This window comes from Camelus bactrianus, chromosome 15 (genome assembly GCF_048773025.1).
Source record: "Camelus bactrianus isolate YW-2024 breed Bactrian camel chromosome 15, ASM4877302v1, whole genome shotgun sequence".
NCBI classification, from domain to species: Eukaryota; Metazoa; Chordata; class Mammalia; order Artiodactyla; family Camelidae; genus Camelus; species Camelus bactrianus.
In genome coordinates, this window is record NC_133553.1 from 26,413,756 (window position 1) to 26,485,844 (window position 72,089).

A 72,089-nucleotide genomic window follows, 5' to 3' on the forward strand; every position below is an offset into this window, starting at 1 on the left:
TGTATTCCCTCTCCCACGAGATTCTTGATTCAAGCCTTTCTATTTAACATGAATTTACATTTTTAATCTTAAGAGCATGAAATTAAATTGTAGAAAGAGCCACAACATTGTGTCCTGTGACAAGGAACTGTTTCATATTTGAAACAGTTGTTAATTCAGCTTAATTTAAGGAAATGTGTTAATAGACAAAGTTGATAATGTCACCCAAAAAAAGCATGACAATTATATATAAAGATAATGATGTTTTTATTATACTAAAGACAACATAAGTCAAAAAAGAATGAGTACTATACAATTTAAAGAATTGTTTTCTTCTAAAAGTTATAAGCTTTAAAGCTGAAAAAATTATATGTATCAAATATGTAAGTGAGAAAAGTTAGGCTTATCATTAACATTTTAAAAACATTAGGTTTTGTTATTTGTTATAGTAATATTTATAAATACATAATTTTATTGATTGGATCCTAAAGTAAAACGATAAAGTAAATTTAGGATTTTTTTGTCCTTGGTAAAAAGTTATAATACTCTTAATTCACAACTAAAGTCTTTAGTTGTGTGTTTCTTTCTCACATCACAGTGAATTAAAAATGGCATATAACAGTTCATTTGATGTGTGTTAACTATATTTAGATATGTGTATTATAATCCCCTGATCACAGTTTCAGCAGTACTTTAGCAAAAATGATCAAAAACCAAAAGTGTTGAAGATATAGTTCTAAATTATATTCATCTCAATTTAATGATATGAATTTTTTATGTGTAAATACTTTGTACAATTTACACTCTCAATAATAAGACTGGTTTATACTATAAATACTGTCAAGAAAAAAAATAGATCAAAAGTTCCCATTGTATGTATGGTTATCTTACTAATACAAACATTTAAAAATTAAATGGCTCAATTAGTAAAGAAAGAAAGAAATATGAAACTTTACATTCTATTTACTACCAACTATTTCACAGTCATAGCTTAGAGACACTAAAGTTTGCTCTTAATAAGGATATGGACATTTATTTCCTTAGAAAAATGAAACTGACTTTCCAGAAGGTCCTCACACTACTTATCCAGTAACATTCAAGCATTTGTAATGGCAAATTATTAGCAGGAACATTGAAGTGTGCCAAATTATTAAATACACCAAGCGCTCCATGTTTCCAGGTGACAAAATTGAGCTAGTTAACGATGTATTTGTCCATATTCATTTGCTTGTAACTTCTCCAAAATGTCATCCAGTGGCAAGTTGTTAAGGCTAACACCACATATTTTTAGACTTTAGAAAATGCAACCACACTTTCAGACACTTCAATACAAGAAAAAACATTTCAGTTCTATTTTCAACAAAAAGAGTAAAATTGTTTTCTCATCAAAAATCTAATTTAATCTAAAACTCAGATATTCTGTTCTATAGAGAGCATGATATAAAGCAGTGGTCTTCAAACATTTTTGCTCAGATGTCCCCTAAGGTAATTTTGACAAATGATATCTTATATTTAAATTATATGGATATATACATATTTAAATTATATGCATATTTACATGAAAATTTTCTTAAGTTTAGTTACAAAATATGCAATTTCTGCTATATTATAAATAGTGACTTTAAAATAAAATGTAAATCTGTCTCTCAAATGTATCCCATGTAATATTAATACCATACTGAATTAATACTACTATCATTCTAAAATAAAATATTTCCTTGAAATTGTATTTCCTTTCTACTTTCTCTACAGAATTTTATTCTACTTTGAATCTTGGAAATCTGTTCTTGACCACTCTATTATACTTCGTTGATGTAAACTTTATACAGACTACAAGCAAATACACATTTATATTGAAATTACCTTTAAATTAATTTTCTTTGACCATCGGCTCTAAATTTTTTAAGTTATCTCAGTTGAGTTATCATTACAACTATTATGGGCATGCAGTTGATCTAAACAATAAACAAATTACAAATTCTGACATAAAATCATTTAAAACAAAAGGTGTTTTAATTAAGAAATGTATCTCTTATTGGAATGCATTGGGGGACGTGTCTATAAGGGCTTCATTAAAAATCTGTTGAGTTTACCCTTTATTTGGTTCTCTGGAGAGTTTACTTTTCCAAGAAATTCACCTTAGTCAAGGGCAGGCTGAGTAAGAGGTATGCCTTTTTTGTATAAAGTTAGGAGAATGACCCCCAGTCACATTTTAGGCAGATCAGTGTAAGGAAGTGAAGGATTTGGAAACTGATTCCTTTAACATTTTCTGTGCTGCCCCAGCCCCGCCAACACCCCTTGAAAGTCTCTGCAGACTCCTAGGTTGGCCCCATCTCAGTCTAAGTACCACTCCTCTGGGATCACTAGAACGGTGTTGTCAGTTCACTTGAGCTGTGCTAAGAAAAAGTACTTTTTCCTGAGTGACTTCTTTGACTAAACAGCTGATTTGGAAGGTTGCTGAGGTGCTACTATGTTCCATTTTGAAGTCTGCGTTTTCACCACTGGGCTGGACAGAGAGAGTGCACAGCTCTGTGTCATCTGCGCCGTCACACCCTGTTAATCAGCTGATCCGTTCTGAATACGAAAGCCATAGTAAGGAATCAGCAGAATAGCACCATCTGTTACACAGAGCTCAGTGAGGAGTTTCTACGTCTGTGGAAAAGCACTAGGAAAAGAAATAATTACGCAGCTTTTACACATAAGTAAAGATGGGCGTAACAATCTATTAAAACATTTGAAAACAATTCTAAATTTAAAAAATTAAAGCTATGTACTACTATTGCTCATCTTAAAATGTAACGAATTTTTTCCTTATCCTGTGGAATGTCCTAAAATGTCGGCCCAATTTTAGTACCTCGGCTTGCTTCAAGCAGAAGCAGAAAAGCTTCCAGAAAGGATATGTTTGGTGTTCAGCCTCTGCAGATACGAGTTGACTTTATCCTGGAATGCCAGTGTGGCTTCACATGCACAAGCATCTTCTGTGGAGATGAGTCTTCGTGCTTCTTCAATGGCTGACGGGAAGGACAGTACACAAAGTGTTACAGCTAATTAGAAATCATAGCAAATCAGGAAATCTATGATTCAGCACTTCCATTTTTAAGACTTACCTAAATACATTTCTCTAGAAGATAAAAGGATATAAGAGCACAAAGAAAGAGGAGAAAATACTGTGGAATTTGAGTGTCACAGAAGAAATTGAGTTAGGAGATACTGAGGAAAAGTTTACAGCTGTCAAAGCTGTGGGATGGTAACATGAGAGTTCATTATATTGTTCTCTATACTTTTATGATTGTCTAAAATTTTCCATGATATAAAGTAAGTGTTTAAGAAGATGATGTAGTGCAGGGGGAGGGTATAGCCCAAGCGGTAGAGCGCATAGCTCAAGTGGTAGAGTACATGCTTAGCATGCACAAGGTCCTGGGTTCAATCCCTAGTACCTCCTTCTGATCATAACTAAACCTAATTATCTCCCCAAATAAATACATTTTTTAATTTAAAAAAAAAAGAAGATGCCAAGAATGCAGAGATAAGGCAATCTCCTTGTGATCCTGCATCCTCAGTAAGAAACGAAAATGAGGAAAACGGTCCTCTATTTGTGTGGTTAAAATATTTTAAGGATTAAAACTAGGTAATTCCCGATTTCCTGTACAGACTTATTCCACTGAATGGTTTGAACTCAGAATTCTAGTTCTTACCCATAAATACTTTGGAACTAAAAATTCAGGTTTCTATTAACACTCAAGCAAAGAACCTGGGAGAAAGATAATTCTAACCCCAATTTCTTTCTGTAATTCAGTGAGGCAGCTATTCCTACTCAGTATTGTAGCCCCTAAAGTTGCCTAACAGAAATAAGAGTAACTTCCCAGGTCTGAAAACGCGTATAATCTTCCAGCTGAGTAGTAGTACTGCCTGAGGACAGGCAGTAGTCCTTTCCGCCTACATTTTCTCCCACATGCTACAAAGAAGATATCAGGCTGGGGGACCACAAATTCACTTGATTAAATATAACCTATGTAGCTGTCCAAATCCTACTGAAACTTTCAGGGATAGCCAGCTCAAGTCCCCATCTCAACTGGTTAATTAGTAAACCCCAAAGTATTTACTGAATATCAAGTACCTGCCCATCATCCCTGTACAAAGTATAAAATTGGTACCTATGACACTTTTCCAGTGTATCTTGCCTGACAAACTATAAGCTCTGTGAGAGAAGGGGCTCAGTGTAACATCCTCACTAAAACACCCCATGGAAAATTGGGATGTTGCACAATTGACATTTGAGAGATGGATCCATTCACAATAGCATCAAAAAGAATAAAATGTTTAGGAATAAATTTAACAAAAGTAGTGTGATACTTGTACACTGTGAACCACAAAATATTAATCTATCTCCAGGTCTTTCCTCAGGACCTATCAGAGTACTTGATATATGACAGTAGTTCCGTGAATACTTGCTGCACAAATAAATAAGTGAATGGCTAAAACAAGTGAGGTCAGAGCCTAAACCACTACAAATCATGCTGGAATCCTCACCTTCCAGGAGAAGAAAAAATGCCCAAGACCGATTTTTCTGAAGATTAAACACTTAGGTCAGGTGACAGTACCCAGACATATTCAAGTTCTAGAAGCAAGCTGCTCCTTCTTATTGTTACCATCCCCAAGAACTGATCCATACTTGACTTCAAATGAAGAAATATCTGCTGAGTAACTCAGGTATAATGGTAGACGCTAGGAATACAGAGATATTCTGCCCTTGAGGGCTGGGGCTTACAATCTACAGGAGCATAAAAACAAAAGTCCAAAACCCTTGAGTTTTCTTCCCCAAATATGCTTCACTCTCAGTCTTCCCTGAATAAAGATGCCCCATCCCCCCCCCCAGCTGCTCAAGTGGAATACGAAAGCCATCCTTATTCCTCCCTCATTCTATCCCCAACATCCAGTTTATCACCGAGCCCTATTCATCCTCCCTCCAAAACATATCTGGAATCAGTTTACTTCTATCATCAATGCCACTGTCCTAGCCCAACTGCAATAGCCTCCAAACTGGATTTCCTCTGCTCTCCATCCTCTTCAATCTACTCTTCACACAGCAGCTAGAGTGTAATATAAACAGCATTATGTCACTCCTCTGCTTCAAACTCTCCATGAATTTCTCATAGAATTTCCCTTGCCCCAGAATATCAGCACAATCTGGCCCCTGCCTAACTCTCCAAACTATCTTACTCCACATTCCTCCTGGCTGGTCATGCTTCCATCACACTGGTGGCCTTTCACTTCCTCTCCCCTCTAAAGCCACCACACAGGGCCTAGCATTGCTTCCCCTCCTCCTGCCAGCCTCCAGTCTCAACCTACCTGCTGTCAATTCTCAGATTTCAAATGTCACCTCCTCAGAGAGAGCCCCCCAACCTGAAATAGTTTCCTCCAGCCCCTATTCTGTTATTTTCCATCATTGCTTATTTAATTTATAAATTTGTATTTTTAAAAAAAACAGAGAAATGATGAAGTCAGATCACAGAAGAAAGAATGCCTGGGGTGGAAAGTAGAATTATCCCATTCTGAAGATAGCTGGGAACCACTGGAGGATTCTGACCAGGAGCAAGACTCAGAACTGTGCTTCAGACTTGGAGACAAGAAAGCTTACTCCTAGAAGACTGTCCTAGCTGTGTGAATTAGGCTTAAAGGGACAATCTTACCTGAACATGTCTTCTTGTCTTCATTCAAGGTGTAGCCATTGTAACAATCGCAGTGGTAAGAGGTGGCCCCGTCATTCACACAAATGTGCTGGCAACCGTGAGAGCCCAGAGCACACTTGTTACGAACTGACCGGGAGTGGGGCAAGAAATAAAATATTCACAGATTACAATAGGAAACCAAACCCAGACTTCTGGGAGAAAAGAACCTTTGGTTTGGTCCCAACAAGTACAGCAAATAACAAGCATGCAAGTCTGCAGCCTCTGGCCCCCGATCTGCGGCTCCACGTTTAATTTACAAGCCTTCCCACTGCCCAACAAGGGGAAGGCAGGTCATTGCAGGGAATCCGGCCCATGTCATGCACCCCAGTTTTAGAATGGCATTCATTATTACTTTAAAATATGAAAAATACTAACTTGCCCCATCTTGTCTTTTTCTTCTATCTCCTTTTGCTCTCCTGTGCTTTCTACCATGAGACGGTATGGCTTAGTGTTTGAGAGAATGTGTCACCACCAGGGCAAGTACCTGGATTCAAATCCTGGCTCTGCTACTCAGCAATCAAGTGACTACAGGCAAGTTGCTTAATCTGTTTGTACCTCAGTTTCCTCATAGTTTCTGTGAGCAGTAAATGTGTGACAGCATCTAAAATGCCTAGAACTGTACATGGTACACAGTCGGTGCTAACAGCTCCTGTTACCTGGAAGTGTTGCCTGGAGTTGTCTGCATTAACTGAAAATCTTCTTTGATTTCTTTTTTTAATAAAATGTTCCATTTTTATTCCATAATATCTGTTAGTTTACATCCAAATTTGTTTTTGTTTCCTTTTTCCAGGCCTTCTGTTTAAAGGCCTCAGTTTAAAGTACCAAGTGGGAATATTTGTGATGGTTTGAGATGTGTGACCATGAGGCCTCTCCATCCAGGTGATTTAGTCCGCCCCTGAACAAACCAACACAAGCCACGCCCCTTGCCCTTGCCTCTCTCCATCTAAACCTTCCCTACCTTCCAAAGCCCACCTCCAGCCCCACCCTCTCTGTGTCTGGTCCAGACATCCTACCTCTGCCGCTCTTAGTACCACCAGTCCCTGACTACTTAGTCCCTGCTTCCTTAAGGTGCTGGTTCTCTTTGCACCCAGAGGCAGAAGCTTCCACTTTATAGCCCCACAGTGCTTAGCACAGTCCTGGGAATAAGTAGCTGCTCAGTACTCTTTTACTGATCTCATTTTTTTAAAAAAAGGAGACTTGGTGATATTCCATTTCTTTTAATCTCTCTTGAAAAGGTCATATAATATATCTCCTCAAGGGAGAAGAAAAAATACATAAAACCTAAAAAAAATATTGAATATGCTAAAACGAAACACCACTCGGAGAGCTAGGAGCTTCTCTAAGGAGTGTTTTTACATTATAAATGCCACCCTGTTCTGCCAGTGAGTTTAAATCAAACTAATGAGGATTAGCAGTGCTGGCATAGGCTCCCTCACCAAGTCATAAGGCTCAGATTCACCCAAGATTGATCATAGAGAAACTGTCAGGAAAGGACTTGCTTCAAACTTACTGGAAGATCTGTGTGGGTCTAATTCAGTCGTTTACAAAGTCTCATTTACTGAAACGATCCAGCTTTAAGATTAACGCTACAGAAAAGTTCCAGGCCAAGTTTTAACTGGAAAAAGATCACTTCAGCCTATCACACCAAATAGTTACTGTCCAACTGACTTCCTCTAAAGTTTCCTATTTGCTTTACAGAGCTATAAAATTTTCCTGGATAAGGACCCTGCATTCAATTAGCTTTTCTCATATCCCCTACTCCCTACCCATTTCCAAGTAATTTTCTGAAGTAAGCTGTGTTTGCAAAACCTAATGAGCTCATTGCCCTCTGAGCACTGTGTCTTGGTCTGTAAACATGGTAGAATGTCTGAGGCCCCGACTCTTTACATTACCTTTAAGAATCTTCTCTTGGTAAATTGCAAGTTGGTTTCACCACAGTAGAAAGAGCCACATGTGAAAGGGTTTATTGAATGGACTTTACCTGAACATGTTTTTTTATCTTCATTCAGAGTGTAGCCCTCATAACATTCACAGTGGTAGGATCCAGCTCTGTCATTCACACAAACGTGCTGACAGCCATGTGTACCAAGTGCACACTGATCTTGAGCTGCCAAACGAAAGTCCAGAAGAAAAGAAATTAAACGTGAAAAAGTCTTTTATTACCCATATAGAGAAATCTTATTTGTAGGTAGAAATGCAGAAGCAGAAAACTGATTAGAAACCATTCAAAGTCATCAGTCATATTTGTTCTTACCAAGAAATTAGCTGAGTAAAACAAAATCGTACACACATAATACTTATTCTTCTATCTTCCTCAACTCATGTTCACAATCATTTTTACTGAGTTTTCAAAATCTGAGTATCTCATAAATACTCTGTAAAGCATTCCTTGTAGGTTTGTTGTATTTATGCTGAATCTGAGGGATTCCAACAGTTGTGGGGCTAATTATACTAGATTCAGAAAGACATTGAACTAGAGTTTGAAGAAACCATAGCTCAACCCTCTCTCGTAAAAAATAAGGAAACTGAGTCCAAAGGAGACCAACTGACTCAGAGCAGCATCAGAACTCAAGACCCAACTTGCCACTCAGTGATCTTTTCTCTGTACTGACATATTTTTAAACTATTTTTTAATCTTTGAACTGTTCATTTTGAAATCACTTCAGGCTCACGAAAAAGTTGCAAAAATAGTACAAAAAGTCCTGCACTTCACCCCATTTCCCCAAATGTTAACATCCTATACAAGCACAGTGTCATTATCAAACCAGAAAATTAGCACTGATACAATGCTATTAAGTAATCTTTAGACCTTTTTCAAGTTTTGCCAATGGTTCCACCACTAACGTCCTTTTTCTGGTCCAGGATCCAGTCGAGGATCACAAAGTGCATTAAGTTGTCACATCTCCTTAGTTTCCTCCAATCTGGGACATTTCCTCAGCCTTTCTTTGCCTTTCATGACAGTGGCACTTTTGAAAATTACTGAAAAATTATTTTGTAGAATGTCTCTCAACTTGGGTTCGTCTGAGGCTTCCTCATGATTCTGAGTTTTCAGCAAGAATACCACAGATGTGCTGTTGGGCCCTCAGAACATCATGTCAGGGGATCCACATCACTATGTGTCATTGCTGGTGATGTAATTTTGCTCACTTGGCTGAAGTGGTGTCTGCCAGGTTTCTCCACTATGAACTTACTGTTTTTCCCTTTGTAAGTAATAAGTATCTTGTGGAGTGTTATGTGATTTTAATTTACTGGAGTGTCTTTAGCATCTGGAAAGGACTGTTGGGGGCTGGGTACAGAGAAGGAAATGAACAACACACTCACACATGTGGGTCATGATACACACATGCTGCTGTTTCTAACGTTTCTAATAAGAGGTGGGAAAAGCCCAAGATGGCGAGAGAGGAAAAGAGACCAAGTTCCCCATCGATGGACCCCCCTCCCTAACGCTGGCTAGGGAGGCAGGTAGACAGGGAAGCAATAGTAAAGCCCCCTGCCCCACTTACCGGAACACGTTTTCCTGTCTTCATTTAAGGTATAACCCTCGTAGCACTCACAGTGGTAGGAGCCCGCTCTGTCGTTCACACAGATGTGTTCACACCCGTGAGTGTTAAGAGCACACTTATCAATAGCTATCAAAAGACGATCAGGACAAATGTCAACGTACCGGAAGCGTGGTAAATAAATGATTGTGGGCCATACCACACACACACACACACACACACACACACACACACACACACACACACACAATGCTAATGAAACAAGACAGACTGGCACAAGAAGGAGACTACTGGACTGGAGGTTAGGAACCGACGACCCCTGGTCTTGGCTTCTTCACTACCAGGCCCCATGACGAGGATTATTCTTTTCCCTTCCTTAGGTCTCAGTTTCACAACCTATAAAATGAGTATGTTGAATTAAATAATCTCTAAGTTTTCTTCCTCTCAAAAACTTTTTTCTAGGATTTTTACAAAATGGACCTAATTCCCATTCTTCACTGACTGTATGTGACAACCCATATGGCTGATGTGTGAGAACCTCCCTAAGTTTTCTTCCATTTCTAGATTCCACAAGTGTCTACAGTCACAGAGGCCAGAGTAGCTTGTATTTAATTAATTATTTAATTAAATAAATCCAGGAAAAAAATTCAAATCCTCAAAAGGACCAAGAGTTTGGGCCCCTTTCCACACTAGCCCTTTTCCCTACTGGCCCTTCTCTCTAAAACTAGTAATAAGTCCCATCAGAGGCTGTTTTATGTATTATCTCACTTTTCTTCTCCTGTTCCCTCTCAGGGAAAATAGTTGATAACAGAAAACCAGCCAAAAGGCAGTGAGGAGAAAAGCATAAAGCCAGTCTACAGCCCAGAGAGTGAGTCCCCGCGTCAGTCGCAGTCAGCCGCCATCCCCTAAGCAGCCCTCACCTGAACACGTCTTCTTATCAGCATTCAGCAAATAGCCCTGGCTGCACTCACAGTGGTGCTTGCCTTCCCCGTCACTGACACACACGTGCTGGCACTGGTGTGTGCCAAGCATGCACGGGTCCGGAGCTGTGCAAAGAAATTTATAACAGTCAACGTCGACACGTAAGAAGCATTTTAGATACTTTCTCTCCCATGTCAAAAACACATTGCTCTCTGGGTTCCTCTCCAATGCTATCTTTAGTTCACTGTAAAAACTGGCTCTTTTCCTCTGTCCCTGGCCTATTACAAATACCACTCTTAGTAATGTTTAAATTAGTAACTAGTAATGTTACTAATTTAAAATCATAGATCTTGAGGTTGACTTCTCAAAGGAGAAAGAGAATTTTGAATTTGGAGCCCTAGCCAAACATTGACAGAAGGCAGGCAATTTGATATTTTATTCAGCATATCCACCTGACCAGAAAAAAAGACTTTTGCTTCCCAACAAGAAACAGGGAGAACAATAAAGTACTTCCTGAAGTTCTACGAGCTAGTGGTCCCACTGCAGCCAGAACCCAGTTTGCAAGGGTTCTATAGTTTGTGTCTAAACAGAATTCACACTCAGACATTCCTCTTGGCCTGGAACCCACTCACTCTTGGGCAGCAATATGTGTTTGAACATGCAAATGGTGGAGGGTAATGCAGGTAACTGTCTTCTGAATATGCAACATGGGTTCCTAAACTCAAATGTATTTGCATGCAACCTTAGGGGCTCTCCTATCTGCCAGGAGAATAAACTCATATGCTATACACAAACCATTAAAAAGAAAAGGAAAAACACAATAAATAAGATGATGTTAGCTAAACTGCATCTCCATCTTTTTGCTCCTGGAGTCATTTCTATCTCTTTGGATTTTACTTTTTTCCTAGTGACATGTTTTGATAGAAGAATCAATGAATGGAGTCATTTCTGAGAAACCAAGGAGGCCTGTTGGAGGAGGCCAGCACCCCTGTGGCAGGTTACCCAGCATCCACTTTTTGGCAACAGGACAAGGCTAATATTTTCCCAAGAAGGGCCTTTTCATGGAATAATCTTTCCAGCCCGTTGACTACAACAAGCTACCCCTCAGTCTTTTTTCCATAGAGAGGACATTTTTCCCCAGAACAAGCAGGCCTTTTGTACCAGAATGAAAAGATGGCCACTCACCACTTGTTACTTTATGTCCTTCAACCCCCAACCCCAGGTGCTAGCTTTGAGACCCAGTCTTGCCATAGACTAGTATCTTTTTGGAAAAGCTCTCACCCACAAGCACAAGGGGTTTTCCTGGGAGAAAGAAAGCCATTTTCTTTTGGGAAACCAATGAATGCCGAGTAGATGCCACCAAAGCCAAGGACAGCTTGTGAAGGCCCAGTGTCCTGGGGCAGGAAAGACAAGGGGGCCCCGGCCAGGTCTGGCTTAGGTCCTGACCGAGACTTCATCTCCCATTTCCTGACAAATTGTTGATTGCTGAGTTTCACCTTCATTTATATAAAAAGTCTTCTTGAAATTTACAATTGTAGTTATTGATTCACTTGTTTGTCTCATCCCCACCCTCAGACTGTTGCTGGATAGTAGAGAGGGACTACCTTTCTCTTTGTATCATCAGTGATCAATAAATGCATATTGATAATACAAAATGTGGAATAGATTATATAGCCAAAGGTATCTACATTTTAAAATTCACCTGAACGGGGCAGGGCCGGGGTATAGCTCAAGTGGTAAAGTGCGTGCTTAGTATGCAGGAGGTCCTGGGTTCAATCCCCAGTACCTTCTCTAAAAATAAATAAACTAAATATATCCCTCCTCTAAAAAAAAAAAATAATAACACTGCTAAAATTCACCTGAACTGGAAATCTGTCCACACCTGCCTGGATAATTCCATAGGGGGCTTTGAAAGATTATCTCCAAATGATAAAAAAAAAAAAGCATGAATACAGAGAAAAATAGAAATTTTAAGATGAAAAACAAAAATAAAATAATTAAAATTAAAAAGTTTGAGTCCCACAAATTCACAATCCTGATCAGTGACTAAAAGCAACATCAGCTTTGAATGGATTCATATTTGTGGGTTTGGCTGATACATGCTAACAATTCTAATTAAATCAGCACGTTCGTATTTAAACTCCATCCTAAAGGAGGAAAGGAAGACAGTAACAGAAAGATCAAAAAACAAAAAAACAAAAACAAAATATACCCTGCTTCTTGCTAGCTCACAAGTGAGCTAAATCCCAGTCTCCCTGGTCCCTAATCCTGCCCATCCACAAGGAATAATCTGAGAAAGAGCCAATCTGAACACTAGCGTATTCCCTAGTGTGCACTCCGACAGTTACGCTGAAATATAAGCCAGCTGATTCTTCTGTGGACAGACACACTTCGCCGTCTTCTGCAGGAAAACAAACAGGGTTCTGTTAAACCTAGAGATGGTAAAACTAAAGAAAATATCTGGAAAAACTGTGGTGGGCAGAAGGGAGAAAAGAGGTGTCTTGAGTTTTTAATTTTTTTTTCCTGACCCTGTCAGGGAACAGCAGGATCATTTATCCTGGATATTTCCAGAACTTCACATTTCTAATGCAAACATGAAGATTTTATGAGCAAACCAAGTTATATATATAAGGCAGCTATATTCCTAAACCAACAAAGTGTGTTTAAGTTCGTTAAAAAAAAAAAAGCACAAAAAAGCATTATTTATAAAAGTTTTCCTTAAAATCTCCACCAAAAGAAAGAAAAAAAAAAGAATAAATCTCTTTTTCTTCGGATGCACAATGTCTGACTATAAGATCCTTTCTAGTTGGAAGCAAAGACTTACCACAGAAGGTTTTCTGGAATCTAGAGGAAAGTTTCTCAATGACCCCATAGGTCTCCACGTAGAAAACGTGCTCGTCCAGGGGTTCACTGGCCATCAGCTTGAGGGACTCCATGTCTGCCCGGTCCACACCCACAGCGTAGAGCTCAATACCCGTCGCCCGGGCCCGAGCCGCCACCTCGTTCACCTGGTCCTGGGGCCGCCCATCTGTCACGATGATGGCCACCTTAGGGATGTTGGAAGTGGGCCCCCGAGCTCCTGCCTCCACTGTAAAGGCTTCGTCCATCGCTGTCTGGATGGCCAGGCCGGACATGGTGCCTGTAGACAACGGTGTGATCCGCGCCACAGCCCGTTTCAGGGACTGCTTATCTGAGTGGGTACTGAGATGAAACTCAGTCTTCACGGTGCTAGCGTAGTTCACCACTGCCACCCGCGTGTCCGCAGCCCCGATGTCCAGAGTGTCGATTATCCGCGAGACAAATGTTTTCACTTTGGTGAACTCCAGGGGCCGTACACTACGGGAGCTATCAATGATAAACACCAAGTCCAAGGGCCTGCTCTTGCAAATACCTGCAAATAAGGGTGTGGGGAACAGAAATGACCAAGCCATGATCAGACCACAGTCAGAAACCCGGCAGTTCTCCCACCTGGAGAGCTCTGGGATTGGAGACCAGGCAACACAGCATCCTCTGACCCCATATTACCCCTGTCTGCTAACTTGCCCAAGACCACCCTCCATTTGGATGTTGAAAGCATTGAGGCTTTCAGAACTCACTAGTGAGAATTCACATAAAGGTGTGACTTCCCCTAAATATCTCTTCTATAGACTGGCTGAGTCCTGAAATTTCACTTGGAGTCTCATCCCTCTGTGTAAAGTTTTGCTCAAAGTTTCCTCTTGACTCTCAGGAATAAATGGATTCCAGACCTTTCTTGGGCACTTTGTGCACCTGAGTCAACGGGACAGTGTTCCTGAACCATGTGACAGGTGAACTCAGGGCAGCCTCATGGCTCACTCCCCTGCCCAGGCCTCACAGACCCCTCAGGCAACTGCAGATTGAGTTGAGGCACACGTGTTCTCCTGGTGGCTTCATTTTTTTCCTCCACTCCCAAGGTGGTGAAGACTACTCCAGAGTGGCCCTAAATTCTCCCTCCAACTGGTCATTCACTCCTGTTTAGTGAACTATGGGGCCCAGCCAGCCCTGAGCTATAGCTTGAAAGTGGAAAGAAACAGATTAAGTGGAACTTAATCTGGTCCATGCGTATTGCATTTGCATCTTTGTGAGCATGTCTTGTTTTAAGAAGCAGAGATTTTTGACATGGTCTCTATCCTACTTCCCCCACCAAACTCTCTTAGTGACCGCTTTCATTTTTCATTTACCAAATTTTTTTCTTGAAAGCTTACTGGGTATTAAGCCAAAGGGCTACTAAAGCAAGTCAGCCAGATTCTCTGCCCTCAAGGAACTTGTATCTTTCCCACCCAAAAGGACCTGGCACATTGTAGCTACATAGTACATTTCTGTTTTCATCTCGTCTTATTCATTCCCCCCTGACAATCTCATTCTACTCTCCTCTCTCTCCTAGCCACCAAAATCAAGTCCAAAAGTCTGGCCAGGCTAAGAGAGAAGCTTTTTTCAGGTCATTCCTCCTTCTGTTTCAGCACATACCCACACACACACGCACACACACATCATATACACCAAGCCCTAAATGGAAACGAGATACCTGAGCATGACGTGTCATTAGGGTCTTTTCTTTCCTAATAGGGGGCTGAAAATTGATGCTACTCTAAGAAGGCAATTTACTTCGTGTGTAGGGGGAAAAGAAATAGGTATTTATTTGTTCAAAATAAATTCCTAGGCTAAGCAGTTGATGACAGAAAAAGCCCTGTCTGGAACAGGAATTATGCATCTATATAGATTTCTTTTAAAAACTGAAAACTATCCTCTTGGTTTTATCCTGATTCCTAGATGTATTAATTAGAAAAATAAATAATATTCTACTTTCAATAACATTTTGGCGATCACAGGATTCCAACACCACAACCCTATGATGTCAGAGATGCAGAGGTTGTTTTTATACCCATTTTACAGGTGAGAAACCTGAGTGTCAAGGAGGTATAAGAGCTTGAAAGCTGTAGAACATGGATTGGACTCCAGGTTTCCTAACTCCTATCCCAAAGGGACTTTTCACTGCATGGTTGCCTCTCTCTGAGGCAACATTTTCCACCACAGAAATCAACATTATCCCATGTACCTAGTCAACATCCTGCATGTTGACTTTGAGCCACCAGCCTGAAATATGCTGTATGTCATGTATTTAGCTAAGTCAAAAAGAATTAATTCTTTTTTATTTTTTTTAACAACTCCAGAATTTCATTTCATCCCTGATTGCTATGCAACAAGAGCAAAGAAGAAGAAAATCTTTCTGGAGGATGGATCTGGATGTTTTTGCATAACTGGAATAAAAGGAAAACTATGTCTCTAACACTGCTGTCACTAACACCCAACTGATGCCCTTACTAAAATCTAGGTTATGTTCTTATAAGTAAACATGTAGGATTCCTTCCTTCTCTACTTGGTTTTTCAGATGGAATCATCTATGGGAGGTTACAGAGGGTGAGGTGGGCAGAATAATCCCCCCCACCTCATGAATATGTCCATATCCTAATCCCCAGAATCTGTAAGTATGTTAATTTATGTAGTAAAGGGGATGTTGCAGGTGTGATTAAAGACTTGCGATGAGGAGGCTATCCTGGATTATTCTGGTGGGTCCTATGTAATTACAGAAGCCCATAAAAGCGGCAGAGGGAGGCAGAAGAGGAAATCTGAGAGATGGCATGTGAGAAGGACTCACACTGCCTTTGGTGGCTTTGAAAACGTAGGGGGAAAGCCATGAACCAAGGAATGAGAGCAGCCTCTGCAAACTGGAAAAGGCAAAGAAACGGATTCTCCCCTAAGATCTTTCCAAAAGGAACGCAGCCCTGCTGACACCTTAATTTTAGTCCAGTGAGACTAGTGTCAGAGTTCTGATCTACAGAATTCCTAGATAATAAATGTGTGTTGTATTAAGCCATTAAGTTTGTGGTAATTTATTACCGCAGGAATAGAAAATACAGGGGGCCTGACTCGGATGGCAGGACATTCTTTGAGTATCTGCTTACTTCCTGATTTGGACCCTCTCCTCACTGTTTTTGAATCTCATTCCTCTTTACTAGTTAACAGCACTTTGATTCTCAGAAACCAAGAAAATGGAGAATCTGAATTTCCTAAAATGTTTCCTTATTCACAATAAGTGTCAATTTCTGATAGTTCCACTAGAAATAACAGCCCATAACAAAGCTTAGCAATTTCTGGATGCAAAAAGGAGGGAATTTGGAAAAGAGTGGAATGTGGTGTTTGTTAAAGAATTATCATTCAATATTGAGTTGGATCCCAGGTAATGAAGGACAAGTGCTGCTTAGGGGAAATATGACCACCCAATGCAGAATCCTTCCTCTCTCTCCCAGTTCCATCCCCAAGGGAAGTGGATCAGGACCAGAGGTAATATTTACTTCTGGGAGATAGGTTTCTCCCCTACCCCCATTCCTGCCTGGCCTGGAGCAACCAACTAGCTACCAGCTGAATTTAACCATTGTAAACCCTGGCACAGCCTGTCTCAATGACAATGCTCTCACCATTTCAAATCCAGCCCAGTGGAGCTGGTGCAGTGAAGAATCCCTTGTGCTTTTCATCAACATTATCCAGAAAGGTGCAGGAGGGGTAAACAACACAAATCAGGCTGAGGCAGATGAAACTGGCCAGATGAGACTGAACATCCAGAAAATGGTTTGGTGCAGCCTCTCTTTAACAAGTCTGAAGCTGGACTTTTTGGTAATGAAGATAAAATCTCATATAAACCATATTAAGAGCTTGGTAGCTTGGAGCAGTAGAAAGACCCATGCTTGGAATACCTGAGCTCTGAGTTTTACCCCAGGCTCTGAGACTGATTTGCTGAGTCCCTTTGGTTTGACAATCCTCAGTTTCCCTACATGTGCTGTTAGGGATTCAGTCAGATGATCTTCCAGCTCTGCTGCTCTAGGAGCTTTGCTCTGCCACAGGAACCAACTACTGATCCAAAAGAGAAATGAAATTGTTCGCCAAAGACCCAAAGTGTCTTGAGTGTTTGAGAATGTAAGAGAGTACAGGTTGGGGCTGGGACCCAGTCAATCAGAGAACTAAAAGCAGAATCTCAGGAAGGGTTTATTGAACTGAACCAAAGGTGGGAATGGGCAGAGAGCTGGGAGATACCCTGTGTTCCCACAGTTGCCCCATCCTCCCTGCCCAAATCTCAGGGGGCAGTTGCTAGAGTTCGAGCTTCTGGAGATTCAAAGTCTAGCCCTGGCTATGAGTGCCCTTGGGCATCTCCCTTCCCTTCTCTGGACCTCAGTTTTCCAGAGTTCGTTGGGGAGGGGATCATTCTCCTGCACCGTGGTCTGGCGCAGACTGGGATGGAAAACACACCTGTCGGATGACGGAGGCTTTTCCTCCTCATTCGACGCTGGATTCCCCTGCCCACCCATCCACCCTGCTGGCACCGGCCCTGGATCTCCCTTCCGCCCTCCTGCCAGGGCTCCCTCCCTGGGGCCCTCTGGGCGTCCCTCTCGGCCTGGCCCCTCTCCCGCCCTCTCCCAGGCCATACCTGCGCCGCCGACCCCCGCATACGGCGCGCCGGTGGGGGCGGCCAGAGCGGAACGGCGTCCAGGGCTGCCCCCTGGGCCGCGAGTCCCCAACCTCCGGAAGCCCGGTCGGGCCTGGGGGCCGGGGGCGGCGGGGGGCGGCAGCAGCAGCAGCAGCAGCAGCAGCAGAGGCCAGAGCAGCAGGAGCAGTCCCGGGAGGCGGCGCGGCATGACTGGCTCGGTGCTTTTGCCCGTGTCTGTCGGCGGGTCGTGGCTCACTCTCTGGCTGGGTCAGTCGCAGGCCGGTGCCCGGCGCGCGGGCGGCTAATTTAAAGGTCCCGCGGCCCTGAGCCCCTCCCCGTGGCCTTGGGCCACGCCCCACGAGCGTACGCCCCGCCCCGCGAACCCGCCCAGGGGCTGCGTGCAGCCTGGTCCGCGCATTCCCGCTGCGGCGGACGCGGAATGTCTGGGACAAGCTGGCCAGCGGCGCGGTACCTGACCCCGGCCCGCTGCCCCTCCCGTCCCTGTCTGGGTGGGCTCGGCCCGGTGCCTTCTGGCCCGGTTCTGTCTCTCTCGAAACTTCTGCCTTGCCTCTACACCCGGGGACTGCCCGACCTTCCACTCACCCTCCTGACCTCCAGGCGCCTCTGGCCAGCGTCCCAGGCTCCCAGTTTAGGAGGCTGGGACTCTGCCATCCAGCTCCATCCAGGTTTACCTGCCTCAAGGATTAACTCTGATCCTCACACTACATTCCTTTCCCCAGCCAAGTAACCCAAGTTAAAAAAAAAAAAAAAAGAAAGAAAGAAAAGAAAAGCCTCACAGATTCTAGCAGCATGACTAGAAATGCTTTCATCCCAGCTTCAAACATCCGTAAACATTTGAACTTATATTACCGGGAATAGAAAGTCAAACATACATTCCCCAGAGAGCCCCCGTTAGCTGGAAGGACAGCCTGTACAGACAGGCTTCAAAGGCTCTCCCTTTATCCCACTTCCTCTCCAGAAGAGCGACTGTGGCAGCACAGGGCTGGTGGCCAACCAGGGGACCCTCCAGGAACTCAGTCTACCGGGAGAAAAAGAAGCATCAATAGTGTACTTGTCTAAGGGACCATGCTGAATTCAAGGAGAAACTGGCTTTGCCTGAGAAAACCAGGAAGCCTTCTAAAAGAGGGGTCACCTCTGAGCTGGATGGTAAAACATGACAATAAACACGAGCTCCAACAGATCCTGTCTGGTCTTCTTGCTTTCAGACGATTGCCTTTTGAAATCTACACTCCACATAGTAACCTTAAAATCACTTCTCTTATTAAACCTTGCAACTTCACTTCCAGTAAAATCCGAACTGCTTTTCATGGCCACCTGGTCTACCTCACTGACCACACCTGGAACTTACTCTGCCCTCCATACATCAACCACACTAGCCTTCCTCGGTCCTGCAGGACACCAAGCTTGTTCCCAACTTGTGGCCTTGGCACCTGGTTGTCCCACCTCCCGTCCTTCATCTTCTCTCCCCACCCCACTACACCCTCTCCACTCATCACCGCAGAGCAGCGGTTCTCAAACAATTTCTCATCCCACTAAACCTCACAGAATCGACACAACTCCATCAGTGTTAGCAAAGTGAGAGTCGTAAGAAGGGGAAATGTCTCTCAGCTCCCAGTGAGAATTCACCTATTTCAGAGGATCTTAGAAGCTAGAATGTTATAATGGGAAAGGGACACTAAGAAGACTGAAAGAAGCAATGCCAAGGTGAGAAGTTCTTGTCCAATACAATGTCTGCCAGCTCTCATGGACATATGTCATTTGTTCATCGTCATGCTCTTTGGATGATCCTCAAAGCCTTTGAACACCCTTACTCAATTTGCAAATTCCAACTTTATGAGTCAGCACCTCCCTGAGTAGAAGCCAGCAACTTGATTCCCAGCATCTCTTGCAGCTAGCATATATGCAAAATGACCCAGACTTCATTGATAAGATGAATTCGCCTTTTTGTTTCAGCATCTAGTGGTGAGAAGAAGCAAGCACTTTGTCGTCTTCATTCTGACAAGGATGGGAAGACAGCTAGCTTTCAAAGCAGCTATGGAGAGGGAAGAGCTGGATACAGTGCCCAGGGAAAGCAGAGTGAGCTTGGCTGTCTGTGCCCATCAGTAGTGGCTCTAGGTGTCCCCTAGAGCTGACCTGCAATGTAACTTGGAGTGTTTCATGACTGTGTGGCTTCCAGGCTTGATTCTCACCCTCTTTCAGGAATTATGTAAGTCACTTGATATCCAGGGTTGCATATAGTGCACTATTCATACACATAGTCACCACATATTTATTATAACAGAGGGCATTCCTTTTCAATAAATGGCCATGAGGTATCTTGAGGAATGGATGGCTTTTCATATGCATTTTGGACTAGTAGTGGGACTGATAATACCCTTCATATATCCTTTTTCTGCTTATTCTAGCTGGAGTGAGTTCTGTTTGCGACTGTTAACTTTATCTTACAATTTTCACCTTTAAGTACCACAAGGGAGCATTATTTTATCAAAGAGCTCAAAATAAATCAAGAATCTCTTAGCTCCTTGGTGAATGACAGGACACATTAGTTGCCAGTAACTTAGATGATTTCAGATGCACATCTATGCGTATTATACCATCTTGGATGAAATGAAAATTGTCTGATAAATTGGTGTCTCCAGAATTCTTTCCATGAGTTCACAGTCTTACATCTGTGGTCCAGTAATTCTAAAAACAAACACAAAGGCAGCTCTTCTGGCAAAGAGATCCAGGTGGCCCCAGGGGCTTCTGGTGTGTCACTAACTTACTGGCTACTGGCCTAGGTTGTAGCCATGTTCAGGAAAAGACTAGAATAACTTTTAGATAACTTAAATATTTAGGTAGTGAGGAGTCCATACAAATTTCTTCAACTTTAAGGACAAAAAATGAGGGGGAAGGGTATAGCTCAAGTGGTAGAGTGCATATATGAGGTCCTGGGTTCAATCCCCAATACCTCTTCTAAAAATAAGTAAGTAAATAATTACCTCTCCCCCCCAAAAAAAAACTTTAAAAAAAGAAAAAAAGTAACAAAGATTTATGTATACTTTGCATTGTTTTTAATTTTTTAATTATTTTTCGAATAGGTAATGCATATACTTGGTCCAAACAGTGAAAAACAAAAACAAAACAAAAACAAAAACAAAAAAACTATCAAATGCTGAGATTACTTTCAGCTTTGCATCGCTACTGAGTTAGAAAGGAGTGAACATGTCGGGTTATTTTTTCTCATATAATTAGGATTCCAGCAGTAGTGCAAGTCTTGGGAGCTACTCAAGGAGCCAGCCTTCTCCTTCCACCCTTGGTATGTGAATTTTGTCCCCAAGGCTGCTTGACCTCCAAGTATTATGTCAGCGTTCAAGGCCAAAGGAAGAGGGAAGACACAAGGGCAAAGGCAAAATGTAGAGATTTTCTGCCTGCATCTCATTGGCTAGAAATATATCATACAGCCCCGCCTGGTGGCAGGGAGTCTTCGAAGGTAAGTTTTCAGCTTCTTAGGTCTACAGAGAGGAAGGCAAAGGAAAAACTGGATTGGAATGTGTGTTAAGAGCTAACCTATGGTATCTGCCACAGATACTCAGTGAAAATGAACTATATCTATCCCCCTGACCCCCACTGTGGTGGCCCCACTGTTACCAATATCTTGAATATCCACGTACTTGTATGTATAAGTATTTTAAAATACTGACATATACGTACTATCTGAATGTTGTATTGGAAGAGATATATGTTTCTAACTTTAGACCCAGAGGCTGAGAGTTCAAAAGAGCTACTTCTGAACCAGGTGAAAAGGTCTTAGATTCTGTGGATGCCTTGGAAAAAATATTGTCCAAAAAATGTCCCAAAGCTTCTTAAATCTGGTAAAGAAAAGGCAAGACAAAGTCCTTGGACAACAAATATAATCTTTTTTTTTTCTTCCCCCAAAACACCTCCAGCCCAAAATGGAAGTGTTTCTGTAGAGTATAGGATAGTACAGTAAAAGCTGTATAGTAAAAGCTTTAGTTTCTCTGCTACTAAAATCCACCTGAGTAACAGGTGCAAAATGTGCAGAAATGAACGTGTGCAGTGACTTACAGATGTGTTGCTGCCTTTGTTTTTTAATTGCCAGAGGGGTTAAGATGGTACTAATGGAGTAGTCATGATTTTATTAAATCTTTGAAAATAAACAGAAATTGCGGTAATTAAGTCTAAACTTCATGTTCTAATGTCTGTATAATTTTTTATGTCTGTGTAATTTTGGATACCAGTTTCCTAACTACATGAGAGTTGTTTGGGAATAGGACGAGGCTGCAGGCAATGTTGGCTGCTCTGGAAAAGAGGACTATTTTTGAAACATAGGCTGCATGTTTGTATCATTGCCAGTAATTCTGCAGAGCTCTGTAAATGACCTACTGCTATTAATTAACGATGAGAACTCAAGATCTATTTCTATTCAAAACAATAGAATAAATATTTGAAAAGAGCAACTCACAGCAATTTTGCTTCCTTTAGTAAAAATTGGCATTAATTTTTATTGTTTCACGGTACATATATAAGCATGAATATTAAATTTCACTACTTAATAAAAAAAAAAGTCAATCAATTCATTAGCCATCAATGAATGTCTTCCTTCTTCAGAGCACTCTTCCCTGAAGCCATATCTTAGTTTTTTCAAACTTTATTTTTACCACTATCCACTGTAGCAACCACGTTCTTTATTGTGAACCAGGAGCTACATAAATACAACAGAAACGGTGCTTTCCTGAAAGAGCATTTACCCTTACCACATGTAACCCACTCTAATGCCTTCTGTTTTATTCGCCTCCATTCTGTTCTATGTTATTTTTTTGAAAAGATCTGATTGTGAACATCTAGAGTTCATGATTCACTGTTTCCTAGTCAGCAGTTTGAAAAACTGTTTCAAGTAAATTCTTTCCTACTGTCTCTGTCTTTCCAACCCGTGACAGCATACCGTTTCTTTTGTGGGACTTACTCCGTTTGTAATTATTTGACAGATACTGAATTGATTTATTTCTATACCCCACTGGATTGCAGGCTCTGGCAGGGCAGAATTGATGACTGCGTTGTTCACTGCTGAATTCCTATAAATTCTCCCTCACCGTGTGCTGGTTAAATATTTATCGTGGGACTAGGACTTCAGGAAATGAAAGATCATAGAACAGGGCTGATATTTAGCCCTCCCTTGGCAGGATAGTCAACAGGCATGAAAGATTGTAGGAAAAGAAATAACCTGGCATTATTTTTTCCGAGGGTTGAATGATGCTGAGGAAATGGCTTCACTCGGTTTCACTCCACTGACAAGAGACGGCTCTGTGCTGGGCATGGGCCCGCAGACAGCCCTTCCTCTGGCCTCCTCTAGCGGGAGAGTTGGTCCTCCTCTACCCCAGGCTCCTTCTCTGAAGAAATTCAGGGGAAGAAGCGACATGAAGCGTCATGGTCTGTTTCAGCACATTTGCACATTGGCATGTGTAAAAATTAAAACTATTTGGCTAGGCTAGGGAACACATATTATGGGTAGCTTTCTGTAAAAATTCACTTTCACACTGCTAGTTTGTTTTTACAGTTCTAAATGACTGGTTCCTTATCATTCAGGTCTAGCTAGATTATGCTCTGATAATGACTCCAAGTCTCAAGGTCCTTCAGCAACAAAGATTTACTTCTTGCTCTGTTATGTCTTTCCTGTATCTACATCTTCTTCGTTCTGATACCCAGACTTAAGGGGCTGCCTCAACCTGGAATATGCTGGTCTTGCGGCAAAGGAAAGAAATGAGAGATGGTGGAACCAGATGACAGATCTTAACATTTTTGCAAGGAAGTTGCTTCCATTCATTTCACTCACGTGTTACCCCCAAGTCAATGAACTTCAAGCCCAAGCAAGTCACATGGGCAAGCCTGATGTTAATGGGGGCATATAAACCTTTTACAGGAGGTATAGCAGATAGCTAAAAACCATACTGTGATCTAGCACAATTTCTTTATTCATCTTTTTCATAATATGATGGATGGGCACCCTCCTGAGGTTTCCTCTCTTGATTCAGTAAGAACTTTTTCATCTCTGAGTCCAGATCAGTCTCTCGTTAAGAGGCCCCTGGCTTTAGCTGATCTAACCACTTTCTTTTCAGCTTCTGAAGGACAGAGCCTCAGTGGATTGGTCTCTGTGTTCTTGCCACCTGACATCCCAGGAGTAGGGGACCTGCACCAGCTCTCTGCTCAGGCCTGCTGGAAAGTGACTGCGTCATCCAACAGGTCACTCCCAGGAGCCAAGCCCTCAGGACACATGCAAGGCTGTGGTGTTAGTTGGACTCCAAGAGGTATTTTCTTCACATCCTAGTTTTACTGATTTATGACAAAAATGTCCAGCTGTGAAACTTGCAGAAACTCCCAGGTTCAGTCCTCTCCAACTCTGGGCCAGAAACCTAGAGAAGCAGGCCTAATTGTACACATGCCCTAGTGCTTGCACAAGAATCTGCCAGGAGGGTCTTAAATGTAGAGACCTGGGCCCCACCCCAGATATTCTGATTCAGATGCTTTGGGACTGGGCCCAGGAATCTGCATTTAACAATCGCTGGAGGAAACTGCTGTGCTGAAGGAATCTGCAATGTCTTGGTTCTAGAGGTCTTGGCTGCAGGCCTGGATGGGGGCCCACCGCACAGCTGCTGTATAAGCCTGATTCTGCACCCAGTGTCTGTTTCCTTTGCCCTTTCCTTTTCTGCCTTCCACACTCTATACAGTCTGGAAACCCACAGGCTTTTTTCTAGGTCATCTTTAAAAAATATATTTTTTTAAAATTATATATAACCTTAATTTTTAAAATTAAGATTTTTTTCCTTGTTGTAAAAGTAATGTCACTATGAATTTGGAAAATGTTAAGTAAGCAAAAATAAGAAAATAAACCATCCATAATATGACCCACCCCAAAGATATGCTGTGGTGTTACCTCTTTTTCTCTGCTTATATGTTCATATTTTTTATTTATAATGAGATCACACTGTATATTGTGCTTATACCTTGCATTCTGTACTTAATGAATTGTCAACAATTTTTTGTTATAATTCTTTTCCTAATACATCACTTTTAAGGGTTATACTGTATTCCATTGTATATTCCACTTACTTAACCAATTCTTATTGTGGGACATTTGGTTTATACTTGTTTTTAAATTATAAACAGTGCTTCAATGAATCTCCTTTTGTGAATTGTTGTGAATTATTATTTTTCCCCCTAGAAGAGTTAGAATTGGAAAGTCTAAAAGTCTGACTATATTCAATATCTTGTAATAAACTGTAATGAAAAATATATATAGTAAATTAACTATACTATAATTTAAAAAAAGAATTTCCATACAGAAGAACAAAGTTAAAGAAGGCAACAAATTCTCAATGGAAACAGTGTGTGCAAAAAGACAGTGCAGCAACATCTTTAAAGTACAAATGAAAAAAAAAACCCTGACAACCTAGGATTCCATACCCTGGGAAAATATCTTTTGAAAACAAAAGTAAATAAAAGACATTTTCAGACACACAAAAACCAAAAGAATTCAGCAGCAGCACAACCACACTGGAAAAAAATGTTAAAACATGTCCTCTGGGAGCCAAAGAATGATAGATGGAAATGTGGAGCCACAAAAAGAAAAAAAAGAGTACCAGAAATAGAATCTAAATGGATGTATATGTAGGTTTTTCAGTTTTTCTCTTTAAAAGATAATTAACTGTTTAATCAAAAGTAAGAGTCAGGAAGGGCAGAGGAAGAGGGAATCTGGTCAGCCACTTGTTTGCAAAGAGTTATTTACTAATGTCATTCAACTGATGGGAGGGCCAGGAATATAAATCAGGTTTCCTGATACCCCATCCAGATTTTGAGCTCCCTAATTGAATGATGAGAGATACAAAGCTCCTTTCTAACAGGCAGAAAAGTTACCCTTTTTCTGGTTTTTAGGTCAAATACTTTTCTTCTCCCTCTTCAGGACGTCCTCCAGCTACTCCTTGCTCACCGCCCCCCACCCCTACCCATGATAATATTTGCACAGGGCTTTATAGCTGCCAACCCTCCCATGTCTGTTACCTCACTTGATCCTAAGAACACCTCCAGTAAGTCCGTAGTCAGGAATTTGCATCTTCTTGATTTTAGATGCAGGAACTGAAATTCACATCCCAGTTAAATTTCCCAAGATGAGAGAGTAATAGCCTGGTGAAATGGGGAATTTAACTCCAACTATCCAGATCCACTGCTCATTCCAACAGCCCCATTCTGCCTCACTCCTATGTTTGAATTTCACGTTCTTTGGCAACATTCATCTTGCTTCTAAATTATTTTCTCATACTTGAAGTCATGACTTTTATAGAAAAACAAAGCAACCTCAGAAAAGCAAAGGTGTAACTTTTTCATTCAGTCAAATCCTGGGCTTATTTACAACGCCTTCCTTCTCTGAAAGCAAAAGGAGACCTGAAAATGGCACATCAACATTTGCCTACAAGGAACATCGGAACAACTAGACTTAGAACAAAGTTCCACGATGACTAAACAAATTAGTCACAGATGGGGAAACAGAGTGATCAGGACACCACCAAACAGAAGGAATAAAATGTACAATTTATCAACACAGTCTCTTCTCTTCATGTTTTAAGACCCTTTAAATGTAGATGTGGTGAGCCTCACATTTGAATGATATCCAATTTAACCGAAAAGAATCTATTAGCAGTGAAAATTTTGTAGAGACAAATTGTTTCATTCAGTAAACATTGACTACACCCCTAACAACCCCAATTTGAGTAGGTCATTGTGCTAAGTGCTGTAGATGGGGGTGGAGGAGGGGAGGAATCAAAGGAGGAAATGGCCAATTTACAGAATTGACCATTTACTGAAGTATTTTTAAATATTTCATGTTATATTCTTTTGAGTACTTATAAGTGTGCTCTTGTGCTAAGAAGCACTGTACCCTGTCTTCATCTTAGGAAGATACTGTGCAAATAAAAGCTCAGAGGTTAAGTAACTTGGCCATGCTCACGTGGTCAATCAGCGGCAGAACTGGGGTTTAAAACCAAGTTTGTCTGAATCCATTATGTGATTTCTCAGCAACTCCTCTCTACAGTCCATTTTATAGCAGCTGTTTTTTTTTTTTTTGGTCACGTACTACGCTCTGTACCAGGGTAGGCATATGAATTACAGCATTTATTTACAACTCTGTGAGTTATAAGTCCCTTTCCAGGTGAGAAAACAGACTCAGAGAAATTGTACAAGTCATTTCAGGACTCTCATCTGTTTGGAAACCCCCTGTAGTTTCCTGCCACTAAGAGTCATCATAATGATCTATAATGGCCAATGTAACACCTCTCTGAGCTTGTCACCCACAACTGCCCACTCGCCTCCCTCTCCACTTACCAAGCTCACTGTCTTTGAATATTCCAAGTCCCTCTGCCTGGGATGTTCTTCCTCCTTCATGCTTTGGGTCTTGCTCACGTGTCACTTTCTAAGTGTGGCCTTTCCTGCTGTTTAAAATTGCACCCTTCATCCTCTTTCTTTGTTTCCTTTTCTCCTCCATAGCTCTATCACTTACTATACAGCTTACAGTTAACTTTAAATCTTCTGTCTCTTGAATAGAGAGCCCAGAAATGAACCCACAAACTTTTGGTCAACTAATCTTCGACAAAGGAGGCAAGAATATACAATGGAATAAAGACAGTCTCTTCAGCAAATGGTGTTGGGAAAACTGAACAGCAGCAAGTAAAACAATGAAGCTAGAACACTCCCTTACACCATATACAAAAATCAACTCAAAGTGGATCAAAGACTTAAACATAAGACAAGATACAATAAACCTCCTAAAGGAAAACATAGGCAAAACATTATCTGACATACATTTCAAAAATTTTCTCCTAGTAGAAATAAAAGCAAGAATAAACAAATGGGACCTAATTAAACTTACAAGCTTCTGCACAGCAAAGGAAACCAGAAGTAAACCAAGAAGACAACCTACGGAATGGGAGAAAATTTTTGCAAATGAAACCGACAAAGGCTGGATCTCCAGAATATATAAGCAGCTCATATGACTCAGTAAGAAAAAAATAAACAATCCAATCCAAAAATGGGCAGAAGACCTAAACAAGCAGTTCTCCAAGAAAGACATACAAATGATCAAAAGGCACATGAAAAAATGCTCAGTATCACTAATTATCAGAGAAATGCAAATCAAAACTACAATGAGGTATCACCTCACACCAGTCAGAATGGCCGTCATTCAAAAATCCACAAATGACAAATGCTGGAGAGGCTGTGAAGAAAGGGGAACCCTCCTACACTGCTGGTGGGAATGCAGTTTGGTGCAGCCACTATGGAAAACAGTGTGGAGACTCCTCAAAAGACTAGGAATAGACTTACCATATGACCCAGGAATCCCACTCCTGGGCTTGTATCCAGAAGGAACCCTACTTCAGGATGACACCTGCACCCCAATGTTCATAGCAGCACTATTTACAATAGCCAAAACATGGAAACAGCCTAAATGTCCATCAACAGGTGACTGGATAAAGAAGATGTGGTATATTTATACAATGGAATACTACTCAGCCATAAAAACTGACAACATAATGCCATTTGCAGCAACATGGATGCTCCTGGAGAATGTCATTCTAAGCGAAGTAAGCCAGAAAGAGAAAGAAAAATACCATATGAGATCACTCATATGTGGAATCTAAAAAACAAACAAACAAACAAAAATAAAGCGTAAATACAGGACAGAAATAGACTCATAGACAGAGAATACAGACTTGTGGTTGCCAGGGGGGCGGAGGGTGGGAAGGGATAGACTGGGATTTCAAAATTGTAGAATAGATAAACAAGATTATACTGTATAGCACATGGAAATTTACACAAAACGTTATGGTAACTAACAGAGAAAAAAATGTGCTGAGCCTGGCTGTGTAGACTGTGGGCCAAACTCCCAGCACTAAAAGGTGCCCCACCAGCTCAGGGTCCTGATGTGTTCACACTGTGATGTAACTGCACCAGTATCAAAAGGCTAGTACCAGCTGGGTTAGTATCTAAATACTGCTTAGCATGATCTTCAACAGAGAACAATAGATTTAAGCCAACAGCAACAATCAAGAAAACCTGATCTTGAGATTTCCATTACAGTTTTATACAAAGTGAGACCTACCCCAGAGAAGTCATCCATAATTCTGAAAAATATTCTAAAACCATAAAGGTTTCAGTAAAACACACTCTGAAGGTCAACTGATACATTTTACCTTGAATTATTCTTGATGAATTCATTCCCTGACTAAATTATCTCAACATAAAAACATAGCTCACTATACTAATCATATAATTTTTCTATCAAACCATCAATGCTAGTGTAATTTCTATCCAGGGATTCAAGTACCATTTTTGCCATAACTTTCAATAATATTTCAGTTACTGGATTAAAGAAATATTTTCAAATTAAAAGCCTGGCAGTCTGAGTTTATTGTAATAGAAAATGTTGTTTCATATACCAAAAAATGGTAATAGATTAAAAAAACCAACAAATATTTAAGAGATTTATTAAAGCATCTTATCACAAAGATGGAAACATACAAATTAGAAACATGCAACCATCATCTTCCACAGTCAAGTTAAAATGTTATATATTTTTTCCTGTTTTCATAGCTGAAAACTCCAGATCTTATACTCAACTCACTCACCCTGAATATTTAATTCATCCTTCCTGAAAGTATCTAGGGCAGCAAATAACCAAAATGCAAACTATTATATAAAGAAAGTGCAGAGTTAAAAAAGAAAACGTGTAGAGAGTATCCCCTCCCCACCCCCCAATCAAAGGCAAACAATGGCACTTTGCTCTTGCTTAACCTAGATTGTCTTCAAAAACTATTTAAATGTAATATACTCAACAACAACAACGAACTCTGAATTCTAATAGATGTCCAAAAAGCTTGTTAGTGTTTAAAAATAAATGCTTAAACAAAGGAAAATGTACTTTATATCAAACAAGTTTGAAGAGCCCTGTATTGCAGCATTCTGAAAATAAACAAGACAAAAAGCTGGTATAGGGTTTATTGACAAAGGCAGAATTTCTTCAGGCAGGTATGTAGGGTGGTGGTGGTTCTTTCTCAGGCATCTTCACTGCCATTTCGTAGGTTGGCAAAACATACTGGAGAGAAAAAAATTATATTGAACTTAGTTCTCCTTTTAGATCCTATCTGAAATAATTCAGCTTTCAGATTTCACATCTCAAACAGGGGTATACAAACTCATGGAGAAGAGCTGAAGAAACTGTTAGCTAAGTACAGTTGACCCTTGAGCAATGCGGGGGTTAGAGGGCGCCGACCCTCCGCAGAGTTAAAAATCCACATATAACTTACAGTCAGCCCCCCATGTCTGAAGTACCACCTCTGTGGATCCAACCAACTGTAGATCACATATATAAGCATATGCATATCAGTGGACACTCACAGTTCAAACCCGCGTTGCCTAAGGGTCAACTGCAGTTCCTGAGAGTAAAGCTAAAAACCTGTAACTTTACTTACATGCAGGTGACATGTCTGATTCAAGACTACTAGAGATGCATGGATGGAAGGATGGGGTGAGGGCAGACAAATCTTTGCTTCTGAACTGACCCTGATGCCACCAGGACACCCTGACAGGTGGTACGTGCCACCGCCCTCCCCTTGCTCCAGTGCGACTGATAAAGCAGCAATGTCAAGTACATGTTAGGAACTGAGGATCTCGGATAAGGGCCCCTCTGTACCATGCTAAATGAAGGCCCCAATAAGTGGCTGGATCCTGAATTTCATCACAATCTGTAGTCCAAGCATCAGGTACTTGTATCATTTGCTCTAGGGTAAAAGGCACATCTACGTGGAGGGTGGAACTTTAACCTAAGTGACTCCCATGTGACAGGCTGGCCCTACATGGGTCACGTATAATCTACATGCTGGAAACCTGGGAAGACAGCCAGCAGCAACTAGAGGGCCCCGAGAGGTACCCACTGCATTCGTCTCCCCACAGGAAATTCAGTCTCCCCTCTACATCATGTGAATGTTTCTGATAGCAACATATACTACAGCCGATGGTACCCTAACTTTAGCCAGAAGCCAAGAGCCTCGCATTGCTCACACTGCTGTTCCCTGTCTGATCTCCCCGCAAAAATGTAACTCTTGGAGACCACTTAGAAACCAAACCTAACGGCTGAACAGGATGAGATGAGCAGTGCATAGTGTCTCTAGCCCACGTACCCAGGATTCCAACTAGGAGATGCTGAAACTGGTGGACTTAAGCTACCCATGCCCAAAACCACAGTTATGGCTTCAAAGACAAAGTCAAGATCCAGATTCTTCTTCTGGGAATGATCAATAATGGTCAGTGAAGTTTAACTATATTAAAAGGTCATTCACCTGTGGAGGTGCTTCAAAGGCAGGGTACACAGCTATCTCTGGCATGTTTCTGTTGTTGATGTATTTGTAACAGTTCCAAACACAGTTGATTAGATAAGCCTAAAAGAATACAAACAAAATTTACATATGCTTGAAACTCAACAGATTACCTGCTCTAAAATTAAGGTGACTTTTAATGCTCTCCCTCATGTTTTCTCTATGGAGAAGGGAAGTGACATCCATCTGGACCTAACACAGGTGCTTTCCCTACTTGCTGTCACTTAAATGTCACAAGTTTTATTATCACCGTTTTACAGAGAAACCAGAGTTGGGGTTTCAATTCAGGTGTGACAATCATTGTGCTACAGAAGAAATTCTGTTTCTGGACCTTGGGAATTTTAACAGATTTTCAGTCCAAATCATGAGCCACATCCAAAAACATAATGGTGTTACACTTAGGAAGAATCCTGGCATTTCCAACCACTGCCTGGAAGTAAGAGGGAGGACACTGCCTAAAATCTATCTCTTGTACTATGTCAGAATAAACACTCACTCACTGTGAACTGGAAGGAGATAACCAACAAGAAGGTTGAGATGGAAAGTGTCACAGTCCAAATGGATCCCCAAATATTCAGTAAGCAACTCACCTTAAAAATGATGAACAAGGCAAAGAACACAAGAACAATGAACAGGAGACAGCTGGAGTCCAATGCCAGGAGGTCATCTTTATAGGGAAAATCAGGCTATAAAAAAGGGGGGAATGAGTAGGTGAAGCAGAAAGGATTTTTAGAGCAGGGAAACAATTCTGTATGATACTACAATGATGAGTAAATGTCATCTGACACCTGTCCAAATCTAAAGACTGTACAATACCAAAAATGACCCCGAATGTAAACTACGGATTTTGGGTGATAATGATGTATCATTGCAGGTTCATCAATTACAACAAACGTACCACTGTGGTTTAGGATGTGGCTAGTAGGGTGGGGGAAGGAGTATATGGGAACTCTCTATACTTTCTGTTCAATTTTGCTATGAACCTAAAACTGCTCTAAAAAACTAGTTTATTAATTAAACATATACACACACTTATATTCAGCCATGGCACCTCCATTTTGCACTTTGTGATAACCTAGAACACATCTTAAGAATACCAAATTAATCCATGTGCCTCATTTACTGTCATGGGACAGTCCTGATTCATTATCACAGGTAAGATCTTCATGTCTTAGCTCCCCAAATACATGATTTGCTCCTTGAAGAGAAGGAACTTCTGTTTATATCTAAACCACTCATCAACAATTTGCCTAGAATAGAGTGAAGGATATGGTAAGCACTCAAATATTTGCTACAGATGCTTGCAAAGACAGAAAGCTAAAACTCCAATGAGTGCCAAATGCAGCTGAATTATAATACTTTTCATATGCTCAAAACAAAAGCTGAACTACTTCTGAAGTTCTACGATATCTATCTTTAGGGACTTTTTATACTGGATTATCCAAACGTATGGTAAGAAGATACTCTATTTTCATCTTACTGGTTTCAACATGGTCGGTAAGAGTAGTAATAATAATAATAATTTTAAAAAATAGAGAGGACAGATTAATAAGAATAGTACCTAAGATGACTCCAAATTTCTATGTAAATATTTTACTTAAAATAAAGAGTTTAATTAGCATACACACTTACTAATTGATCCAGATATTCCTTGATTCTTGGCAAGTAAGTGAGAGAACTGATAGCAACCAGGCAACTGAGAACAAAGTCAAAAAGCCGGTAACAGAAGAACGGAATCAGCCAACCCACTTGATACTGAAGAGAAAAAACAGCAACCACATACATGAAATTACTAAATATCACTCAGTAAAAGGTCAAATACTGAAAGTTAAAAACATAGAATACTTACAGAAATTGCTCCATGTACCAGCATTGAACTGATTATAAACATAAGAACAGAGACAGCAAAAAGAACACAGGCATTATCTAAGAAAACAAAAACAAAAATGTAAATAAGCTACTCATGTAACCAAAAAAGTAAACTCTTTATGACAAAATAATGTTTTAAAGCTAGCTTAAAAAACTGAGTATTTTCAAGATTGGCTATGGAAAAAAATCTAAGGCCAAGAGAATAAAAAAAAAAAAAAATCTGCCTCAGCATTAACTAATAAAGCTTGAGAAACTCACGCCTTTGTTTTTCTTGTTAAATTGCCACAACTCACTGACACTTATTTAGGATGGCACATGAGCCAGATACTCTGCTAGGGAGAAGGTCTCTGCCCAGTCTGAGAGTCTGAAGATGTGCAAATAGACAATTATAATCCAATGTGGCAAGGGCTACAACAGAAGCAGAAACAACTAGTTTTGCCTGTAAAATCTGGGAAAAAATATGAAAGAAACGACACAAGTTGGGTTTTGTGACATAAGAAGGGTTCAGCCAGAGGGAAAGGCTGGTATTTGCTTAAAAGACAGATATATTAAACACAGAATGCTACAGATGTCTCCTCTTGCTTTAGATAAAATAAATAATCTGAAATTCCAGGCTCTCCATTAATCCCTCCTCCTACCCCACTCCATGCCGACATCCAGATTCCCGGCTCCGCATCCTTTCACTCTGGCTTCTCTGCTACACACAGTCTATGTTCTATTTGCTCAACTCTTCCTCAGGCTGTTCCCTTTCTCTACATTAATCCATGTTCACTAATTTTCTCAAAAAGCACCCATGTAACTTAATCAGTACTAAACCACTCTTGATGAGTTTCTTAGCACAAATCTAAAATGGACTGACTCTGGATGGATATTGAGAACCTTTCAAGCACTAACAATGACGAATGAGTAGACTCAATGCTTAATGTTCACACTACTCGTTAAATGTCATGTATCATCTTGTCACTTGGCAATTCAAACAGCATCATTGTTTGGCACTAAACTAAGAACAGCCCTCTTTAAATTTTCCTAGAGGATAGAGGATAGCTAAATGGTAAGGATTTAAAGGACTTCCCTGCTGCAGCATGCAAAATGGCACTCAAAGGGAAGAAATCAAATATAAACAAAATATGAAATTGAACAGGATAGGTACTATCAAACTTGAGAGCAAAATTTATAATTCAAACAATCAGCTTTCTAGAATCTGCTACCAGAAGACTACGTATGTATTTCCATTTCTTAAAGTACTGAAATAATAGTTAAAGTGAAGTTCAAGGTCTTCCATCGGAGCAACAAATAGCAAAACAGAGGAGAGATGGGGTGGTGGGTGGGAAATACATATAATGCCTGGCGCCAGAGACACTCCAGTACTTGTGAACCAATAAAGCAAACAGAATATGAGGGGCTAGATGCCCGGATATGAGCCTCAGGTTTCCACCCACCACCACATTCAGCATCTTCTCTGGGACGCCCCTAAGTCTTCATCTATCTCCAATGTGACTATAAATAAGGACACATTCATATTTGAGAAATAGCTTGCATATGCTGCAGAAGTAGTTCATATACACTAAGTGTCATTTCCTGTTTGGCTGATTCAAAATAACTAATCATGAACCTCATTTTAAAAAATCAGTAGTCAGGCCAATGACCAGAAATTAACTTACCTCTGTAACACTGGGTCTGTGGGAAACTCAGTTGCCAAGGAAATACCAACTACCGTACGGCCAGGAACTATGTATTTTTATAGTCTCTCAGTAACATGGCTTTGACAGAATTATAATCAACAAAAACATGATAATGAATACATCTGATTTCCTCTGCAGCAGCGATAACACTCATGCAACAGGCAATAAACCTGTGACCTCTTCCCTGTGGCTCCAAAAGAACCAGTGTACAGACCTCCAAGAATCTCAGTGACCATAAGTCTTTTTCTGTGCCTCAACTTGAGGAGAAGCCAACACGACAAGGGAAAATGCTGACATTAGCAGCTTCAGCAAAATTTTATTTATTGTTCTATTTTGGTTAAAAAAAATAGATTACTCAGGAAAAAAAATCAAATACCAGAAGGAATAGTTTCTATATGTTCTTGGTATTTCTGCTCTCAATTTGACAAAATCAAAGGATCATACTGTATTTGAAAAGAAAACTAGGAGACTCATTAAAAAAAAAAAAACAACACTTTAAAAACACAGTATGAACAACTATTAGTGCTATCACACTACAGTATATGTAACTGATGGCCACAAAACTCTACCTGGCTCCTAGAAATAGGTTAGCCCTGTGGACAATGAATCATTTGAATTAACAACCAAATTAAAAAAACAAAACAAAACACTTCATTAATAGATCAGAGATCAAAATGCAATGAACTGCAGAACTTTATGATAAAAGATAATCTAAAAATATTACAATTAAGATCCTGTAATATTACAAATATAACACATGTGAACTGGGAACACTTATCTGAAGTGAAATTTTTCTGAGTAAGAAATTGTTCACACTTAAAAGTCTGAAGGATAATTTTCTCTTCAAATATTAAATTGCTAACATAATTTTTAATATAAAATTAAACTTGTGTTTTAAAGAAAGATAAATAATGAAAATACTGCTCTCAGGGAATTAAATAGGTTTAAAAAGGTAATTCCCATGAATGTTCTAGGAGTACTCTATTTTTAACTCCAAATGTCAAGTGTTCATCTAAATAATAAAAATATATTTAGAATTGGTACCCTGAGCAAAAGATTATCACCAAATATTCAAGTAATTCATATTTTATACTTTACTGTAAAATTTTGCTTCACAAGCAAATCTCCCATCCTCAACTAGTCAGCTGACCCCCAAAGGCTTAGTCTTTTTGTTAATTCCTTCTCTCCTTCCTCTCTCCATAGTACCCCACAGAAATCAATGACCAATGTACAATACATATTTCTCAAAAATCTTCTAGCAGTCCATTACATTTTCTGGCTATAAATACTCAATTATAATTCTCAGAGTATCTTCGAAAAACCTAGGAAAACATTTTATGCCTCAGCAAGTATAATAACAAACATAATTTAATCAATCCTCCCCTAAGTCACAAGTGTGTGCATAATTAGCAGGAGATGGTTTCAACTAAAGACATACCAGCCATTCTCTCAGATGAATAGTAATTGCCAATGACTTCATACTGAATGTTGACAGCTGGCATTGAGTTTGGATGTGTTACCTCCACAGTCAGCAAAATTGCCATCAACAGGTTGACCACCTGTGAAAGATAACATTTTATTAATTACATTATTAACCAGGAAAGCATCTTCAGAATAATCATAATCCTTAGACATCTTCCCCTACTGAACATTGTTTTACTTGAAGTAACAAAGACATAAAAAGGAGACTACCTATGAGATAAAGTAATACACAACTATCACTTTAAGAATGATTTAAAATAAGTATTTCATAAAATTAAAGTATAAACTTGATACTGTCTCAGAGAAAAGATGTTTGATCCTGTGTTACTACCACAGAATAAAAAGGCATACCAATTTAATTTGAGAGATCACCACAAATTGTTCATGTCAGAGTCACATATTTATTCATAACCCAATATCAGAACTTCCAGGTTTAAAGAAGCTACAGTTAGTCCAATATACTTATCTATCAGATAAACATAATATCCATCGGCTAAGTATGTAATGATCCAGCAGATCAGCCAAAAGCCCCTCCACACTATCTTCTATCTAGTGATGGGGAACTATTTCCTATAAAGCTACCTTCAAATGCTTAAAAGACTTTCCAAGATTTTGATCATGTCACTTAACTTTCACCTATTGGTCTTAATTCTACCGTTTGAGCTAGTTTGCTAGCCCTTCCAAGTAAGTGCTCCCCTAACACCTAAGGGCAGCCAACACATGCCTCCAAATACTGTCTTTTCTAGAATAAACACTCAGGTACTTAAACCATTTTTCTAACTACATGTTTCCAGCTACCTCACTAGTTTCTCCTTGCTCTCCTCTATACACATGCTCCAATTTGTTCAACATACTATTTAAATGAGTGAAGATCAGTCCAGTCACAACACACCAGACCTCAGTTCCCATATGCTAGTTTAACAAATTTCAAGTAATACAGTCTGAAACTGTACTGGCTACTTAAGTTTTCTGAATGTCACCTATGAGTGACTCCGTAAAACCCTTAATTCTTTTTCATACTTGATCCTGTTAGGCTACCACCTGTACCTATAGTTGGATTCAGAGGCGCAAGCATGAGCCCTTATATATATCTGCAATCAAATTTCATCTTACTAACATTCTTGCCTATCAAGATTTTCTCCATCTAGGAGATTCCTCAAAAAACTAAAAGTAGACTTACCATAAGATCCAGCAATCCCACTCCTGGGCATATATCAGGAGAGAATTCTAATTTGAAAAGATACATGCACCCCAATGTTCACAGCAGCACTATATACAATAGCCAAGACATGGAAAGAACTTAAATGTCCATCAACAGATGACTGGGTTAAGAAGCCTGTGGTATATTTATACAATGGAATACTACTCAGCCATAAAAAAGAATAAAATAATGCCATTTGCAGCACCATGGATGGACCTCGAGATCATCATTCTAAGTGAAGTAAAGCCAGAAAGAAAAATACCATATGGTATCACTTATATATGGAATCTAAGAAAAGTAAAAGGAAGACTCTAATGAACTTATCTATGAAACAGAAACAGACTCACAGACATAGTAAACAATCTTATGGTTACAGGGGGAGGGAGGGTGTGGAAAGGGATAAATTAGGAGTTCTAGATTTGCAGATACTAACAATTATATATAAAATAGGTAAACAAGTTTCTTCTGTATAGCATGGGGAACTATATTCAATATCTTATAGTAACCTATAATGAAAAAGAATATAGAAAAGAATATATGTATGTATACGTATGACTGAAATATGCTGTACAACAGAAATTGACACATTGCAAACTGACTAAACTTCAATTAAAAAAAAAAAATTCTCCATCTAGATTCTGACACCATTCAAATTGACTCTCAGCTTCCTGCATTTGAAAACATGATGAGCATGTAATCAGAGTCTCCATCTAAGTCACTAGCAAGAGAACAGCGCTGAGGACGAAGCTGCCAGAGGCTGTTCTCCTCCCATTAGTCAACAACCTTTGAACAAAAGTCTTTCTCTGGTCCAGAAGAACATCTTGAGATTTTGCCAAACACCTTGCTGAAATCCCATCATGCTATCTGAATTTTCCTAGTCTACCAGGGTGTAATCCAGTCAAAAAGGAAATTATTTATGCCTCTAGTTAGTGAATCCCAGTTAACCCAGGAGGCACCATTTCCTTTAAGTGCTCAAAACAACCCTGCTAATGATGTGATACAGAAATCTCGCCTAGGATGGAGGCTCCCCCATCTAAAGTTCACAGAATCTGTCTTCCTCCTCTTTGTGAAAATCTGAATATAGGATTTTTTCAAGGGATATCTAAGGTTTATCAACACTATTTTAAACAATCTCTATTATACAGCTCTCTCTGGTCCACTCTGAATGATTAAAAACAATTTACCAGTTGAAGGCATTTCACATTCTCTTAGACAAGCAGCCCAAGTTTTATCTTTCAATAAGATAAACAATGTCACGATATCTAATTCAGAATCGTCTGATATTTCTGAGGATCTACTATAAATCAAGTATATTTACATATATACTTCACTTATTCCTCACAATAACCTTGTGAAATTAAATATTACTTAAGCCCATTTGCACATGGGGAAACTATAATTCAGCAAAGTGAAATAGCATGTGTTAAGTTCACTCACTGAGCTGTAAGAGGACAGAGCTAGCATACAAATCTGGTTCTTTTTAAGACATCCTGCTTCTTAGCACTACATAATTACTTATAACCATTCCTAAGTAATTCTTGTTTTGAGAGCTTTCCAAAAGAAACCATTCTCTAAGGCTATAAAATGTTTATACTTTACTCTCTAAATAAACATGTTCAGTAACATGCCTTCTTCCCTGCACTGCTCAAAGGCAAGGTCTTTTATCCTTCAACACTTGAAAGGTCTTACAAGAGATAATCATATTTGCAAGGTGGCTCCACAGTTAAAGGCTGATTTTTTTTTTTAATGGCCCATCTTTACTGCAATGGATTTTGGACAGTGTATGTGGTTTATGAGTTAATATGATTAGGTGAATTATTGAACAATCAGATATATCTACTAAAATACTGTGTATGGAAATCAGTTTGAAATCAATTCAGCAAACTCTTCTCTGCTAAGCATGATACAGTCACAGTTTAAAAGCTCTGCACTGTACAGAAAACACTCATGTCAAAACAAAAAAAACATGCAAACTCAATTACTAAATGAAAGTTTAGGAGTTTAATTTTCCCTTATTTTTATCATACGTAGAATTTATAAAAATCTCTTTTCTCTTCCATGGGTAAGTCACAGACTCATCCACTATTACATCTTCTAGTATTAGTGACACTCCAAATTTCATTTCAGAGTCATACCCCTGAATATTAAAGAAATCATAGGTCTAATCAAAAGGACCAAGAAATGGTAAAATAAGTTCAGTGCTATTTCATTAAAAGCTCAATTTTTCAAATCTTCATTGAATTAATTGTATTTCATTAGAACCCCAACTTACATTTTAAAGTACTAATCTGGAAAATCTATCCTTGAGATCTTAAAAGATTCATCACTGAGCACCTATCCTATTTACTTTTGATTACAGTTGATATTTCTAAGTTCCATGTAGCATTTTCCAAAACATACATAAAATTAACTTTTTGGTCTTATAATGTAAAATTTCTCTAAAGAGAGCAACTAGGTACACACAACTCCAGAACACTTATTCCTGATTCATTTTTCCCTTTTACTGCACTCAGGAAAGAAAATTAGTAAGAATATAATTAAAATAATGATCACTTCTAAACCCAGTAATATGGAAAGGTAGAGAATGCAGCAAATACTCATATAAATTAACAACATAGGGAATGGACACACCAGTGTAGGAAAGGTACTATATTTAGTGGATTAAACAGCATGGTTTGTGTTATTTTTGTAAGCCTTTTGCATACCTTATATAAGCTAAAAAAACAACAAAAAAAGCATATCTGTTCAATTTCACTTGTTTCAAAGGAACAGTATCAAATCTTTGAAAGCACTTAGTCTTGGGAGAGTAATTTCTCTTTGCTTTCTCATTTCATTACCACACCCCTCCCAGAAGATCCACTGAGGATCCGTCTTTGTTTCTGTTTTTGGATGCTTTTTTTTTTTTTTTTTTAATCATTACTCTTTAGTTTTCCCACAGCATATTTTCCCACAACTCAGTATCTCCTAAGACTATATAATTAGAGCAATGTTTTAGAACATACTGATAAAGTCCTCAGGAGACAAAGACTCTCATCAGATAAAGGCCAAAATTGACTATCTTTAAAATTTTGCTAAATGTACACTATATATGTATCTATATTGTTTACCATTATGTACAGTTACAAATGAGTTATTCCTACTATTTTTGGAGAATTCATTTAATTCAAGTATTTAATTGAATACTTCAAATGCTCTAATAAGTTACTACTATACACATTTCATACAGGAAGGTGTATCTTGTGGGGAAGAAAAAGTTTAAAAAGATAATCACACTAATGTGTAATTAGTGCTACTGAATAAGTACATACAAATGGTATGCACAGTAACTTTTCGAGGTACACAGGGAGGAAACCAGATCCCTCTGGCTGGGAAGCAAGGAAGCTTCACCAAGAAAACAATTGTGGAAAAAAAAAAACTAAGTGGAACTGGCAAAATGGTTGCTACTAGTTGAAGCTGTGTAATGAGTAAGTAAGAGATTTTTATACCATTTCATTATTTTTGCATATTTGAGATTTTTCTCAATTAAGTTTTTAAAAAGTGACCTTAGAGAAGAGAATTTGGGGGAGCAGGAACAGTAAATGCAAAGGCACTGAGGCAGAAAACATGTTTGAGGAAAGATACTTAACTCTGAAATATAAACAAGGTACACTTATTTAAAGGAGTCCACGATGAGTGCTGGAAAGGCATACAGCTTGAGGAAGCCTGTCTTTGCTTCCTTCCTAGCTACCTAGCTTTTAGATTGTTTATGGTTGAGACACTCATGAAAAATTCAGCCACATATGAAATCTTTCCAAGACCTAAAATTATGACAAATTCTCGAAATGTCTTCTTGTTGGTACAGCATTACCATGAAGGAGGACAACCCTGCAGCAGACTTTTAAGCTCATTCAATTGTACAATAAACATTTGAACTTATACCACATAAGAAACTGCTGTTCTAAATCATCTGACTTCAGATTTTTCAATAATCAATAAAGAAAACAATTTACAACTATCAGCTTAAACTGGAGCTTATACTGAAATTTCATATGCCTTAAACCATATTCAGCCAGGAAGGTTTCTTTCAAATCTAAATGCCAAAGGCTAACACTTCAGGGCTGGTGCATATAATAGTTGGCTTTGGCTTCTCTGTGTCCTACTGCTCTATTTAATACCATACAATTAATACTTTGATATACAGTGTGCAATCACCTTAACACTAGCTCAGAAGAAGCAGTTGCTAGAAAGCAATGACACTGTCAGATACAAAGTCATTGATACAGTGTCTGCACCCAGGAGTGAGAACTACACCTCTCAGGTTCCAAACCCCACAGAGGCAATCTAAAAAGAACCATAAATAGTCTCCCACCTGGAATAGAGGAGGAAGACTATTCTGACAAGGTACTTGGAGAGGGAAGTGACATTCTACTTCACCCACTCCCGTATTATTTCTTTGCCTTAGTAAAGAAGCTTCTGGCAACAAAAATGCACTGCTTAGATAAGTCCTCTTTATGTCTTGGTGATCTTGTTTTTTCTAAATGTTACATGTGTCCCCAACTAGGCAGAAACTGTGTCTTTATATTGCTATGACACTGAAGCCACAACTTCGAAAGTCACTAGCAATATTGTAATCAACAAAACCAATAGCCTTTTCCAGTTCTTAATCCAATTTGAATCTGATATTACTGATCATCTTCTCTTCCCCGACACTGTACCATAAAGTTTCATTCTCGTATCTGTGCCCCAAAGTTCTTTGTAATACCATCAACATCTTAAGGGCAAATACTATGTTCAAGACAAGAAACATCTGAGAGCCTCTGTGTGGCAGATTAATAAGAACATAAAAGACGAATAACACGTGTCCCTGTGATTTATTCTTTTTGTATGTGCATCATAGATATTTACACTGTAGATGATCAATAAATCTCTTAAAATAGATACACTGATTTAAGCACCTTATAATGTTCTAATAATCAGAAAAAATCCATGCAAAGAAACAAGAGCTTTGCCATCTTTTTTAAAACTGTGAAACTAAAGCATGGAAAAAGGGAGATAATGTGAAATGTTTTCACATCAAGTGCTTCCAGTGGGGAACAGATTTAAAACTCCCTGATTCCCATATTGGGAGAATAAATACCGTTACGAAAGTTGTTGTCTCTGCATTTTGAGTTTCACTGTTTATAACTCCCACTTTTCCTTATTATTCCTTTCATTTTTATGAGCCAAGCCCACAGCATCAAAAAAATCTGCCTTGGAAAGAAATACAGCCAATTACATTCAGATGGTTGAAATTTAGATGGTGCTTATTTTCTTCGAGAGGAGGAGTTAGAAATCCTTTGTTCTGTGAATGGAGGGAAGGATCTGAAAACAGGAAGATTTAGTGGGCAGGCAAGAGTCCGAGGCTGCTGGACTCTATTTCTCAGTTAAGTAGGAGAGAAGGTCATCTTCTAGGGTTGAAGGAGGCAGGGTTGAGTGACAGGCTTGAGGACCCTAAAGATTTGAATTATTCATTCAGGGGAGTGGAAGGCAGACCTAAGCACAAACAAAAGAAATTGAAAACCCAGGCCTTTAGTAAAATGCAGAAGAAGTAAAAGTTGGAAATACAATGCTGCTGTTGCCATGAACTGATCAATGTCCAGTATTACAAATCAGTTAAAATGCACAAGGGAGGGGGGTCTTTGTGGGGAAATGTGATACAGCAATAAAACGATGTTTCTAAATATAAAAGTACAGAAAATATTAAAAGAAACAAGCAAATAAGCCTACACATTCAAGTTTTGTTATTTTTAATGTACATTAATGAAGAAGACTGTAAAAACAACAACAACATGGTACCCAGGAATAATGGAGTTCAGGTCCCCTGAGGGTGGGCCATGAAAACTATCTGCCTAACTGAAGATGATTCTTGTCTGGTGCTTGTCAAATGGTAATAATTTCGAGGCTGTGGGTTGGGAAGTAATGAAAACAGAGAACGACAAAAAGAATGTCTTTGATAAAGCTCTTCCTTTTTTGCAGTTTGCAGGAGTTAACAGAAACTGAAGTATCACTAATGCCACAACCTCCCTAATCAGAACTAAATCAAAAAAATTTTAATTACAAAGTAATTAGCGAAAGTGGCCGAAACAATATGTTTGTCAAAACTTCTGTAAAGTCATCAAAATCTAAAACTACCTGAACAGAGTCAGATATTTACAAGTCACAAATTAGCTTCAATGTATATGGATACCGGAGACAGTGGTAAGACATCACAAAAAGCATTACTAGTGAACCACCAATCAAGAACACTGTCAATTTGGTTATGACATATAATTACATAAATCCTGGAACCTAGGGAATGCATATGTGGCCAAAACAGAGTAGGCTCTCAATAAAGTTCATTAAAAAAAAGGAATGGGTCTGATATGAAAAATGTCTCATGAGCAGGGGGAGAAATGAATCAGGAAAAGGCAGATCTAGTGTAAATTCTGGCAAATGGTATTACTTCCAAGCGAATTGCCAGACTCACAACGGAGGCGTTTCTGCCTACATCACAAACACACTGTAACAATGTCCAGGAACCACATACGACTGCGTTAAAACTGGATCTGCCGCTTTCCCTTTACGCAAAATACAATATTAAAACTAGGCTGCATCTACAAAGATCCCCTCCTAATAGTTTCGTTAGGGGTAAAAAAATTCCCCGAACCACTAGGGGACCGGGGGTGGGGGGTGTCGGTTCTTTCAGATTACGGAAACACACAAAATCCCGAAACCTGGTAATTTCCAGAACCCCTAGACACCAAAACCAAGCACCTTCATCCCGCCCCCTTCTCCCAGCCCGCAAGGCCTCTGCCTTTCCCAACCCCGTTTCTCTCTTATTCTTGCCAAGGAACCATCTCCCCGTTCCCACTCACCCCCACTCCGGTTCCGGGACAGTCTCCTCCCTCAAAGTTAAAGCCCCCTAAAAAGAAGCTCCCCTACGCCTTCTCGCCCCACCCCCTCCTGGTGGACACTTCCTTCCTTTCCGACCAGGCTCCCCGACTTCCCGCTCCGGCGCATTCCCCTCAGGGCCCCTACCCTCCCGCCTCGCCCGCCCTTACCATGTACCAGGTCCCCAGGATGATCGTCCCGGTGCGGACATGGCAACAGCCGCAGCACCGAGTGCTGTAGAACCGGTCGCTGCGGCTCCGTTTGAAAGTCATGGACACCATCGAGAATTTCGCGGGCCTCGTTCCTGGCCAGGCCGCCGACAAACGCTTTCTGCCCAGCGGCTGAACCCAGATAGCTCTGTCACTGTCTCCAAAACCAAACGACGCTTCTTCAAGCCCGCCCCCGGCCCAGGGCCCAGCCAGATCCTTCGCACCTGCGCACTGAGTGACGAGCGCCGTTCTCGCGCGACCTCGGTTTACCCCTTCCTCCACCTTCCCCACACACAGGCCAATGGAAGAGCGGAAAGCTGGGTGGAGGCGGCCCTTGATTGGAAAAGCTTGAAAACTGACAAGACCTCACGCCCAATCAGAACGGCAACTCGCCTTAGCGCTAAGGAATCCCCGCCTCTTACGTGAGGGCGAGGACCGGCTAGTAGGCCTAGGATAGTTTGGGTGGGAGGTAGCCGGATAGCTCACCATCCCCGAGACAAGAGCGGCAAGAAGAGAGGCATTTAATGGGAAAAGGGAGAGACGAGATGGTGGTGCCAGAAAGCGGGCACAAAAGACTATTCTGAGTGACGTCTGCCACGTACTGCTTCAGAGACGTCAGGCAACCGCAGCTGCTCGCGTGATCTTTGCGCGTAGCTCGATTATGGGCTGGTAGGGGCGGTGCCTGTGGGGAGGGGGCGGGGCTAGTCCCGCTCTCGGGCATTCCCAACTGCTGCTGTGGCGGAAACTAGGGGCTCCCTAAAGGGTAAAGAGTTCGGTTTCTAATCTCCTTTACTCTGACGTCTCCTTGGTGGAAGCTAAGAACTACCACCCAACCCTGCCAAAAGCAGCTGTAGAAGCAAGAGGACTGAAGAGAGTAAAAGCGAAATAAAGTGGCAGAACTGCATAGCTTCTGAGTGTTTACGGATAGAGCGATTTTTTAATAGGGAAAAATTAAGAAACACATGGAAATGGGCCAAACGATTCCTGGGTGTCTGCAATGAAAAACAAGCATAGTCTGGTACACCTTTCTGGGTATTCTTAATCTACGAGAGCTCTCCATCTTTCTTTGTGGGGTTCTCTGTGGATAAAGAATGTCAACCTGCCATCTCAGTAAGCAAAGGATGTTGTGGGATCAGCCTCTGCAGCTATTCCCAAAAGGGCACCCTTAGGGGAGTCAAGTTGGAGAAAACAGGTTACTGGCTTTAGATAGTTAAAGTGTATAGCAAACAAATAACTTAAATAAGCCCAGATTCTTGCATCTTCCCATACATAGAAAAGTGCTAATTTCATTAATGAGATTCTGGTTTTGTTTCATTAACAGTACTCTTGATATTATGACGTGTGTGTGCGCGCGCGCAAAACTCCTACACATCCTGGCTCCTCCTCCCAGGCTTAAGTTCTAAGTAAATCTGCTGAATAAAACACAATTCTCAACTTTCAAGTTGTATATATATATTTTTTCAGTTGACATCTATCCAGCTCTAAATTGTAGATAACTAATAGAAAGAGGAAATATTCTTGTCCATTGAACTTTGTATTGAATACCCCTCCTTGGAAAAAGCCATTTTGCAACTATTTGTAAGTTCATTTCCTATTCCTGATTTCAGCAATGTAAGTGGGCACTTAACATTGCCCTTTAAACAGGTTCTGACACCTCTGTGTCCCCCTCATTAATTAATGTGTCAATAAAATGTTTGACATGTCTTCATTCTGTATTTGTATGAGACTTACAACTTTTACATTTTTAAGAAAATATAATGGTTTTACTCTTTGGAAAGTACATTTCCTTTCAGGGAACAGAGAGGTCTTCCCCTCTGCCATTCTTAGCTGAAGACCACACTGAATTCAGTGTAAAGTTTATTGCATTGGCATGGCCTCAATGAACACTGCCTGAAATTATATGTTGATTTGTTGATCATTTATCTCCTCCACAAAAATGTAAATTCTAGAAGAGCGGAGACTTTGTTTACTTCTACAACATTGAAGGAGTTGTTCACGGACAATTATCCTAGTTTGAATAATACTTCCAAACTATCTGAGAGGCTATAGTTAAGCCAAGCTACACTAAACGGTGGAATGGGATGGTAGCAATTTAGCTCAGAATGAATTATGACATTTCTCCACTTACCAGAAGTAGACTAATAATACCATCCCCCTGCCACACACATAAAGTTCCATAGCCCTTCCTGTGTTCTATGCACGGAGCCAATGGCCTTGTTTATTTTGAATCATTTCATCCTTACAGCAGCACTATAAGGAAGATACTTTTATATTATTTAACTCCACAAAGAAGATAAATTCCATGTCCAAATTTACAAAGCCAGTATGTGTCAGAACTGAGATTAAAACCTATCACACCAGTTTCCAAACTCTGCAGCACATTAGAATCACCTGAGGATCTTTAGAAACCACTGCTACCTGGCTACTACCCCCAGGCATCCTGATTTAATTGTTATGGGTCAGACCTGGGCATTGGAAATAGAAAAAGCTCTCCAGGTGATTCTCATGTGCAGCACTATGTTATTCTGTCTTGATATAAAATGTGGCAGACAAAAATAAATACCATATAATCAAATAAAAACAGTAAGATAGAATAGAAAGATAAGACTGGGGAAAGCTATCTGGTTCATCTATGTAAGCCAAAATCAATCCATATTCCAAATAAATTATATTTAACATAGCATCAGATCAGCTCTTAAGGTCTGCTTTCCCTGTGCTAGGACTCTGTGAAATGGACCATGAGATGGTGGCTGAATGTCAATCACTAGAGAGCATACTAACTGTGTATTAAGGGAGAACAATATGATTATGGAAGTTTTGTCTGGATAATTTTTATCTAACATGCACACCATCTTGGGGGAGAAAATAATTTTAAGATACTATTAGCAAACAGCCTATCCTTTTTGGTGGTGTTATTTCTAGGGGAAAGTCATGCAGAAACAACCACAATAAAAGAAATTAGGGCAAGTTTGAAGCTCTTCAAATAGCAAAGTTTAACCTACTTTTCTCTTTTAAATAATGGCTTCATCTTATTCACCTGACTTTAGCGTATTTTTATTGAGGATATGCCACGGGATGGGGATATAAGAATGAACAAGATACTGTGTCTCCTCTGTAGTTTTTTACAGTCTGGAGGGGAAAAGATAGGAAGCCATCATGGTCATTATGGGAGAGATAATATCTGCTATCACAGGGTCACAAGGGTGTTATGGAAGCATGGAACAAGAGCATCTAATCTACAGCATAGGTTTCCCAGGGGAGGGGACATCTAAGCTGATAGTAGATGGAAACTAGGCTGGGAACGAGAAAGGCTGAGCCAAGTCAGAGGCAATAGTGTGGAACAAGTGTAATGGAGAGGGAGGACAGAGTAGGGGATGTTTGTGTAGCAGAAATGGTCATGGCCCTGCCAGGGACTACATTTCCTAGCATCCCTTCTCCAGCACCTCTTATGTCCAGGTGGCTGTGTGAATAGTTATTACCAACTGAATGTGAGCAGGAACAACCTGAGTCAAACTGGGCCAGGGGTTTTAATAAGAGTGGGGTGGTTCCCCCCACAACGTCTTTGCTCTCCTTTTCCTTCATTCTCCGATGGCTGAGTGCAGAGAACTCTGAGGCCCTGAGGCATGGCAGAGTCCCAAGATGGGACCGCCAAACAGTGGAAAGCCACAGGGTGACACTGGATGGTAACACAAACAGGTTTTTGTTTTGTTTTGTTTTTTGCTTGGGGCAGGGAGGATTCGGTTTATTTATTTATTTATTTTTAATGGAGGTACTGAGGGTTGAACCCAGGACCTTGTGAGTGCTAAGCACTTGCTCTGCCACTGAGCTTACCCTCCCTACCCAGAAATAAACTTTAATGGCTTAAACCAATACTGTTTTGGGGTTCATTTATTATAGCAGCTAGCATAATCCCAATCTGAAAGAAATTTAGTACAGTTAGAGAAATGGGGGTCGGGGGAGGGTTGGGGAGAGGAATGGGAAGAGAAGAGTAAGAGCTGAGATGAAATAGGAGAGCCTGTGCCAGATCAAGAAGACCTGATAAGTGCAGGAGAAAGTTGAGAAAGGCTTTGGCATGGACCAAAAAGCCAACTGGGTATGCTGTCTAAGTCACCCTTCTGGATGATCTGATTCTAGGGTCTTTGTGTCTTTCTTTGCCTTTGAAGTCATTTAAAGCTTATAAATTATAGATAACTGATAGCAAGATATCTTTTGTCTATAAACCTGCAGATGAATTCTGATCCACAGAGGCACATACATTTTCCTAGCACCCATGGGAAAAGCCAGTTTTGCATCTATTTGTAAATTATTTCAACATTTCTGATTGACCTATGTAGGTGCGGTACTTTGAATTCTATTTTGAACTGGTTGTAACGTACTACTGGTTCTCTCATTAAATAAAGGGATAAATAAAATCTTTGACACATGTTAAGTGTATATTTGTATGAGAGTCATGATTTTATTTTTCTAAAGTAATATTCTTTAACATAAACTGTTTTGGACTTCATGTGAAATATGAGAGACCATTGAAGGGTTTTAAGCAAGGGAGTTGCATTATCAGATTTGCACTTTGGAAAGATTATTCTGGATGTAGTATGGGGAATGGATTAAAGTGGGCATATTGGAGAGAGGAGTCTGTCAAAGAAATATATGTGTGATTGATAGTGGCATAAACTAAGTAAGATGGTGGCAGTAGAATGGAGAGGTATAGATATGAGATATTTTTATTCAGGAGGTGTAATTGACAGAGTTGGTGACAGACGGGATGAGAGTGGGGAACAGAGAAAGAAGTCAAGAATGGCTTCTGCACTATTTACAATAGCCAAGACATGGAAACAACCTAAATGTCCATTTACAGATGACTAGATAAAGAAGTTGTGGTATATTTATACAATGGAATACTACTTGGCCATAAAAAATAAAATAATGCCATTTGCAACAACATGGATAAAACTGGATAATGTCATTCTAAGTGAAGTAAGCCAGAAAGAGAAAGAAAAATACCACATGATATCACTTATATGTGAAACCTTAAAAAAAAAACGAACTTACACAACAGAAATAAACTCACAGACATAGAAAACAAATTTATAGTTACGGGGTTGGGGGAAGGGCATGGGAAGGGATAAATTGGGAGTTCGAGATTTGCAGATACTAATACATATAAAATAAACAACAAGTTTATACTGTATAGCACAGGGAACCATATTCAATATCTTGTAGTAAGTAATTTATTGTGAAAAAGAATATGAAAACAAATATATGTATGTTCCTATATGACTGAAGTATTGTGCTGTACACCAGAAATTGACATATCATTGTAAACTGACTATATGTCAATAAAAATATATTTAAAAAAAAGAATGGAGTTCTGGCTTAAGCAACTGACTAGATGGATATTATCTTAGGTCTGGGAGTGGAAGAGGAGTAAGTAGAGAATGAACATGTTAAATTTGTTATAGTTAAAGACTCTTCAAGAGACTTGTCTACTTAGCAACAGAATAAGAAGGCTTGAAGCTCAAGAGTGAGATCTGAGTTGGTGATATTTATAGGGGAGGCATCTTGCAAATAAACGACAATTGGGAGAAGGTTAAATGAGAAAAAAAAAAAGAGCCTGACACAGAACCCTGAGAAACAGCAACATTTACAGGATGGACAATGGGAGAGAGAACTGCAGAGCAGAAAGAGGAGGAGCTGCTAGGGAATACACAGAAAACAAGAGTATGTCGTTAATTAGAAACCAGGAAAGAATTTCTAGCATTAAGAACAATTAACATATAAGATGCTGTAACAGGGGAGATGAAGACTGAAAAAGTGCTTGCTGAAATTAACCAGAAGAACTTAGGTATCTAGTCCAGAGCAATCTGTTGAGGTAAAGACTAAAGCCAAGCTGCAGCTGACTGAAGAGGAAGAAATTAGGAAGGAAGTGGAGACGATGAGGAGAGATCGCATTCTCAAGACGTTTGTCAAGGAAGGAGATAAAAGAGAAAGGATGAGAGTTGGAGGGAATTCGAGTCCAGAAGGTTTGTTTTCTTTCTTATTTTCCTTTAATGCAGTAGAAACTACATTATATGCTGACAAGAAGGTACCAGTAGAAAGCAAGAAATTACAGACAGAAAAGAGAGAGAGAATATTGTTGAAAGAGTTTAAAGAAAACCTACAAAAATGGTAAGACATCCCTGTTAGTGGCTTGGAAAACAATATTGCTAAAATGGCAATACTCCCCAAATTGGTGCTATTTTTTAAATTTTGGAAAATGTAATTATTTTTCATAAAATTATCTTGTCTATGTTAACATCTAATAGACTTAGCACTTTTTAATTGAAGTATAGTTGATTTACAATGTTGTGTTAGTTTCTGGTGTATAGCATAGTGATTCAGTTCTACCTATATATATTCTTTTTCTATATAGGTTATTACAAATTTTTAAAATATAATTCCCTGTGCTATACAGTAGGACCTTTTTGTTTATCAATTCTGTATATAGTAGTTTGTATCTGCTAATCCCAAACTCTCAATTCATCCTTCCCCCACTTCCCCTTTGGTAACCATAAGTTTATTTTCTATGTCTGTGAGATTGTCTCTGTTTTGTAAATAATTTCATTTATATCATTTTTTTAGATTCCACATATAAGTGATATCATATGATATTTGTTTTTCTCTGTCTGATTTACTTCACTTAATAAGACAATCTCTAGATCCACCTATGTTGCTGAAAATGGCATTCATTCTTTTTTATGGCTGAGTAGTATTCCATTGTGTGTGTTTATAGACATATATATATACTATAGCTTCTTTATCCAGTCATATTATTGTTATTTTTAAATGAATTTATAAATACTTTAAATTTTTCTCAATTTTAACTTCTAATATGGTAACTATCAATACCTATAACCCAGGTAAACAAAAGCTCTTTGGTGTCCCCTATAATTTTTAAGGGTGCAAAGGGTTCTAAGACCAAAAAGTTTGAGAACCATTAATCTAAGCCTTCTAACCAGCACAGTGGACAATGATTACTGATATTTGAAATGGGGACTTTGAGGAACTAAGAGCTGATATCAGCCGAGTTTTTTAACAGGGAAGGAAAGCAGATTTAAGATTTTCAAAATTCTTAATACTGTGGGTTTATACAGTTCTCACATTAATTTCAGTTTAGATTATTGGCTAATGAGTGTTTGCCCAAAGAAGAAACTTCTTGTCTGAATCTGCTTCTTCACTTGTAAAACGGAAGTAAGATTTGCTTCCTAATGAAGCTTTAATTTCTTAACTCTCATGAAAACAAAAGGCAATCAGGCCTTGAAATATTTCTACCACAATTTAATTATCCACCTCCAATCCCTCAAAGTATTTCTTGTCTCCTAATATTGGTAATTATCTCCTTTAGCCAAATTAAATGTGTGATTTTTATTTTTAATTGCTTCAGGGCATTGGGAGGGGTAATTGTTAAGTGTTGCCTAAGTACTGTGAACATGAAAAGTGCTACGTAATTATCACCGTGGGAAAATGACTTTTCCACGCACTTGGCTATAATCACTAATTGGGCTTGTGTGGTTAAATTTTAACCTTCAGGACTTCTGGGATGAACACGGTGACATAGGTTTAGCATCTTTCTGTTTTTACTTCTTTAAGTTATATAAGAGCTTCAAGAATTATGACCAAATCAGTGAAACTGATGCTCAGCAAAACTGGGAGCAGATGAAATCCACAGCCTTCAACATATGAATCAGCGCAGCTAAGAGCGGCTGAAATCAGACAGAAGCCATAATGGAGGAGGTGGTGAAGCAACGGGAGGCCCAAGCAGCAGCAGAGTCCAGAAAGGATCAGCAAACATAGGCTTCCTAAGATGAGGGAGTCACCTTGAAGAGAAGGTACTTGTCTCCCCTTGTCAATGGACTCGAGTGAGCAGGACTGGAGGTCACAGTCCTGGAATCTGACTTATTTCAGGATAGCGGAGAAAGATGTCGACACAAATAATTAAACTGAGAAGCCATAGGCATTAGTCCGCTAGAGCTGCCATAACAAAATAACACAAACTGAATGGCTTAAACAACAGAAATTTTTTGTCCCATGGCTCTGGTGGCCAGAAGTCCAAAGTCCTGCCAGGGCTTGGTTCCTTGTGAGGGCTGCGAGGGAGAATCTGTTCCATGCCTCTCACCTAGTTGCTGGTGACTTGCTGGCAATCTTCTGGACGTAGGGCAGTGGGCCTCTTAGAAGGTACACTTTCCAGCAGGATCCAGAGCAGGCAGACCTGAGGACATGCCCTTTCCTGGAGACTCGGTTTCTGTTGATGCAGCAAAGCTGAATAAACAATCTACATCAAGGTAATAATGACTTAAGTCCTCCCACCTCCTGATTGGTGTTTCAGAAAAGGAGACTGGGGAGGGTACCACTTAACTCCATTGAAATTAAGCTATCTATCATGGTAAAATTTTAGTAGCCTTTTTAGGTAAATCCTCCCCCTCTGGAAAAGCATCAGGGGAGATGCTTGGAAAAGCTAGCTGGTTACTTTTGCCCCTGACATCACAAAATTGGTTAGAGAAATGGGAAGTAGCAAGGGGCCTCAGTAAGCATGGTAGAGAGCTGGCCCCAGTAAACCTGCCATGGACAGTTGCCAAGGGGCCAGCTGGCCGTGGTGTGGTGATGCAGCAGAAGACCCCAAGGAAATTGGCATGAACATGCAACCTGGCTTGCCTGCCACATGGATGCCCTCCTCCTTCAGAAGCAGGCCCGTCACCAAGCGTCCTGCCCTCTGTCATTGGCAAAAGGCCCAGCCAGTGACTGCCAGCAGGAGAAAGGAAGAGGAGGGGTGCAGGCAGTGAACAGCCATCTTCCCCAACCGGCTCAGCCCACCGGGATCTTCTCCTCCCCTGAGCTCTCCAGCCTTGACCACAGTGGCCAGGGCTGTCATGACACACAACTCCAGAGGGCGCCATTCCCGTGCACACCCAGACTGGTTCTGTTCAGTATCAGTGTATGAGCTTGTCTTAACTACCTCGGCTAGAAAGCTCCTGGCAGGCCAGGGCAAGTTTCTAAATCTCTTTAAATACCAAAGCACCTAGAGCTGAGTCCAGCTTGGTAAATATTTGCTGATGAATAGGCCATCCCGAAATGGGGTCATCAATCCTGAATCACAGATAAAAGAACTGTTTAGTCTTGGAAGAGCATCTATTTTAGAGTTCTGCAAACCCGCTGCTGCCCAGCTTTGGTATCTGGTATGAACATTAGTCATTCAGAAATGTGACCTTTCGTGACACAGGGTGTCTCCGAGCAGCAGTGTGACCTGCCCCATGGTGGCTTTCTGGCCTGGCTAGTGTCCTCCCTAAAGGGGCTCGGTTTTGAACAGGGATTTCACGAGCCACAGGCAGAGCTGACGTGCCCTGCAGAGCCCCGAGTGGGCTGTGGATTAGCCATGCTCATAACCAATGTTTATGCAGCCTCCGAGCAGGCCCAGGCTCACGTTTCTCCCAGAGGCCCGCGGTATTTCTCTCTGTTATTTTTTTTTTTAAGCATGAGATCTCAGCCCCATACTTGAATACTTCTCCTCTAATGTAAGAGTCTGAGCAGCTAAATGATGCCTTGTTGGGCCCTCTCAAGCCTGCCTACCTTCCATCTGGCAACGAGTGCACAGTACGAACACTTTCAGGCACTGTCACAGCACTGCCTGGACGCTGGGCTGCCCTGCTGGAATCAATTGTAAGTGATTGGAAAACAATGAGGGGGAAGAAAAAAACAACAAAGATGCTGAATTGAGAATTGGAGGACTGGAGTTTTAGTCAGGAGCTCGCTGGATGGCTCTGAGCTGGTGATTTCTCTGTTCTCCATGTTGCTATTTCTAAGATGGAACAAGAGGAGTGTGCCCCTGCCCTGCCACCCACAGGACTCCTGTCCCGAGCCCTGTGCCCCTCTGCAGATGAGAACTGGGAGGGTGGGATGGGACAGGCCAGCATCGAGCCCCCCAGCCCTTCCCTGGCGCCCTTTGCATGGATGACTGGGGGGGGGATGACACCTTGGTCACAGGACAGAGGTGGTTACATTTTTTCAGGTCAGAGACTGAGTTTGGAATTGTTCTCATGGCATAGTGCCCCAGATCTCTGATTCCCAAACTAATTATTGAGATCAATGAATTGATTCTTCTTTTCCAAGAACGCCAGTCTCCAAATGCCCAAGGATGAGGGGGCGGCCTTTAGTGTCTCCAGCTCCCTGGGAGGGCAGTGGGGGGACCAGCACCATCTCAGGAGACCTGGGCCTGGCTTCAGTTCCAGTTCTACCCTCAACTCACAGAACGACATTGAGGAACTTCTTTCCCCTCTAGGGCCTCAGTTTCCCCAACTGTGCAATTAGGGGTAGACTGAAAGAGTCCCAGGGTCCCTCTTGACTCTGAGGTTTGAGGCTGTTTGCCTTTCCTTCTCCATCAGGCCTTTTTCCTCCTTCTTTCCTCAACCTCTCAGTCTTCTAGTTCTTTTCCCCATTCTTGCAGGAGATCTTGGTTCTTTTTCTGGCTGGTCTTGGCTGTTCTACTGATCTGGGCCCCACTTTTCTCCATAGACAGTGAAAGTTTGATTCAGAGTGTCTAAAGGCTTACCCAGCTCTGATACTCTGGTTGTCCTGGGATGCCATGGGGTAAAGTCCCACCTGGTACACAGCTGGGAAGTGCTAGATAATCTGGGCTGGGCCTTTCCATTCACCCATCACAGGGGGACTTATCCCTTAGGTGTCCCAGCTGCCACCTCATTGACTGGTCCAGATTTCTCAGGAGGACTTTGTGAAAATGTCTTAGGCTGAGGTCAACAGGCAGAATCTGTTGCAATGGCTTTTTTTATGTGTCATCTTAACAGCCTCCACTTATTCAATCAAACATAAATCTAGGTGTTGCAGTGCAAGTATTTTATAGATGTGATTAAAGTCCATAATCAGTGGACTTTAAGTAAAATAGATCATCCTAGATAATCTGGGTGGGCCTATTTCAATCAGCTGAAAGCTTCAAGTGCAGAGCTGAGGCTTCTGTGAAGAAGAATTCTACCTGTAGACAGTAGCTTCCAGCCATGTCCCTGAATTCCACCTGCCTTCCTTGATGGCTTTCCTTACAGATTTCAGCTTTACCCAGCCGGTACCCACAGTCACTAAGCCAATTCTGTGCAATAATTCTCTTGATAAATACTTCCTACCCATTCTGTTTCTCTGGTTGAACCCTGACCAATAGCTTGTTCTATGCCACCTCTGGTCTGACCAGTTGCCTCTAGGCTATTTCTGAAAAATATGAAATGGGGCTCCCTAATTTTTTAGTCCAGACCTTCATGACCTTGATAATGTGTATCAAGCATTTCCTACCTAGGCAGAATTAATTTACCCTGACTCTCAGTCACATTCTGGCCAAGGTAAAATGAGGCTCCTGAATGCTTTGCCTTTGCTGGTTTTTCAATCCCTCACTTGTACTTTTACTTGATTTACTTGATTTTTACTTGATCTTGGGATTCTTTGCACATTTTGTTCACCTGATGTTACTTTTAATGGCAAGATCTTCTAAATACATCTTACTGAGAAAGGGGGAAGTGGTTAGAGTACAAGCTTAGCATGCATGAGGTCCTGGGTTCAATCCCCAGTACCTCCATTAAAAATGAATAAATAGATTCTACATATGAGCAATCTCATACGGTATTTTTCTTTCTCTTTCTGACTTATTTCACTCAGAATGACATTCTCCAGGGACATCCATGTTGCTGCATATGGTGTTATGTTGTCATTTTTATGGTTGAATAGTATTCCATTGTATAAATGTACCACATCTTCTTTATCCAATCATCTGTCAATGGACATTTAGGCTGTTTCCATGTCTTGCTATTGTAAATAGTGCTGCTATGAACACTGGGGTGCAGGTGTCTTTTTGAAGTAGGGAAACATAAATACAAACAGAAACAGACTCATAGACATAGACTACAAACTTGTGGTTGCCAAGGGGGAAGAGGGTGGGAAGGGACAGACTGGGAGATCAAAATTTGTAGATACTGACAGGCATATGTAGAATAGATAACGAAGATTATACTGTATAGCACAGGGAAATATATACAAGATCTTGTGGTAGCTCACAGTGAAAAACAATATGACAGTGAATATATGTATGTTCATGTATAACTGAAAAATTGTGCTCTACACTGGAAATAGACACAACATTGTAAACTGACTATAACTCAATACAAAAAGTGTTAAAAAAAAATGAATAAATAAACCTAATTACTAAACCCCCGCAAAAAACCAGCCAACCAACCAACAAACAAATACATCTTACTGAGAATGGAACATTCTACCACCCTTACTACTCAATTAACAGCTACACTTAAACATCTGAAATGAAGACAAATAGTCAAGCATAACCAAGCACATAAGTCTCCAGGAAATACAAGGATCTAGGGTCTGTGAGCTTAAACAATCCTGCAAATTGGGAGAATTACCAGCCCTCTTTGGAATTGGGGGCTGAAAAGGGGGCTTGAGCAAGTGAAACTAAAGAACCCAGAGTCCTCTGCCTTTTTGTTTTCAAGATCTGAGCCTTTAAACATCCCTCTCTTTATTCTGCAAATATAAACTTGCCAAATACCTGGACTATAATTTTTAAAAGTAATAAATAATGTAGATTCTATTAATGTTTGTCCCTGTTGGGTGAGCAGGGGATGGGCAAGACTGGTTGACCTTTTTTGTGCAGTTTATACAATGCAGAATATTGTCCTCTGAAGTCCAAGGGAAACAGAATGAGCCCAGTAGATCCTTCTGTCAGAGGTTTTGAGGGGCTGGGAGTAGGCTGGGATGGGAGGGAGGGGGTCCCCTGCAACAGCAGCTGATGTCAGTGAAAATTACATAGAAGACAAAGTTTCCCAGAATCTTCTACTCTCAGACCATCCCAGCCACAGGGTTCAGAGTTTGTTGATCTGCAGTGAGCATGAGACTTTGAAAAAGCCCCTGCCCCTCTCTAGAATGAAGTGAGGCTGGAATACTAGTGTCGAACCCTTTCAGCCCTAACCTGGAGTGGACTGCCCTTCCTCCTTCACTCCGTGCATCCATTTTCTTCTTGCTTCTGTCTTGTGCCAAGAGGGATTGGCTGCTTTGGAACAGGACCTTCTGATTGCTCATCCAGCATCCAGCCCTATATCTGGGGCAGCTGCTGAAGGCCTGTCTGGGCCTGGTGGGAGGACATCTGCACAGGCTGCCAGCAGTGAGGAGTGCCCCAGCCTCTCAGCTGGTCTCTTGCAGGCTGCAATGTGGCTCTGACTCATCTTTCTCCTCCCACAGCTTGCAGCCAGGGAGGGAGAGCTCAGCTTGGAGCAACAAAAGGCATCAGCCCCATGGACATTCTCAGGCTTCTGCCCTCAAGGCCAGCAGTGAGCTCCTGCTCTGGAGGCTGTAGCTGGTCTCAGCTCTGCCCACTCTGCAGGTCACAGTGACCACAGCTGGTGTGTCTGGGGAACTGACAGTTCAGGATAGTGTTGCTTCTGGCCTTTTGAATGTGATAAGAGATGAGCAGGGTATGGGGTAGGGGGTTTACTCACAATATAAACTTATAGCTAACTGGGGGTGATATTTTGGGAAAATATTAATGTGCTTTGTTTGCCCTTTTGCCTTTTTGAGTATGTAACATTCTCTAATTTTCCTGAAGCATTCATTTACATAGGAAAGATTAAGATTGTGCTAGAAGGAATACAGAAAGGAAGAAAGCATTAACACTTACCTTTTGACACTCAAGATTTTTATAGCTTTAACAATATATAATTGAATTACAATAACTACATATTCAAAGTGTACAATTTGATGAGTTTTTTACCTATGTAGACATCTGTGGAACAGTCGTCACAATCAAGATACCGAATACATTCATTACCCCCCTGAAATTTCCTTGCTCCCCTACCAGTTCCCAGGTAAGCATCGATTTGCTTTCTGTCACTATAGATTAATTTGCATTTTCTAGAAATTTACATACATGGAGTCAGACAATATTTACTTGTGTTTTGTCTGTTCTCTTTCACTCTGCGTAATTATTTTGGGACTCATCCTTGCCCTTGTGTAGATCAGTAGGCCATTTTGTATTGCCGAGTAATATTTCATTGTATGGATCTCCCACAATACATTTATTTACTCAATGATGCATATTTGATTGTTTCCAGTGTTTGGCTATTATGAAGAAAGTTCCTGTGAGCATTTGTGCATAAGTCTTTGTGTGGATATATGCTTGCATTTCTTTCCAGAAAGTTTATAGGAATTAAATGTCTGAGTCATATCATCAGTATATTTTTACCTTTTTTAGAAACTGCCATACTGTTACCACACAGTTGTAATATTTTCACTCCCACCAGCAAGGTTTGAGAGTTCCAGCACTTTGCCTTCTCACCAACACTTAATCTAGCCAGTCTTCATCATTTTAGCCATTCTAGTGGGCGTAAAGGGGTATTTCATTATGCTTGCAATTTGCGCTTCCCTAATGACTAATGACATTCAAAATAAGATATGTAGGAAGACATTACCCCAGCTAGCCTGGCTATTGCTTGGGGAGAGGATTTTCTACATTCCTTTATACTGAAGCAAAATACCACAGTGCTTAAAACATAGGTGTGGCATGTGCATAATAACCTACATACAAAGATATTCATTGCAGTGTTCTTTGTAATAGCGGGACAATGAAAAAGTTAAGTGTCCATTAATAGAGACCAGGTCAAGTAGATTATATATTATATCAGTCAGGTTCTCCAGAGAAACCATAGGATGTGGATATATATAAAAAGAGATTTATTTTAAGAAATTGGCTCATACGATTGTTGAGGTTTGGTGACTCTAAAATCTGCTGAAGGAGGCCAGCAGGCTGGAGACTCAGGAAAGTTCCAGTTCAAGTCCAGAGGCATCCAGGTTAGAGAGCATGGAAGAAGCCCATGTTGCAGCTCAAGTTCAAAAACACTCTGCTTGCACTCAGATTTTTGTTCCATTCGGGCCTTCAACTGATTAGATGAGGCCCACCCACATTATGGAAGGCAATCTGCTTACTTAAAGTCCACCAATTTAAGTGTAAATCCTATCCAAAAACACCCTCACAGAAACATCCAGAATACTGTTTGACCAAATATCTGGACACCCCATGGCCCAGCCAAATTGACACATAAAATTAACCACCAAGGTATGAATGGAATGCTAAGTAGCCATTAAAAAGGAAAGGCAGTTCTATATGTACTAAAATAATATCTCTCCAAGACAAATTATTAAGTGGAAAAAAAAAAACAGCTGCAGACACTATGTAAAATATGCTACTATTATAAAAACTTTTAATAATATACATGGTTATGATTGCAGATACATAGTATATATCTCAACGGACATACAAGACATTATTATGGGGGAGGAGGAGGTTGCCTCCACAAAGAGGAACTGAGTGATTAGGGGATTGAAAAGAAATAGATGAACTTTTTATTTCGGTCTACATCTTTCCTATTTTTTGGCATGTACCGAAGCCTTTGCTTTAAATGCCAGCTCCATAGATTAGCGATGTGTCCCAGCCTTTCCTTCTTGAGGGCTGCAGGCACAGGGGTGACTACTTTAGAGCAAAAATGATGATAAGGGGGGATGGGCCGGGATGAAAACCAGAGGATGCTCGAGAGTGGCGTGGCCTCACCTGTTTGCTGTGGGATGGACAGTCCAGGCCAGGGACTGAGGAAGACAGGGCTGGAGTTTGGGAAAATGGGGGTGGCACAGGGCACTGTGAGAACCAGGATGAGGTTGAGTCGATTAAGAAGCACCATGGCTCCACTAAGCCAAGCCTTTTCTTTGCAGTGAAGTCAGGCCTGCTTACTTCTCCATCCAAAGATGGGAAAGATGACATAAATCCCATAGGCCTTTAAACTCACCCAGAGAAATCTTTTTCTAAACTAGACTCTGCCCTGACATTTTGGCCTTGCAAATCTATGTGATGAGACCCCTGTCTGGACAGGGGGCCCGAAGAGGAAATCCCTGCATGAGGTGAACAGGTGAATCCTCTGTTTGTCAACTCTTTAAGGTTTGGACTCCACAATAAGGTTTTGCTCAAAATAGAAAAGAAAAAAGAAAGAAAAATAAAGAAAAAGAGGGAAAAAAGAAAGAAAGAAAAGAAAGAAAAAAATGTGACAATGAGTGTGTATATGTCCATGTATGACTGAAAAATTGTACTGAACACTGGAATTTGACACAACATTGTAAAATGATTATAAATCAATAAAAAATGTTAAAAAAAAAGGAAAGGAAAAGAAAGGAAAAGAAAAGAAAGAAAGAAAGAAAGAAAGAAAGAAAGAAAGAAAGAAAGAAAGAAAGAAAGAAAGAAAGAAAGAAAAGAAAGAAAGAAAGAAAGAAAAGAAAAGAAAAGAAAAGAAAAGAAAAGAAAAGAAGGAAAAGAAGGAAAGAAAGAAAGAAAAGAAAAACCAGCATGTGTTGCAACTTCATGATCAACATATGGTAGTGGTTACCAGCAATGCTGTCATATGCTGTGAAGTTCCAAATTTCTCCAGCTCTCTTCCCTCTTTCCCATGTCCCTCTCTCCCTAGTCCCTTCTCCCACAACCCGTGACTTCCCTGGACTCTAGGCTGAGTTGATTCCCTGCTTCCCTATCTCACCCTGACCACCCCACCCCATCCTTTGTCAGATGTTTTCAAAACAGTGAACAGAACCCCAGCCCTGCTGCCACTCACTTAACCAACCCATGGACACATTGTAAAGCAAAATTTTGGTATTTCCACTGTTTTATTGGCATTTCTCTGGGGAGGGAGGGGGAAGGGAATTCTTTAATAGATGTTTTTTCCTTTCCCTTTTTCCCAGAAAGCCAACATTTCATGGCTCAGGACCCAGTGAAGAACCGACTGCAATGTCCTACTAAATTAGAAGGAAAAAGCTTAAAAAGGCATTTGTCCCACTGGTCTAGTTGTCCTTAAAAATGTAAGTTTCTTTTTTCATTGTAATGTGTAATTAAAAGCTTGTTTATTTCCTGGACTCTTTGAAGAGGTTTAAGTGCATTTGGTGGATTTTTGAGAAAAGTACAGCCTGTATCTTCAGTATCTTGCATCATGTTTTCGGCACCCTATTCCAAAAGCCAAATATAACCAAGGCTTCTGAGAGCTTCCAAGATACAACAGTGCTGGTGGCAGCTTCTTTGCTTTGATGTAACTACCACCCTCACATGACAGCGTTGTTCTTCGGATGGACAGCCTGATTCCACGCCCTGGCCAGAACCATCCCACTTGAGGCAAAAATACATGTCTGCTATACATTCTTGCCTGGTGTATGGTCAATGCCCCCAGTCTCTAAACCAGAAGTTATTTATACCAAATGCTTAAGCAAAATGATTACTCAAGCCCCTCATCCACCTCCATTAGCAGGTACTGTTGGTCCTATCACCAAAATATGTTTTACAAGTGGCCCTTTCTCCCTATCTCCATGGCCATCACTCTAATCCAACCTACCATCTTCTGTTGCCTCAAACATGCAGGGGTTTCCCTGACTCTCTGCTTTCACTCATGGCAGAAATTTTTACTGAAAAGTTCTCTTTCATACTCTCACCAAAAAAAAAAAGAAAGAAAGAAAGAAAGAAAGAAAATTCTCTATTTTTCCTCTCTTTGCTTCACTCCTCTGCCTGCCACTTCATTTTTCAAGCAGACCTTATAATCCCACGGTCCTGGAATTACAGGATGGCTGTAAAACAGCCTAACAATTTCTCTATTTGTGGGAGCCAGAAACAGAGATGCCATTTTATTAGAGGTCCTGGAGGGTGTGGGAAGAGTGTGTCTGGATCCAGCACCAGAGCCAGAGATGAGATGTTCCCGGGCTGGGAAGGGAGAAAGTCCTGTGGCACCTGAGAGCAGTGAGAAGCCCACCCAAGGCTCCAGGGGAGGAGTCACCAGATCAGATAACGTGGCAGCCTGGGGTAGCAAGGAGGACTTTCAGGGCAGAGAGTCATTGAAGGGACTACCCTCATCTTGAACACTCAGGTCCTATGGAAATTAAATCTATGTTAATCATTTTCTTGTCACTCAGATCAGCAATGACCTGGCTTATTGAACCATTATAAACTCATGTTCTTAAGGACCTTCTGAGAATGTGACATTTCTTCATCCTCCCTCCTCCTAGAGCAACAAAAGCTTAATTCATCTTGGATTAGCTCTGTTTTTTCTCAGCTGTCTTCTCTTCTTCCTGTAGCAATTTTTGCCACCTATGCACTCAAAAACGGAGGACTTGCATGTGTGTTAGGTCTCAGTCCTATACCTGGTGCCCATTCTCTTTTTTTTTTAATAGAAGTATAGTTAATTTACAATGTTGTGTTAGTTTCTGGTGTATAGCATAGTGATTCAGTTATACATATATATTCTTTTTCGTATTCCTTTTAATTATAGGTTATTACAAGGTATTGAATATAGCTCCCTGTGCTACATGGTAAAACCTTGTTTTTTTGAAGCTCATTCTTAATTGACTGGGCAGAATCTCCTGTGCACAAAAGTCTAGGTGTCTGCAAGAAGGTCTGACTCCTACTCTGTGGCCATACTCCAGGGAGGAGGGGGTGTTAAATGGGCAAGACTTAGAGTGTGTGGAGGGGGCGCTATTACACTGTTATATGCCTGCTATATTCCCTTACAAATCAGCCCAGCCTCATGTAGTCCAATGTGATTAGGGGACAGTCATGTTCCTCATCCCATTTCCCTTGTGACTAGTCTCAGCTCACTGTAGCCCCTTAAATCACCTATCTACCGCCAAGACACTGGTGCACAGGGTAAGTCTTAGAGAGGACTTCCTGGGGAAGAGATGTTATTCTGCACTCACTCAGAAATGTCTGCTCTAAATCTGTTCTTCCCTCAAGTTCTTCTCCCTAGAGCAGCTCCTTCTTCCTTCTCTCTCTTTCTGCTTCCCAAATCTCCTCTTTTTCCTCTCAAACCAAACAGTTCCAGCAAGCGCCCTCCCCAATTCCTCCCTCTCCAAATCTGGGGTGCCTGTGTCCTCAAATGCAGAGCCATCAAGAAGTTCATCTATTGTTTTGCCAAACACAGTCCTGGGGGACCACCACTCCCTTCTAGCCGTGTGGCTCCTTCAGGGTTGCAGCACTAGGGTTCAGCCAGACTCCTGTCCTTACCAAGCTTCCTTATAGGGCCATGCTCTCCCCATCCATTATTGTGTTCAGGGCTTCTTGGATAAGGAGCCTGAGGGATGGACAGCTGAAGTCAACTGCTGAGGGTTACCCAGAAACAAGCAGTGGAGTGTGGATTTCAGCTGAGGTCTCCTGACTTGAGGTCAAGCATTTTGTCCTCTTATTAATCTAAGCAAAGGAAATGCCTGTGAAGTGAGCTCATTTTCCAACCACTGAAAACCCTAGGATGTTCCTGGTTCCCACTGGTCTTCAGGAAAGGCAAATGAAACTGTCTGGGTGAATTTCTTGGCCTTGATCCTGGGCAAATTAAAGTTGAGGCATGTTTTGTCATACATACTTGTGAACATCTAGAAAATGTTGACTTGCCTGATCCAAGTCCTGACTGGGAGGACAGGGATCATCAGGTAAACCAGTAACTAACACAATGTGATATGTCCCCAGACTCTGAGGGGACACAATCCATGATTAATTCTGGGGAAGGAGGGCTCACAGAAGAGGTGACATTTGAGAACTGAGCTGGACCTTGAATGAGTCTGTCAGGTGGAAAGTGAGCCAGCTCTCAGCTTCCAGTTTGCAGGTGCCCAAGGTATAAATTTCCCTTCGTTGTTCTGGAGCCCTGTTTATCCCAGCCTCTGCCACATGTGACCCACACTTGACCCCAGGGCTATTCTGTTCATGTTTTTGAGATCGTGATGGTGATGGTGATGGTAAAGGAGATGCCATATCTTCCCAGGGTCCTGGGATAGATCCAGTGGGTTTGTCTCTTAGAAAGGTTATGATGATTTTGCCAAGGGATCCACTGACTAGAAAGGTCTTAGGATTAGAGGGAAGGTGACCTCTATGGCAGACAGGTCCAGAGGCAGGAGCTTCCAAACCTTCTCAGGTCATCAGGCTTCAGAGGTCCTGGAGGGAAGGGAATCTGAGAAATGCAACAGGTAGCATCAACATTGCCCTTCAGCTGAGACCCAGTCTTTAGCCTGGGGGTTTTCCAGAACCATTGCAGAGGCCCTGGGGTGTCCAGGGTGTTAGAAGGGCAGCAAGGACCTCTCTGAGGTGGTCTTCCTGGCAGGACTCACAAAGGTTTAACTGAAAGGAATTAAAGGACTGGTCAAAGGCGTGGACACAGTTAAGGGAGCCAAAGGGATGTCAAAGCCCCTAGAACCAGATTCCGAGGAAGCGTGAACAGTTCTAGGCTGAAGGGACCAGGGGAGGGAACTGTGTCACCTGTGAGGGGGCTATTTGTGTGTGTGTGTGTGTGTGTGTGTGTGTGTACAGATGGGGATGAACACCTAGTCCTTTCTCTCCCCCTGCCCTGCCATCTTCTACTGGTGCCTCCCATTGACCAAACCCAAGCAGAATCCAGGAAGCAGGGGCACACGGGTGATGCAGTCCCTATCTGTCAGCCCCCCAGAGCAGATCATGGCAAAGAAGGGGTGACAGATGGAATATGTAAAAAATTAATAAACAGAAACCTCAATTAAATAGGGTCAAGAGACCAAAAGAGGGGAGGGGATGGGGTAGGGGTGTTGCGGGCCGTGCTCTCACGCCCTGTCACAATAGCAGAGCCTAACAGGTGGAAGAAAGACTCCTCTTTGTTTCTGGCAAGGACCCAGCCAATGAAAAGCCATTGACTCTGCTTACTAGAGGCCTCCTGACTTCCTTTCCCCTCTATAAAAGCATTCTCCTTTCCTTGCTGTGTGGGCACTTGCACATGGCTCGCCAGGGTTGCAGACCCCAAATTGCAATTCTCTGCTGATCTTGAATAAGCCTATTTTTTTGCTGGAGAAATATACAGCAGTCTATTTATTTCAGGTCAACAAATACGCAAGAGAATAGGGGCAGGAGGGAAGCAGCCACTGTTGAGAGAGAGAGAGCTCACCAACCGGCGGGAGAGACAGACTGCGTGATCTCCAAGGGCCTTCCTGAAACAAGGCCAGGAGGCTGTGCCAGGGTCCTTGCCATCCTTTGAGAAAGGCTGAAACACATCTCTCAGAGATCCCACCAGACACTTAAACGGGTTCAGGACGACGCACTTCAGGGAGAGGGCGGGGTGTGGGGGCCTCTTTCAGCTGCGGCCAGCGGGAGCCCCTCCAGCCCTCCTGCCCTCCTGCAGGTCAACAGCCTGTGGCCACTCCGAGCTCAGGTCCTCTGGCCCCTGACACGGGGCCACAGAGAGATGGCTTGTTGCTAAAATGACCAGACAGAGAGAACTCAGAAGATCTCTATGCCATGGCTCAAGTCCACTTTACAACAGATGTAAAAGTATGCTGCCCTGGACGCCAGCCTCAGACATGTCCTCAAAACACCCTTGGTCCCTCTGGTGGCCTCGATGACTCTGTAATTCTTGACTTTATTGAAACACTTTCTCTATTTGCTGCAAGGTCCCAAGTTGAGCCACATCACAACTCAGACTTGCAGAGAAAACAGCTTTTTAATTGTTGTATAAGGTAGATCCAATCTGCCCAATAAGCTACCATCCACAAATGAGAAAGAAAAGCAAAACGCCTTTTGTCCATTCCAGAGACTTCATCAGATGCCTTCGTTTAAATGATTCCTCTGGATGATGTCACTTGGACAGCTTAGCTCAGCTTTCTATCCCCTCCTCCCTCCTCTCTGCAGAAGGGCACCCAGGATATGGACTGGGTAGGTCTCTGGCCTGCGTCCCCCTGGCAGACGGACAGGCCTTCCGACCTACCCGGTGGTTCCGATCTCCCTGGCCTCCACTGGCTTACCTCTGTCCTGGTCTGACCTGGCTCCAAGCACTGAATTTAGTGAGATGTGGGCATGGGGAGGTCTGAGTCCAGCAGGCGTCTGGTCTTGTGTGGTCAGGTGTTGCTAACTGTGTTTATTTGGCAAAGCCCAGATGAAGCCTGTGCTAGGTGGTCTGTGTTGGAGCCCACACCCAGCCTGACGTCAAACCAGCAGTCAGCTGGCCCCAGCAGTAGACCCTGGGTCCTCAGAAGCCCCACTGTCACCTGGGAGTAGAGGCCTCTGAGCTGTACTCCCTAAAAGGTCCCCTTCACCCCTGCCCCTTTGCTAATCCACCTTAAAACTCCTGGGCTTCTGGCCCGGGGCATCCCAGAGCTGGTGAGTGCGCTGTGGCCTGGGGGAAACCAACAAGGATCAGGCTGGTTTTGCCAAGTTGTGGCCCGGAGGGGAAATCCTGGCTCTCCTGAGGGACGGAAGGCGCCAGAGGGCTGCGGGAGGGCTTGCCTGCTCTCTAGCAGGAGGTCTCTTGCCCCAGGAATGCCCTGCCGCTGCCCCACCTCCCAGTACTAGACCTCGTAGCAAACAGACAAAGCTTATACTCAACGCGTCAGCAAAGCTGGATCACAGGCACAAAAAAGATGGGGGGGTGCTTGAGAGCTGGAAAAGCCATCCAAGGGCTCATGCTAACTCTGTTGTTCCTCACACAGAATTCAGGGCCTCGAAAGGCCTGGATCGGGTCCCTCATAATGAGCTCTCCCACCCCAGAAGCTTAACTCAGAAAGCATTCTCTTGCTGATTCTGCAACTTTTGTCAGATGGCGAATGCAGCTTACCTCACTCTCCGTTGACATTTCTGAGCCTTGCTCTCTGCCAGACCCTGGGTAGATGCTGAGAAGACATGGTTCCTGGCCTCAAGTTCTCACCGTCTCACAGAGGAGACAGACATATACAATGAATGATATCTACAAATAATTCCTATTTTTGAAACACCTTCTATGTGCCAAAATTTTTACATATGTATTCTTCCTGACACCCCTGAGGGTGGGCATGTCTCCGGGTTACAGGTGGGGAAACTGAAGCTCAGAGCAGTCAGGGCCATGCATCCAGTAAGAGGCAAAGCAAGATTCACATCTGTGGCTCCCAGGCTGTTCCACTGCCCTGGCCGCCTCCAGCCATGATGCCCTGGGTATCACAAGGGTCTCCTCCCAGACGGCCCAGCCTGTCAGGGAGGCTGAGTCTGTTCAGCTGTCGTTCTCAGGCACAGGACAAATGCACCCTGCATTAGTGCAGATAACCTGGCTTCTTGATTCACATGAGGGCCCCTCAGGGTCTCTGTGCATCAGGCACTGCAGGAGGCAGTGACAGAAGAAGGGACTGTGTGCTGGCCACTGACCTGGGCTCGGTGGGGGGGATCAGGCTTGGCAAATCTCACCCTCCCTGAGGGGCAGGGCCTGCTGCTTCTGCAACCCCAAGAAACTCAATGGAAAGAGGACAGCTTGTGTGTGGGTCAGAAACAGCAGGAAATGGAACGCCCTATCCAAGGGTTTCCCTCCAACAGAGAAGAAAGGTCCAGTACAGCCTGTGGGCAGGATTGGGGGATTCCAATGGTGTTGCCAGATTTAGCACATAAAAATACAGACTGCGCAGTTAAATTTGAACTTCATCTAAACAACAAATCTTTTTTTTAGGATAATTACTTATAGCTATTATATTGGGGGCATACACAAAAAGAATTATTTATTATGTAGACAGATAGGGCAGAGAGTCCCCAGAGAAAGAGAACTAGACATGGCTTTCTTGACATAAGAGAAGCCATTTTTGGCCCAAGTCTTTTTGAGATCTAAGCCTGGCCACAATGCTTGTCCTTGAACAGGTCTCAGGAATAATGTTCTTTTGAGAAGAAAAGGACAAAGAGAAGTGACAATAGCAAAGACAACAAATCCCTTGTAAAGACTCCCAGTTCTGTTTCATTGGTCATGACTAGTCTAAAGCACTGTCTTGAGCTTTTTGGGGAATTTAAATCCTGCCTCAGGGGCTCAACCACCAGATCAACTGGAATCTAAGAGATGATGATGTTGACCTTTTCTGACCCTCATGACTTCACTCAGCTAAAGTTTGGGCTCCGCCTACCATCCAAATCCCTTCATGAATATGCATGTACCCATGGCTTAAAATTTCCCCAGTTTTGCTGTTCAGGGAAACACTGCTTTGGGAAAGCTCCCTGGTGTTCTCCTTACTTGCTGCAAGTAATAAATCCTTCCTTCTTGTGCTCTTTGGTTTGGTTGTGTCTTTTGGTTTGACACCCACCAAGAGGTGAACCACAGTTCTCAGGTAACATTTATTTCTTTGAAATGCAAATCTAACAGAGCATCCTGTATTTTTTTCCCTCCAGCAATGCAAAGTTAAGGACATCCAAGGACTAGCTACAGCAGACAGCTGGGCCACGAGGGTGATGGGAGGGAAACCCCACCCCCCCAGCAACCTGGTGGGGCAATGAGGAACCCAGCCAACCCAGAGCCAGAGCTCAGCCAGGCGAGGAGGGAATGGGCAGAGGGGGTGGAGAGGGAAGGAGTAAATGCCCACACTTTTTTTCTCTCCTCCTCTGATCTCCAGCTGTACCTCCTTTAGCGAGGGAGTCCCTTGATGCCATCCTCCGGGGTTCCTTAGCCCGGAGCAGGGAAGAGAATGGATCTGCAGAGAGAAACAAAACATCTAACCCAGCTCATATGCAGGGGCCTATTCTCTCCTTACTGCGTCCTCAGTGGTTTGGACTACCTCCCTCCTCTAGGACCTACAATGGCTCCCACTGCCTAAAGCACCAAGTCCAATCTTTTCAGCACTTAAGCAGTCTTTCCCCTTTAATACCCTAACATAGAGCCAATACTCTGAGCAGGCAGCGCTCCAGGGTGAATCAACACCTCATTGTGGCTCCGTCCAGCCTCAGGGCCTTTGCTTCTGCTCTTCCCTTGGGCAGTCTTGGAATTCAGAGCTGGGAGGGCTCTCAGGGGACTCTGTTCTCACTCCCTTAAGGGGCCAGACTGGAAACTTCAGGCTTGGCAAGGGTAAAGATTGCACTTAAAGCTACTTCTTTTCCAGTCAACTAATTCCACCCTCCCTAACCTCCTCCCCCACCCCACCATGCCACTCTGTGCCTTTAAGGTCCAACCACAGTCTCTTCCAGGAAGCCATCCAGGCCTGCAGGGCCTGCACTTGGACGGGTAGCTGTGGCTCTCTCCCTGTCATCGCAGACTGCTCTGTCCTACCTCCTGCCTGGCTCTGTGGCCCTTTTCCCTGACCAGAGTATGAGTTTCTTTTTCTAAGCTTTTCCTTCAGCACAGTGCTGGGAATGTAAATGCAATAATTTTCTTTTTAAATTACATCCTTTGATTATAGTTCAAAAATTTAATCATAGCTATCAAATAACTAAAGATCTGCCTAATTTGGTACTTGTGGTATAAAGGAAAAAAAAAAACAGACTTTGGAATCAAATAACCTGGGTTTATTTACTTTTTTTTTTCAATAAATCTTTGCTGAATTTACTCTGATGGAAGAAATTTTTGCAGCTGGCAGTGTCACACAGGATCGGGGATCCAGTGTCCTGTCTGGGTAGAATGAGGACCTCTTCTCTGAGGACATGATAGCATTTGAACAAGATTAACTTTCCAACATAAAGTTTAATTTTTTAAATTAAAACCAAGCTTACCAAATATAGTTTTCATGTTTTTTTTTTTCTTACAAGGACTTGTTGATTCAAAGGATTTATGGTGCTTTTTCCATGGGAGAAAGAATTTTCTCTAGCTTTTACTGTTCTTTTTTTTTTTTTTTTTTAGTTTCTACTGTTCTTGAGTTTCAAGAAGTCTATGAACTCTTTTAAATAGTACAGAGAATGTCCTGTGCTTGGTGTTCACTGCAGCCCCCTTGGCCTCTTCCTTTTGCTCATCTTGGACACCCCCCCGGAACCCGCCCCACTTAGGGTGGCCAGCTGTCACCACACATATGCCAGAGCACTGGCCTGGGGAGGAGTTAAATGCACATTGTTTACTGACAATACATACTTACACACATCAACTGATCATTTGTGCTTGCTGATAGTGTAACTGATCAGGAGCTTATGGGGCCTTCCTGGGATAAACCCTTCCCCCGTACCCTCTGCTTTACCTCCTATCTGAAGTACCCAGATAACAGTATCGGATGCACATTTCCTGAGTTGTTTTATAGACGTTAAACCCCCACCAAATGGAAGCCATTAACCACCCGATAAGCACGTTGTCCCCAGACCTATTGGAGCCTGAGGATTGATCATGTTAACCCCTGTGACCCCGCCCTGTTACCTCACCATCAACCAATCAAAACATTGTGCACAAACTGATCCCATAATTCCATGACTCTCCTCCTTCACCTGGCCTTTAAAATGCCTCCCTCAACCACTGGGCGTTTGGGTGTTTTGAGCACTGGCTATACCTGGACTCCTTGCTGGGCGCCTTGCAGTCAATGCCGCCCTTTCCTTCACCACAACCTGGTGTCAGGAGATTGGGTCCACTGCGTGCGGGCGAGCGGACCTCAGTTTGGTTCGGTAACAATAGTGCAGCTGGTATGATATTTTGATTTTTTTAGAAACAGTTCTTTTAGCTCCAAACAATGTTATGCAATTATCTGTTTCCCTGTGTGTGGTCTTATATTTTGAATTTTCGTATTCTTGAAGAAAAAGCTTGTTTAAAAAATCAGCTATTTCCTCAGGAACAAGAGACAGTTAAGCTGAAGTGTTGTTATCTATGCTACCCGCCCCCAGAGCTGCTCTCCGCCCCCCTGCACCCGCCCCCTCACCCCCACACACATGGCCACGGCTTGGGTGACATAGTTCAGCACATCCACACACAGTCCTTTACGAGTTAATTAACTTTGCAGTTTTCCCCCAAGAACAATAGTCCTATTACAGTTGTGGGACTTAAGGGCCCTTTTTGGTGATGAAGGAAGGAAGGGAGGGAGGGAGGAAGGAAGGACCTGCCCTGGTGACTTGAAGCTGTCAACACCCCTCTCCCACTGTGAAAGTGTTAAAGCCCTTGGGGGTTAGCCTCAGGGAGAACCCCTTATACACGTGCAACATGCAGGTGTGTGACACTCACAAGCATGTGAGGCTTACAGTGTGGAAACACTGTGTAGGGCTCCCTTGGCCTGTCCCCAGGCTCTGTCTGCTCTGCTCATGCTGAAATACACTCCCTCTGCCCTCTTCACCTCTTAAGGATCTCACATGCTTCGAATGCATCTCCTTCTTATGTGATACGTCCCTCCCTTTTATACAGATCACTCCCTGTTGTCGGCCTGGGACCATTAAGATGACAGCAGGGCCTAGTCCTGAGCCAGTAGAAAGGATGTCACAAAAGGTGGACCAAAGCAATGGGGTATCATGGGGCCAACATTGGGAATGACTGCCGGGGAGAAACAACGTAAAACAGACCTCTGGCAAGCAGAGGCTCTTGGGAGGGTGCCGCCAAAGTGAGGCAGGGCTGAGCGGGAGGGACAGCTGTGATGAATTAGAGCAGCTGCCCCCAAGGACAGAGGGGCAGGAATGCAACTGTTTGTTTCTACACACAGTGATTTTTCTTTTCTTTTTTTTTTTCCTGAGGATAAGAATGTGGCAGAGAAGATGTTCAAGAAATATTCTGGAGTGAGGATGAATCAATGAATGGCTTTCCAGAGGCTGGGGGATTTCTAGGGGCCCCGAGCTGTGAGGAGTAATGGACTTCCTGGGTCCAGGCTGCAGAGGAAGCAGTAACATTAACAATGTTTAGCATAAACTTATATATCACTGTGGCTGAGGCCAGGGCTGGTGAGGGAGCTGCTGGGCCCGACATCCAGCAAAG

The 72,089-nt window shown here is 41.5% G+C and overlaps 2 protein-coding genes across 3 annotated transcripts; both read right to left on the bottom strand.

Moving 5' to 3' along the window:
* Positions 1-234: 234 nt before the first annotated feature.
* MATN3 (matrilin 3) lies at positions 235-18,410 on the bottom strand. Of its 2 annotated transcripts, none has more exons than XM_074341704.1 (8): positions 17,628-18,410; positions 12,954-13,520; positions 10,129-10,254; positions 9,212-9,337; positions 7,690-7,815; positions 5,670-5,795; positions 2,834-2,990; positions 235-2,644 (listed from the first exon to the last, which is right to left on the bottom strand). In XM_074341704.1, the coding sequence occupies exons 1-7, from the start codon at positions 17,833-17,835 to the stop codon at positions 2,845-2,847; spliced, it is 1,425 nt and encodes a 474-aa protein (XP_074197805.1). In that variant the 5' UTR covers positions 17,836-18,410; the 3' UTR covers positions 235-2,644; positions 2,834-2,844. The 2 variants fall into 2 exon arrangements, with proteins under 2 accessions (XP_074197805.1, XP_010945685.3); XM_010947383.3 differs by having other exon boundaries at positions 235-1,233; positions 2,880-2,990; positions 17,628-18,405.
* Positions 18,411-29,163: 10,753 nt separating this feature from the next.
* LAPTM4A (lysosomal protein transmembrane 4 alpha) lies at positions 29,164-44,614 on the bottom strand. Its single transcript, XM_010947370.3, has 7 exons — positions 44,359-44,614; positions 36,056-36,176; positions 32,916-32,992; positions 32,699-32,821; positions 31,657-31,752; positions 31,031-31,129; positions 29,164-29,787 (listed from the first exon to the last, which is right to left on the bottom strand). The coding sequence occupies exons 1-7, from the start codon at positions 44,467-44,469 to the stop codon at positions 29,713-29,715; spliced, it is 702 nt and encodes a 233-aa protein (XP_010945672.1). The 5' UTR covers positions 44,470-44,614; the 3' UTR covers positions 29,164-29,712.
* Between the last annotated feature and the right edge of the window lie 27,475 nt (positions 44,615-72,089).

Excerpts from the sequence above, each read along its gene's own strand:
- MATN3 (XM_010947383.3), bottom strand. The coding sequence starts at position 17,835 with ATGCCGCGCCGCCTCCCGGGACTGCTCCTGCTGCTCTGGCCTCTGCTG. Across the intron at positions 13,521-17,627 it reads TGCGGGGGTCGGCGGCGCAG|GTATTTGCAAGAGCAGGCCC; the intron begins GTATGGCCTGGG and ends CCTTATTTGCAG. Across the intron at positions 7,816-9,211 it reads AGACAGGAAAACGTGTTCCG|CTCAAGATCAGTGTGCACTT; the intron begins GTAAGTGGGGCA and ends TTCGTTTGGCAG.
- LAPTM4A (XM_010947370.3), bottom strand. The coding sequence starts at position 44,469 with ATGGTGTCCATGACTTTCAAACGGAGCCGCAGCGACCGGTTCTACAGC. Across the intron at positions 31,753-32,698 it reads AGGAATATCTGGATCAATTA|CCTGATTTTCCCTATAAAGA; the intron begins GTAAGTGTGTAT and ends CCTTTTTTATAG. Across the intron at positions 31,130-31,656 it reads CCTTGTTCATCATTTTTAAG|GCTTATCTAATCAACTGTGT; the intron begins GTGAGTTGCTTA and ends GTATTCTTTTAG.